The 72,071-nt window shown below is 32.8% G+C and overlaps 5 protein-coding genes across 8 annotated transcripts in view; all 5 read left to right on the forward strand.

Moving 5' to 3' along the window:
* Positions 1-6,236, forward strand: part of LOC105156250 (mitogen-activated protein kinase 9-like) — a 6,932-nt gene extending 696 nt beyond the window's left edge. The window contains exons 2-12 of one of the 3 annotated variants that reach the window (XM_011072325.2): positions 39-123; positions 2,039-2,447; positions 2,529-2,656; positions 2,821-2,880; positions 3,999-4,148; positions 4,293-4,448; positions 4,557-4,694; positions 4,783-4,856; positions 5,338-5,436; positions 5,526-5,787; positions 5,924-6,236. In XM_011072325.2, the coding sequence (XP_011070627.1) occupies positions 115-123; positions 2,039-2,447; positions 2,529-2,656; positions 2,821-2,880; positions 3,999-4,148; positions 4,293-4,448; positions 4,557-4,694; positions 4,783-4,856; positions 5,338-5,436; positions 5,526-5,787; positions 5,924-5,929 (1,491 nt within the window). In that variant the 5' untranslated portion in view covers positions 39-114 and the 3' untranslated portion in view covers positions 5,930-6,236. Of the gene's footprint in view, positions 124-2,038; positions 2,448-2,528; positions 2,657-2,820; positions 2,881-3,998; positions 4,149-4,292; positions 4,449-4,556; positions 4,695-4,775; positions 4,857-5,337; positions 5,437-5,525; positions 5,788-5,923 lie in introns of those variants that run through there. The other 2 variants (XM_020691969.1, XR_002286601.1) reach the window with 2 other exon arrangements.
* On the forward strand, positions 15,260-17,603 carry LOC105156327 (homeobox-leucine zipper protein HOX3). The gene is made up of 4 exons (XM_011072423.2): positions 15,260-15,556; positions 15,980-16,182; positions 16,307-16,386; positions 17,203-17,603. Exons 1-4 carry the CDS (start codon positions 15,481-15,483, stop codon positions 17,480-17,482), a joined length of 639 nt encoding a protein of 212 aa, XP_011070725.1. The 5' UTR covers positions 15,260-15,480; the 3' UTR covers positions 17,483-17,603.
* On the forward strand, positions 26,515-30,276 carry LOC105156251 (auxin efflux carrier component 7). Its single transcript, XM_011072328.2, has 6 exons — positions 26,515-28,118; positions 28,232-28,535; positions 28,637-28,722; positions 29,058-29,215; positions 29,596-29,672; positions 29,748-30,276. Exons 1-6 carry the CDS (start codon positions 26,855-26,857, stop codon positions 29,812-29,814), a joined length of 1,956 nt encoding a protein of 651 aa, XP_011070630.1. The 5' UTR covers positions 26,515-26,854; the 3' UTR covers positions 29,815-30,276.
* Positions 42,286-44,157, forward strand: LOC105156328. The gene has a single exon (XM_011072424.1). It carries the CDS (start codon positions 42,286-42,288, stop codon positions 44,155-44,157), a length of 1,872 nt encoding a protein of 623 aa, XP_011070726.1.
* Positions 52,414-56,566, forward strand: LOC105156252 (protein WVD2-like 7). Of its 2 annotated transcripts, XM_011072330.2 has the most exons (10): positions 52,414-52,679; positions 52,821-52,913; positions 53,563-54,234; positions 54,399-54,605; positions 54,761-54,798; positions 54,885-54,977; positions 55,054-55,150; positions 55,238-55,309; positions 55,580-55,687; positions 55,813-56,566. In XM_011072330.2, exons 2-10 carry the CDS (start codon positions 52,872-52,874, stop codon positions 56,230-56,232), a joined length of 1,749 nt encoding a protein of 582 aa, XP_011070632.1. In that variant the 5' UTR covers positions 52,414-52,679; positions 52,821-52,871; the 3' UTR covers positions 56,233-56,566. The 2 variants fall into 2 exon arrangements, with proteins under 2 accessions (XP_011070632.1, XP_011070631.1); XM_011072329.2 differs by having other exon boundaries at positions 52,415-52,913.

Here is a 72,071-nt window from a genome sequence, read left to right on the forward strand (position 1 = left end):
TACTACTTAAATGGGGTTGTGAAAATTGCTTTGATCAGTGCATTTTTAGCTTTCATCATCTCGAGGAGGATATCCAGTAACCGCCCAAGTTCGTCTTTGGAACGATTTGTTCAAATGGTTCAGGTAAGCATCTAAATTCCATTGATTAGCTGAGTAATGGGTTATATTTTCTTTTTAGTTTGTGGTGTAGTTGATGATCAACTTATTGTTAAGTTGCATTCGAATTATGTTTTGGAAGTTCAGTTGTCTTCCCTGCGGTCTGGTACGGAAAGCAGAGGTCTTGGCTGCAAGTGTAGGGATTCATCTTTGACAAAACTTGATTTCTGAAGAAAAAGTAAGAAATATAAGTTTAAAAAAATGAATTAAGGCGTGTGATTTGATCAGCTGGTTTGTAGGGGAAGAAAAAATTTGATGATTAATATTTGATGCGACATGTCATTTTTCTGGTTTAGGATAGGTGAGGGATGATCTTTGAAAATTTAGGGCATTAAAGGGTTTAGGGTAGGTAAAGAAATTAATGAGACATAAGATCTAGGGAAGTTTTCTGAGTATGCTAAATAAACATGAGTTTTCGAGAAAAAAATAATTGAAACATAATTTCTGGAATGAGGAGACCGTCCAAGCACAAACCATTTTTTTTTGCCTCCTGGTTTTTGTTGGTTGTGGGCTGACTATTTTTCTCTCTCTCTGTGTTCATGTTTAAACAACCTGTAAGTAAAGATAATCATCAACCTCAGTTGTCTTTCCATGCGGTTCATTGCTAATTCTTCATCATGTTCCACTCTTGGCATTATACTAGTCCACAGTTTTATTTTCTTTACAATGGTTACTTTTCTTAGTTCAGCATTTATAAATATTTCATATGATGCAATATGAGATATTCTTGTTCTGTTATTCTATTGCAAAATCCTGCCTGAATCATGAAATTGCTTGACATGTTTTCTTTAATTGACTAGGAAATTTTATTTGTTTGGTTTGATTTGATCATGCTGCTCCAGGTCATCTATTTTTCCATAATGTATGTATTATTATTAAGTTCCTAGTCTGATAAGAACTTTTCTAATCTTGGCCTTACTCTTGGTTTTTGGCTGTTCTCAGCTTGTGCATGTGCTGAATCTCTGCTACTTGATTTTATGACACTTGCTGAAGATATGCTCCAGATATAGTTGTGTAGTATAACTGACTTAAACTTTTTTTAGTTGGTAGTTATCTGGGGCAGGGGATTTATTTGTAGGATGTAAAAGAGAGGTGTGTGGTGATGGTTAAGACTCTTTATTCCTTTCCATTTCTTACCATCTCATTTCACTCATTTGAATTCACTTTGTTAAAACTCATTTTGCTAATTGAAACAACTTTTGGACAAAAGTCGTTGTTATCCATTTTTGCCTGTGTTCCCCATCGACCTCATTGATAGTAATATATATGGTCTTTTTGGGTATTGGAATGTTTTGGAGTGCTATTTTGTAAACATGGTTAATCTAATTTTGACTTACAAATGGGTGAATTTGTGTTTGTGTTTATAATAACCAGCGCTTCCTAGTATTTGTTTTCTGACTTTTGTTTAAAAGAGCATTGACATGTAAGTTAGATATTGTTGCTATCATAAAATTCACTTCAGCGCAAACTTATCCATATGCTCATAATATTTTCAAATTTTAAGTTAACAAAGCTGAAGTTCTGTTACTGAAGTCAATGACTATGGCCTGTCTCGTCTCCAAGCACTCATCAATCCGATGATCAAGAAAGATTCTTCTTTATTGATTTTATGGTGACTAAATTCTCAATCTGCTAAGCGTTCATTATTTGGCACTGAGAGTCATGTGTGTTCCAGGAAAACTTTACCACTTAAGAAGAACCTTCTTACTGGAAAATTAAGCTATATGCAAGATGAGACACCAATATTTGCAGATACCTTATGATAGAAATCATTTTCCTTTCCATCTCTACTAGTTACTACTGAAGTGCATGTTTCTCCTCCTTCAATATTAGTTGCATATTCTCGAAGAGTAAGTGGTGTTATTTCTTTTTGACATGTCAGAACATGCCATTCAAAGGCTTCTTCACGGAATACGGTGAGGCAAATTTGTACGAAATCCAAGAGGTTGTTGGTAAGGGAAGCTATGGTGTTGTGGCTGCTGCAGTTGATACTCACACAGGAGAAAAGGTAGCTATAAAGAAGATCAATGATATTTTTGAGCATGTCTCTGAAGCCACTCGCATTCTTAGAGAGATCAAGCTCCTTCGGTTACTTCGGCACCCAGATATTGTGGAAATAAAGCATATTATGTTGCCTCCATGTCGGAGAGAATTCAAGGATATATACATTGTTTTTGAGTTGATGGAGACAGATCTCCATCATGTAATAAAGACAAATGATGATCTCACTCCTGGGCATCATCAATTTTTTTTGTATCAGTTGCTTCGAGCTTTAAAATATATACATTCAGGCAGGACTTTTCTTTAACGTTTCTACAGTTTATTTCTCCTGTTTATAAAGTAATGTGACATCCTATTTTTTCCTTTTGCAGCACATGTTTTCCACCGGGATTTAAAACCCAAAAACATCCTTGCTAATGCGGACTGCAAGTTGAAGATTTGTGATTTTGGGCTAGCTCGTGCATCATTCGGTGATGCCCCATCCGCTGTTTTTTGGACTGTATGTGACTTGTGCAGTAATCTTATGAAGGATTCATACTCAATCCTCTCTAATCATTTTTAATATTTTCTCCTAGTATGCGGAGCACTCCACTAAATATTGTTGTTTATGATAATTGTTAACTATCAATGTTGTACTTTGACTGAAATGTTGTTTATCTATAGGACTATGTCGCCACGCGGTGGTATCGTGCTCCTGAACTTTGTGGTTCATTTTTCTCGAGAGTAAGTTACCATATATGGCTTTAGAGTTTTCACATACAATGTTTGAGCTTATTCGTTGATGGTTATGGTCTGTATCATCATAATTGGTGCTGAGGCTCTGATCAAGTCTTGCTATGGAATTTTATATGTCTCTATAGATAAAAGTAGTGGTCTGGTTGTCATGGCTGGTTATTTGTTATGCGATCTCTTCATTAACTTGATTCCCTTTCCAAACCTTATTGACAATTGAGTACGATCTTAATGTTTCAAACCCATCAAACTGTAATTTCAGTACTGAAAAACCACATAATATTCAAAACGTTCAAGTTATCCACTTGATAAGTAATGTGTTGATTTTATTGTTTCGCTGTTTATATCTTTGCAACCCTGGGTTTGATTCGAAGCAGGGAAAAAAGTGCAAGTTGTTTGAACAGTGTTTAACAATTTGCTGATAAAAGAACAAGTCTGTTGAATTGTGTTCCCCCAATGGTAGTGCAATTTCTGTTTTGCTTTGGCTCCAGTGATCAAAATTTGCTTAAAGGTTCTTTAGCAACAACCTTCTTTCTCTAATGTCGGTCTGATGATTATGAAAATCAAGGATATATATGTTTAACATATCCAATGGAGGATTATTATCTCCTTGTTGCCATAATTATGAGAAAAGGAAATTCGTCCCTTCTTAGTATATTTTATGATTCCTGTTGTATACTGTCTCTACAGTAGTCCCAGTCAGGAAAATGCTAAAGACATGTATTTTTTCGATTTCTCTCCAACATTGTGACAATGTCTAGAAGGGGCTATCTTTGGACCATATCTTCCCTTCATTCTCTCTTTGATACATGTCAAACTTGAAAGTCGTTTACCTGTCAGAATTCTGTGAATGACTTCCTGAAAATTAGTTGATTGCCTGTCACTTCAAGTAAATTTGAAATAATCCCTTCATTTACTGCAATCTTGAAATCTCTTTGCAACTTTAATACTCAGGCCATTCCAGACGCACAGAAAGGTTCTTTCACACAAAACCTACTTCTCTAAATGCCCAATCTGAATGAAGAATATCGTGGAGTTTGTTCTTTTAGCACAAAATGATCCATGGAAAACTTTTATAGCAGATTTCCTAAAACTTGTGTGTTTTGCAGTACACCCCAGCTATTGATATCTGGAGCATAGGGTGTATATTTGCAGAAATGCTTACCGGTGAACCTTTGTTTCCTGGGAAAAATGTGGTTGATCAATTGGATCTCATAACTGATCTTCTGGGAACGCCTTCTCCTGAAGCCATTTCAAGGGTTTGTTCCTACCATCACCATTATTATTAACTTATGGGTTAGAAAATCCCTGTTTCTTATAGAAACTTTAGATTTTCACCAGGTTCTTTTAACTTAATTGTTGGTCAGAACTTATAAGCTGGCAAGTTGGTTTTTTTGTGCTAGATCCCAAATGAAAAAGCACGAAGATATTTGAGCAGCATGAGAAAGAAAGAGCCTATTCCTCTGTCACAAAAGTTCCCAAATATTGATCCTTTGGCTCTCAGGTTACTTGAGCGCTTAATTGCTTTTGATCCCAAGGATCGTCCATCTGCTGAAGAAGTAAGATTGAGTATGGTCAAGCTTTAAGTTCCAAGAGATCGTCTAATTTGATTTCAATTATTTTAAGATGCAACCGTCTAGATTTTAACGACTAATATCACACTACAGGCATTGGCAGATCCATATTTTTATGGGTTGGCAAATGTGGAAGATGAGCCATCAACTCAGGCAATTTCAAAAATTGAGTTTGAGTTTGAAAGGAGGACGTTGACAAAAGATGATGTGAGGGAGCTAATATACAGAGAGGTATGAAATCACTAGTTATGTGTTGTGAATGATGTTATTATCCTTTGCATTAGCTGTTACTTACTTTGGATCTTAATTAAGCCAACAGATCTTGGAGTATCATCCCCAAATGCTCCAGGAGTACCTTCATGGTGTGGATCAGATTCACTTCATGTATCCAAGGTCTGGCAAGAGATCCTTATTAAATCCAGTTTTATATAAATTTTTCGTACTACTTTCTTCCCCATCCATCAACAGATTCCTGATGTATCCATTTTCAGTCGACTTTTTCTCTGTTCATAGTCCCCCAACACTTCAAATTGGATACTAATATCACTCTGATATCTGTTTACTACTCACAGCTTCCATTTTTTGTCCAAAATAAAAAATAAAAAAAGAAAAAGGTTATAATGGTGAGATGGTCTATCTTCTAGTATCAGTATACAGACGTCTTTTCTATGATGATCTGTGAACACTTTCCGTTCTACTGGGTAATTTGCTAATAACATTTTGCTTTGATCTCTGTGTATAGCATGCATACTAGATCTGTTTCAGTTTGCAAATTTTTCTGTTAAAGTGACTGTGCATCTCTTTCCTATCCGCTATCAGCTATACCTCAGAATATCATGGCCTGCTATTTATATTATACTCTATGATATTTCAGCGGAGTTCACCAATTTAAGCAACAATTTATCTGCCTTGAGGGGCGCCACAGTAAAGTAGACAGAACTCCATTGCTAAGGCGCTATGCCTCCTTGCCAAGGTAAACTTTTCCTGATGATGATGCCGTGATCTTCATTTTAAGCTTCTTACGACATTAATGGTGTAAAACCCATGCCTTTTCTCATGCAGGGAACGTGTTTGTTCACCCATGGATGAGGATCTCGACCAGAGCACTAAATCTAAAAATCAAACCTTGCTTGCCATACGACATCCATGCCTCCCTAGCCCCAAGAAATCGCGGGATATCAAGGGATCAGGAGTTACTAATTCTAGTACAAAAGCTAGACAAGGTGGCTGTACGATAGCAAGCTACAATGCACGTTGCTTGCCGAGAAGTGCGAGCATTAGTGCTTCCATGTGCATAGGTATAGAAGGAGCATACTACTGTGAGGTAAGCATTTCCTTTATTTTGACTACTGTTGTTGCCGTAACTGCATAACCTATAGTTTAAAACCTTAAGACACTGATAACAAAGAGCTTGATATGTAATTCCTCTTCTGCGTTGTTGCTTCTTTCTGGCTGAACAGGTTTAAATTAATGGATTACGTTCCTGCTTCTAATATCTGACGATCAAACTCAACAGCCATATGCTCGCGAATTAGGGAACAGAATGTCACAGAAGTCACGGAGGACAATGGCCAGGTAGAATGATAACATTCGACTTTACATGCGAAGGTTCTTGATTTATGCCCTGCCTGGATTGATCTTCATGTCCTTTTCGTTTACGAGTAAAATGTTGCTACCATCTTGTTTATACTGCGACATTGAATTATGAATGGCTTTCACAATTAGTTCTCATGCCTCCAACGCCAATTAAAGAGCGAAAGATCTTTTATCACATTTTCGTGACTCATTTTCGACGACGCGCCAATGCATCTTATTTTTTAAAATTATAAGTTTAATCTAATTATATTTTTTAATCATTGAAAGTGATACATGTTAATGATATATTAGTTTAACAGCAACGTACGACACCAAAAGTACACATTACTTTAATTCGTAATATGATAAATTAAAACTGCTTTAGCCAAAAAACAATAGTGCACAAAAAGGAGATATTTAAGTGGGAAGATAAATGGAATAAAATATAGTTGAAGGAAAATTGTGCTTATGGATGAAAAGATAAATAAAGAGTGAATATGAGAATTTGAGTCATATATTTTTGCTTTTTCACTCAACCGAACTAATAAATTATAGTAAATTCATCTAAAATAGATATTTGATTATAACAAATTCATCTAGAATAAATACTTGCACGTGTGGTGGAAATTTAAATTAATATTTTTATACTTATCATAAAATCTCAATTTTAATCAGTATCGGATTGATATGCCACATACTTCTTGATCATAAAATGAACACATAGTTGCTTCAAAATTTTGGATTATATTTTGGAATGTTATAAAATAAACTCTAATTTTTTAAATATAACCATCTCCTATATTTAATTTAAAGAAAAGAAAAATAATATTTTTCGTTTAGTAACTTAAATCTGTTATACTTTTGGTTTTATTGATTACGATTTAATTCTTTAACTTCTAAAAAATAGTATTTTTTGACCCACTACACATTTTCTTTAATACTTAATAAAAAAAGCCACGAGGCCGTTAAGTTTTCAACTGTTTACATAACCATCATATGATTTTTTTTTGTTAAATATTTAAAAAAAAAAGAGAGAGACTCAATGGAATGGAATGTACTATTTTTTTCTAAAGTTATAAAACTAAAAATGATAATCTCATAATCAATAGGACTAAAAATATAAAGGTCCTAAGTTATGAGACGAAATTTGCTACTTCGCCTTAAAGAAACTAATACAATAGCACCAACTCTCCAATAAAAATTGTTTGGGTAAATTATAATTACCTGTCATGAAGTTTGGTATAATTATGAATATTCCTCATTATTTAAAAGCCTACAAATACCTCTCTTAATGAAAAATAATTATGTAGCTCATAGATGATGAAGTAGACATTACTACCTTACCTTTATTGATTTTTTTGAAAAAATAAAAAATATAATTTTTTTTTGAAGATATATAAAATAAATAATTTATAGAGCATATCAGCCCATAAAAATATTTTAAAAGATTACAAAATATATGTAAAATTATAATTTATAATTAAAGGGGCATTTCAATCAGTTCACTATAAAATTGAATGAAAATCTAACAAAGAGTAACATAATAAACTCATTGATAGATGAACGTTAAAATTAGAAGAATATCTATAATTTCTCAAACAATAAGGTAATATTTATAATCATATCAAATTTTTAAAAAATAATTGTAATTGAATTTAATTATTTTATATTATAATGATAATATCTACTAAGTAGCAGTAATAATGGACGCTGCTGGTTATCCACGGTACAACAGTAAAATCCCAGCCGTGCACTCCCCCATCCCCATCCATCAATAACTGAAGGAGACAAGTGGGCCCCCTTGTCCCCTACCATGGATGGAACCAGGCCCCACATCGACATGTTTCTCTGTGCCGCACTGCAACCTAATGATACAAAGGTGGGGTCCAGAGTAAGGTAAACTTTACCGGATTTCTCCCCACTCTGCCCCCCCACCCTAATTAACTATGTCCCCCTCCCTCGTGTGCATGTGGGATTTGAGAGATGCAATGTATGTATGTATGTACAACTTTGTATTCCTCACAAAACATATCACACATTTTGATGTGGGGGATAAAGAGTTGTACCCCTTTTGGGGGATTCCGACCTTTCTACTAATCATTCTTTCTTCCAACATTTCATTATGCACTTGTTTTTCTGTCCTCCAATTTTTAATTGCAAATTCCGACATCAAATATGATGTCTCATTTTTGGATGATTCCATAATTTACTATTAAACACGACTTTAATACGAGGGATTTCAAGATATTCAAATAAAACAAAAATTTGTGTACCTTTTAATTAAATTAGATTGCTTTTTATTCTGTCCGACTCCATCACTTAAAATGATCACAACAACCTATCATCTAATGCTTAAACGGTTGAGATAATAATATATCTATGATTCATACTTGATATTATAAATACTCCAGCATTTTGAGGCCGAGACACTTCATTTATTGAGAAGATATTTACTCATTCTCCTTTGATTTAGTACCTGCCAATGTTAAGTATAGGAGTAGGGGTTCATTTTCATAAATCCCCAACACATCCAAATTTGACTACCCTCGAGGTCCTAATAATCCCTGACTCAAACCACTATTTATTAAAACGATATATTTATCTTGATTAGCTATAGATATATGGTGCTACATATAATCAAACACTATTAAATTAAATATTAAATATTAAATAATTTTTCTTTTTAAAAGTGTAAATTTTTAGACAAAGTGATTGCTTGATATCACAGAGTATGTTAAAATATTAAATATTAAATTATTCTAATTACTATTACATTTATTCTAAGATTGATGATGTTCCTCCTTAAATTGTCTACGAGTTGAAAAATTCCATTTGTGATATGAAAGGTAAAGAGACCAATCCATTTTCTATTACATCACTTTGCTGCTTCCATTTGTTGAAATACGTTTGAGTCTAATGATTTATGATGAAAAGCTAAGAAATACGTACGTGTGTTGTACAACTTCAGGACCCAATGTTTTTCTCAATAAAACCTTTTTTCCTTTTTAATTATTGCATGATTGATTGATATACATAACAAAAGGATGGGGGGCCGCATTTAATATATGCTATTTTTTTTGGTTTTTGGCATACTCTTAAACCAAATCAATGGGTAATCACATTGTCCTTCTTGAGGTATATTGTAATTATACATAGATCTTTTATAATTTGAAAATTATGTTTAATATTATTGACTTTGTTTCTGTATGACAAATAAATATTTTACTAGTCAAAATTTATTAAATTTGTTAATATTAGTAAAAAGTTTGAGTCAAAGTTCATATTTATCCCGGATTGACTTATTACTCTCTTATTGCAAATCAAATAAATATTTTATGACCAAAGTATCCATATAAGTATGAGGATATATTTGATAACCTGCATTATTATGTAAAGATGTATCAGAGTAGTTTGGTTAAAAAAGACTTGTTTGGCCTGCAATAAGTTAGTATTAAGTTAATCGGGGTAAAATAAAAATTTATTTAATTTTTTTGTTGATATCAACAAATTTGATGAATTTTGACTAATGGATAGATATACTTGTTAGAAAAAAACAAACGTTAATAATATTGAATGTAATTTTCAAAATTAAAGAGGATTTATGTGTAATTACACCCAACTTAAAAAAACGACAACTTCAAAAACTTTCTTTTTTTTTTAATATTTCATATCCAACTGATATATGATTGATGATTAATTTTTAAAATTTTAAATTTAATTTTGCACACACACTTAAGTGTACTACACATCCTATTTTATAATTAGGACATTGTTCAACATCATAATAGAAGCGCCAATGAAAACCTAGCTCAATTGACGAAATTGAGACCTCATAATTTTAATGTTATGCGTTCGAACGATATCAACGTGTGAGAATGTTATTCTACTTTAATAGTATAAGAGTGCAGTTCTACATTAAATATAGATATAGATATTTGATATTAATAATTATAATCAATTTATTTAATAAATAATGGCTCATCATGTTCAATTTTAAGATATCATAACAAATAATACTACAATATTAATTTCTCAAAAATTTTAAATTAGGAAATTACTTGGAAATTGTTTCACACACTAGATCAATGAAACTTCACATTTCAATGGTCTTGATGCTCATTGGTATGCATAAAAATAGAATGATCCAAAAAGGTTCAAGTAGCTCAGAAAAAGAAGAAAGAAGCGAATAGTACAAGAAGCTCAGGAGGAAGAGAGGAAGCCCAAGATATTCCTCGACTTGGAGGCTTAGGATACATCCCTCAACTCGGATCATGATCAAAGCCTGCCAAAACATTCGGCCTAAAAGACCCATACATATGGCAGCCCACTCTCCCACGTGAGACGTCAGTAGCCACTTGGACCACATCAGCCTTAGCAAAGAAGACCCTCTTAGCGGCTAGGACTCCTTGCAGACGAGGGGTCTCTCTAGACAAAGAGAACTCCTACTAACGCACATCCAACTGCTGATAAGCACGACCTACTCCTTATCCTAACTATTCCAATCAATCTCTACGAACATCTAGGGAGTGAGATAGATCTTTAACTGACGGGGGAACTCCGCTATAAATACAGCCTTGGTCCTTCTAGGCGAGGGACACCTTTCTCACGCCCCTCTTACTCTTTAAACTCCCCTCTCACTCTCTAAAATATCTTTTAAGCTCTCTCTACACATATTATAACATGTTCTTACACTTTTTTATCAATTTTATTCACAATATCTCGACTTTTAATTAAATTCACTTACTTTTCACTTTATTCAATATTCTTAAATCTAATACTAACTTGAGCGTCGGAGTGCTAATATTTTTTTTTGCAAGTCCTCCTTTCAGAATTTGTATTCACTTCGGCCCAAACTTTAAATGATTGTCCAAATTCATTGGATCCATGCGTTTTTTACACGCATCACTCATATTCAAAGCAAGACTTTTACTTTTCAATTAAGAAATTTGGTAAACTTTGTTTTTTCATATATATATATAAAGAAAAATGCAATTTATACCCTGTGATATGAGAAGTGAGCAAAAAAACCTGTAAAAATTTAAATAACAAATCACCCCTTGTATTTTTGGAAAATGAAGCAGATTACCCCCTATCTAAATCATTGATGGGGATAATTTACTTTATTTTTAAAACATAGAGGTATGTAATTTGCTATTCTTTTTGTATAGGAATTTTTTGCTCATTTCACATATCATAAAGGATAAATTGTATTTATCCCTATATATAATTCACAATATCATTCGATACATTTAATTTAAAAAGCTAATTATATACATCAATACTTCCAAATCAAACCATACATATTAAAAAAACAAAGAAACAACAATTCACTATAAAAATAAATACATATTCAAATTTATTGAACTCAAACTTACAATTTTATGATTATAATGTCTCAATATTACCACTCGAATAAGCCCAGAAACGAGCAAAGTTGTTGTTACCGGTAAAAGGGTCGACATACATAATCAATTCAATGTGAACTCAAACACAGGTTTTTGTCTTGAATGATTTCGAAGAAATAAAGAGCCTTCATTAAACTCTTAATTACACACATTTCCTTCTAATCCTACTTACTCTCTAGTCTCTACCTAATTACATGTATATATGTATATATATTATATACAGATTTATCTGTATATATACGATGATCTTCATCACTTCCCATCACACGTGCACCGGAAGCTCCACCATGCTTTTTTTTTTACGTAATTATATCGAAAATAATATTGCCAAACAATGTCAATCCATTTAAATATGCATTTTTACATATATAATCATATATATATATATATCAATTATTAATAACTATAATAGCTAGTAATTAAGTAACAAATACCCTCATTGAAAAATAGATAATGTTCTTGTAGAACTTGAGTTCATTATCTGATAATTTTGAGGCTTCAGCGGCATCACTTTAACTAAATGTTATACGTATAAACTTTAAATAACTAAAAATAGTTGTATCTTAATTTATAATATGCATATGATATATGCGTTATTTATAAATATAAAATTCATATGACTTATATATTTGAAATAAAATATAAAATCAAATAACAATCGGGATCGAATGTCGGGCATACTATCCCTCCTCCTCCTCCTCCTTCCACTTATTATTATAACGGGTTTAAAGCAATTTATGATATTGTAAATGAGCAAATCACCCCTTAATAAAAGATAATAGCAATTTATTTCCATGTGTTTTTTAAAATAAAGCAATTTACTTCCCTGTATGAGGAGGTAAAATGTTTCATTTTGAATACAGGAGGGTAAAATTGCTGCATTTATAAAAACATAAGGAAATAAATTGCTATTTTTTTATAGGAGGGTAATTTGCTCATTTGCAATATTACTAGGGGTTTACTTGCATTTTTTTTTTATTATAGCAAAAAACATTTGTGCCTGGTGGGAGTTTTTTCAGGATTTCCGTCCCTTCTGTGTTAATTAATAAAAAAAAAAAGGTAAAATAACAATAAGAATACCACCAATGATTTCTTATTTGAATGGTGAGATTGAAGTTTAACTATAAAAATATATAAATTTAAATTTTATGAATATAAGCATTTAGAAAGCATAAATAAGAAATAAATACTTGGTTACGATTTTGATTTATGGTGTCCCGTCGTAGGTTGTCTCCAACTTGAAAAAGTGGAACTATTGGTGGACACGGACATACCCACATTTACTCCAATTATAGTCTTCTTTTACCCCATCTAATTAAGAATTGAAATATTGACCAAGAAATAATTTTATTAATTACACACTATTACAGAAAAAGCTGATCAAAATTCAAAAAGATCTAACAGTTTGAGTATTCACTATATTATTTTTTTGGCAATTACTGTTTTCCCTAATTTATTATACTTAAATGGGTGAAAGGGATTTTACTGTTACCGAAAAAACCAAACAAACGACACAAAAAATTAACAATCGTATGTACTTTGCAAATGATCCAAGCTATTTATATAGTACCAAATTTAGTCATTTGGAAAAGCATGGTATCTAACCTACTATACCTTATATATTATGGTACCAAAATTATTTTTTAACAAAATTAAAATATGAAGAAACCAATAGTTGAAAGTTAATTATTCATCTCCAGAAATAATTAATCAATTATGCACCATTATTATCAAGTAAATGTGAGGAGTAGCATGGTAAAATTGTTGAATAAAAAAAAATTGAATCTATTGAGTCCACCCTAATAGGTTTTGTAGCAGGCGTGGAGGGATAGGACATAAAGTGTGCAGGACGGGTTCTGCATCTTTCCCGAAATTGACCAGACGAATCCCAGATCCACCTGAACTCATCTCATACCCGTTCCGTTACCATCTCTACGATAGACAATCAATTACATATTAATTGATAAATGAAATAGGGTACCTCTAGAAGATCATTAAGACTGAAAATTTGTGTGGCTCTTGAGTCAAAACGCTACGGCGAGTCCATCATTTCAGCTACTATTCCCAATTTTATCTTTTAATACTTTATTACTTTAATAAGCCAATTGCAATAACATTTGTTTTCCTTTTGTCAAAAAGCGATAAAGTATTTAATTTGTGTCGCGTTAATAATTAATGGCAATGATACGACTAATATAAGCGTTGCAAAAGGGCAATTAATTCAATTAAGCTGTTCGTAAAAAGAATATACATTTAATTTAGACAATTAAACGTTCCACTGATTGAATGGAATGTTGAAGAATAATAGTAATTATTAAGTACCCTTTTTAATAGTTTTTAGCAATAATTTGGTGTAGTACTGTCCGAAACAGGAGTTAATGTCACAATTGTACCCCGTTTTAGGAGTTTTCACTACACGTCTTTTCATGTTCGCAACCACAAAAAGAATAGCAAAATTCCTATTTTGACCGGACTAAATTTGAGGGGAACTATACTTAATGTAATTGAACATTTTTTTTTAAAATTAACAAAAAAAAAGGCATAAAGACGGATTTTTTTCCTTACACTCCATTATTGAGAAGTTTAGACAACATGGTCAAATGCAAAGGTATTCATACTCATTTATTATAACATTTTTCTCTAATAAATGAAATGTAAGAGGGGAACAAGAAAAGTAGCAATTCATTTTGTACGGGATAATTATTAGAGCAATACTATCCATCTTGCTTTGAATTAGAACTATTTATTTAAAGATGGACTGAATCCAAACTAACCCTTCGAATCAGATACAAAATCCTCCTAAAATTAATATATATATATATAAAGGTAACATCTTGAAAAAAAGAAATATCGATATTCAAACTCTCTTGATCTTGTATGTTTGCACAATTTGAAATTGACTGTCATATTTTATTCTGTATATTATCTATTCTGCCTTATTTACTATTTATAAAACCACAAACATCAACAAATAAGGTGTTTTAAAATTATTTTAATTTTTATAGGAGAATAATTTGGATTTAACTCATTTTGAAAAATTAGTGAATAAGCCGTCAGTCCATGGCCCACGAAGATACCAAGCAGGCAGTGGGTAGGACATGATGATCATCTTAGATCATATGATTCTTGATAGAAATTATGTGCAGCAAGAGCAAGACATCATGTGGGGAGGACTATAAGACTACATATAATTTTCCAAAAATATACCAACAAAGTTAATTACATCCTTAGATTAGGTTACACAATCTGGTGTTGTGACTTTCATCAGAAAGTATATCGGGTTGAAATATAAATTAAATTATATATATTATTCGATTGAAATTGATCGATAAGATTATTTAGGGTTAAAATTAAATTTAAACACAATTTTTAAAATTCAATAATAATTTAAATAAATTTGAATAATAATAATAAAAATAGTGCAGTATATATACATGCTATTATACATACAGGTAGAGATATAAACACAGTAAAACACACAAGCATACACACAGAAATTAAGATGAAGAAGTTGGAGGCTCAAGGTGGGGGTGGTGCGTGGCCAATCATTTCAGTAGCTGAACTTTAAACCGACAAGTCGGGCTCAAACAAGGGGACCCCTGCTGCTTTGTCACACACACATCCCCAATATCACAATGACGTGGCGTGCATCAGACTCTTTGACCCTCACGACCACAGTCTTCCCAAACCCTACAAACCTCCTACCTATTTAATGTTATTAATAATAATTAAATGATCAATTTATGAAATTTCTCTCTCTATATATATATATATCTCACTCTATTCATTTCAACAACTCCCTTATTTGGTTTTTGACCTTCTGGCATTACAACTTTCTGCATTTTGCTTTCCCCTTTTTCCTTTCACTTTTCTTCCTCTTTGTCTCAATACATCTATATACATATATATATATATATATATGGTACCCCACGTGAACTAGTTCTTGTAATTGTCTACACAAATACATATAGATAAATTGATCGGTTACTTAATTCTGTGTTCCGCTTAATTTGTTCTTGTGGTTCTGTAAGAGTTTGATGGAGAATTTTCGTAATAATTCTTCTTGTTTGGAGTTGAGCATAGCGATGCCGGGCTTCTCTTCTTCTCCATCTGGTAAGAGTTAAAAGCCCTCTGAGTGTGTGTGTGTGTGTGTGTGTTTCCTTTTGATGATCAATTTTCAAGAATTCATTTTTTATGAGTATATATATATATATATGTACTTTGTTTTTCAAAAATAAAAAATAAAAATTTCGGGATTGAGGTATTTGAAATGAATTCTTTTATGATTTTGAAGGTTTAATTCATTAGTTTCTAGGGTTTCTTAATTTGCATGGTGGATATATCTTGCTATGTGTGTATTGTGTAGTGTGTGTCTGTGTGTATATTTATTTGATGAATATTATATATATGTAAATATCAATTCTTAAATATAGTTTGATAAAATAAGGGTTTTGTTTCCGTATATTGAGATTTATCAATTATTATTTCGAAGATGTATGTATATATAAAATAAAATAAAATGAATTGTATGTACAGGGGAGATGGGTGGTATGGCAGTGAAAGGTGGAGTGGACATAAATCAAGTAGCTTCATCAGGAACAGAAGAAGAATGTATGGAAGAAGAAGATGAAATAAGCCGGAATGATGGCGGGCCGACCCCCAGAAAGAAACTTCGTCTCACCAAAGACCAATCACGTCTTCTCGAAGAAAGTTTCAGACTAAATCACACCTTAAATCCTGTATGTCTAATATATATGCCCACACCCCACCCGCCATTCAACATTACTTAATGCTCATAACTAACTAATATTTATGTTTATTAATAGTGTTTGTGTGTATATATACATATATAATTTCATGCAGAAACAGAAGGAGGCTTTGGCCCAGCAATTAAACCTAAAGCCCAGACAAGTGGAGGTGTGGTTTCAAAACCGTAGAGCAAGGTACTTTGATTCATGTATATATATATATATATTTTTTTACTTTGATTCATGTATATATATATATATATTTTTTGGATTTGACCGTATGTTTTTAATTACTTTTAGTTACAAATTGAAGTTATATATATATATATATGTGTGTGGACTAGGACTTGTTTAATTAATTAAGACTATGTATTAATTATGGATATTATCATGAAATGCTATAGTAGAAATTAATTACTCTTAAATCTACACACGCATTTATGAAATTTGAACCGTTTTTTATCACACATTGGTAACATTCAAAATCAGAAACGATATTTATTTGGAGAAATTAAACATATGATCATACTTATTTAGATGCATACATATATATATATATATATATAGTGTAGAGAGGAGGAAATAGGATTTCTAGGTGTGACGGAGGAAATATTGACAAAGTGCTATGATTCTCTACATATACGTCAGTATTAATTAAGAATTGTTATGTTGGTCGTTGTTTTCATAATTGTAATCTATAATATATATTCAAAAATGAATTTTGTGGTTTGAAAGATGTTAGATTTTTTAGGGTTAGAAAGTGAAGATGTAGTAAGTAAAGACATTCATGAGTTGCACGTGGATATGGTTGTGGACAATGTGGAGTAAAGGACACTCCCACGCTCATCATCATTTTAATTTGCTTTCTCCTTCACTCTATTATATACTGGCGTTGAAAAGTATAAGGGTTTTTTGTGGATTAAGAAGGTTTGAGTGAGTTAATCATGATTAACGACCTTAATTTTATTTATTGATTAAGTGTAATCTTGCTATATTAAATTCTATATACAGGAGCAAGCTGAAGCAAACAGAAATGGAGTGCGAGTACTTGAAGAGATGGTTTGGATCTCTGACGGAACAAAACAGGAAACTGCAGAAGGAGGTGGAGGAGCTGAGGGCCATGAAAGTTGGCCCGCCCCACGGCCGCCACCCGCTGCCGCCTTCCACACTCACAATGTGCCCTCGTTGCGAGCGTGTCACCACCACTACTCTCCTCGAAAAGAGTCCCACCACCACCCCCCCAGCCACTAAAATGCCTTTTCTGCAGCCGCCGGCGTCTTGTTACAACTAATTGTATTATTAGCTTTAACTTCATGATGTAGTAAGTGATCAGTGAACTGTAGCTACGTACTTGGAGGAAATTAAACATATGTGTTAACTAGTTTGTATGTTCATATATGGAGTGGTTCTAATTTTATTTCATAACATCATACCTACTATATATTTAATTACGGGAAATATGCAAGCAATATTTTTGTAATATTATAAATGAGCAAATTATCGCCAATGAAAAAATCTTTTAGCAATTTACCTTCTTGTGTTTTTCAAAATGAAGGAGGTATTGCTAATATTTTTTTTTTATAGAGGCTAATTTTTTCATTTACAATATATCAGGGAGGTAAATTGTATTAAACCCATTTAAGTACTATAACAAGCTTAATTAATTAAGTTGATATATCGTATAATATAATTATAATCAACATGGCTAGGACTATTTTCTATCTTTTTAAAGGATCAAAACTGGCTCCTCTACTCCTGATATTTCAACTCCTGGCATATCTTTAACATGAATAATGTGCCACTATTGCACTACATTACAAAAAAATGACTCAATAACTATAAAATAATAATAATAATAATGTTAAAATCAACAAGTAATATAACAGATGTTACTTGTTAATGCTAAATCAATTTACAGACATCCTTAATATATTTTCTTATATTTTTTTTACTTTTCTCCTAGGTATATATTACTCTTCTTATTTTTTGCAAAGTTGTCATGGCATTATTAGTAGAGGACAATTCTTACCAACACAATTAGTTGAACCAAACGAATTATTTTTTTAAATTATATTTTTATTATACAATAAATATATTATATTTATCATATAATTGATTCAGAACTAATTAAATCGTATTTGAGTTAGAACACGAGGATGGATTGGGCAAATTATGTGACCCAGACAAACATTTGAGTTTAACTATGTTTTTCAGTAGGTGGCCCCAACAACTAGTTGGGCCAGTATACATGAACATTTTGGATTTGTAATTGCTAAGATTAATGTTAAAACGGCCCATTGTAGAAGTCCAATGAGAAATATACTTTTTATTTCCAGCCGACAAAATGAATACATATCTATCTTGTAATGAAATAAAATCCACTTTTCACACATAAACCATGGTTTGTGACATCATTACACTATTCATTTTTGTGTCGATAATATGTTCTTTCTTTTCTTTTTTTTGAAATATAATCATGATTTATATATTTTATTTTTATTTATAATATAAAATAAAATTTAAAAAATTATTTATTATATATATGCAGAGACGACATACCACAATTAGTATACATAAATATATTGTTCAATATTTGAAGAATAATAATTAGGTATTTGGGATATACTACAAGAATACAACATTTTATCATAATTAATTCATAAAAATAATTTTTATAATGAATAAATTAAATTTTTGTATGATTTTTTAACTATGATTAATAATAATTATTTATTATGACAAATATATAACCAATAAATGGTAATTTTTATTGGATAACGGTAGGAGTAATTGTGAAGTAGGCATATGGAAATGGGAGGTGTATGGGGGGTGGGGATAGGGAGTCCAGTCCAATGACAAAGCATTCACCCAAATAGGGTGTATGGGTAAATGGATTTGGAGCCATCAATATTGGACGATTCGCTTTATCTTTTTCCTTTTGTGTTTCGAATCTATATTCCCTTTATCCGGACAACAACCCAAATATCAACCTCAACTCAACATTCATCTTATTCAAAAATATCTTGTGTGTAATACTAATCGAATTTGAATTTTTTGTTTTATTTTATTTAATATGTATATGTTATGTGTATAAAAATAATATTATTTATTTTTTTTGTAAATTTTTTTATACACATGACACGTACATATTAAATAAAGTAAAAAAAATAAAATAGACTTTACAATAGATGACTCGATTCGAATAGAAGTCACCATGCCGACTCTAAAATTAGTTAGTACAAATTAGAATCATCTCATTAAGTATATAAACTTCTTATCATGATCAAAAGTGAATAATCATTAATTACACTTACCAATGACATGTGAATAATCATTAATTACACTTACCAATGACTATTAATTGTTGTTTTAGTAGTCAAGATCAAAATATTAGTCATAATTAAATATTATCAAAAATTTTTTGACCATGGCTAAAAATTATGGTAAATACTTACTCATAATCAACAACCCAATGATTTCAAAGGAAATCTAGGACGAGTAGTTAGTAGAAATCAACAACCACCTGGAGAAAATTCAGGAATACTGTTTTTGGAATCTCTGCTATATATGTTGACTCGATCACCTAACACAAAATCGAAAATTTGGAGATTCGATCTATCTAAACCTACTCTATAAATTAAAAACGCATTGCTTCCCTAAACACCATTATGCATGTGTGCTGGCAAACATACGCCGTACCACTCAAGCTCATTATTTTTCTACACATTTTACAAGCATTATTTCTTATAGAACTATTGTGCTTTTCATAACGATTCTCGTACTAACATGAGTATCAAACAACTAACTATTTTTTTAGATATCATCATCCATTTTTATGTGCAAGACATTATCCCCTATTATAATTTTTTGTGCTTGAAATTTGGTAAGCATCATATATATATATATATATATATATATATTTGTGGCTCCCATTGTTAAAAGGGATGAAGGAATGGTAAATGTGTAGACAATTTTGCTCAGTTGAATATGGTATTGTTCAAATTTATTTGAATTTTTATCACATTAAAATTTCTATTTGAGTTTCAAAAATACTTATTGATTTTCCAAATAATTTATCTCTTACATATTTGGAGAAAAGCAGATATAGTGTTTTTATGATCATGATTATAGGTAAAAAAAAATCGAGAATAATTTTAATTAATCATGATAACGTAACAACTATTAGTTATTGGAAAGAAAAAAAATATTTAACATTTAATATCTAAATGAGTAATTAAAGCTCAACTGATATTCAATCTGAATGATAATAACATTTGTGGCTTAAATATATATTTTTTCTGTGATTTTGGCACTCTGTATTTTTATCCTAATTTATCTTTTTAGGGTTGTAAATTAGTGCTTGTAACTTTTTGACATTTCGAGTTTTTGTCCTTCTGGTGCCTAATTTTTCAAAAATTATTGGAATAAATAATATGTCCCTCACAATTTTGATATTTTATCCTTTATCTTTACAGAAATTGTAAAAGAGTTTTGTAACCTTTTGACATTTCGTAATTTTTATCCTTATGGTGCTGGTTTTTGCAAAAATTGACGGAATAAATCATATGCCACGTCTTTTTTCTTTTTAATTTTTTCATCCATGTTAGCAAAAGTGAACCAATAAAAAAAAAAAAGACTCCAATTCAAATAAACCATGCGTGAGACGCACATGATTTATTTCGATGATTTTTACAAAATTCAGCACAGAAAAGACTAAAATTATAAAATATTAAAAAATTACAGGAGTTTTTTGTAATTTCTAAAAAATAAAGAATAAAAATACCAAAATATTAAAATTACAAGATAAAAATATATTTAAGCCTAACATTCGCTGCCCCACCAATAAAAATATAAAATTTGAGACGAAAATGCCCAATTTTGAAACATAATTAATGAAGTTTTTGTAAGATGAAGTGCATGAACGTCCAATGATTAGTTGATGGCATAGTTAATTAGAGCTCCCACTTCACAACTCACAGGCCGAAGAAAGGAAGATCTTTCAGGATTCAGAAGCACGACTTTGACTCACCAAACATAATACGTTCAACACTTTTAAATTTGTGGAACTAATGTAATCGACACGAGATATTATTCTCTACTGGAGATTCAGGACTCTCCCAGCACCCTTATATTTTAAGTCCACAACTCCCATTTCATCACAATATTACTTGATTGTAATAATATGGACGGTATTCTTGGAATTTGTATTGTTATAAATATTTTATTATTATTTAAAAAATATTAATACTTTATAATATTTGCTAAAATTATATAACTCTTGGTTGGAGGCTAAAATTGTCAACTTCGTCCATGAAAAATTTTCAAACAAACATTTAAGAAATATTAAAATTATAATTCATAATTTACAAGGGCATTTTGATCAATTTAACAAAAAAAAAATGGATGAAAACCTAATAGGAACCAACAGATTAAGCTAGTTATTAGACGGTTATTAAAATTAAAAAAATATCTATAATTTTCCAAACAATGAAAAGATGGACAAAATACTTTTGTAATCCTATAAAACAATGGTAGAATTTGTTTTGGTATCACAACTATGACAAATGTCGCTTTTAGTCTCATAAAACTCATAATCACGTACTTTTAGTCTCAAAAAGTCACGTGCTTTGTGGTTTTGGGACGAAAAATGAGTTGTAATTATGGGGCTAAAAAGACGTAATTTTGAATTTTATGAAACTAAAAACATTACCTGTCATAGTTATAGTACCAAAATAAAATTTAACCTTATTTTACGGTATTAAAAAATATTTTGCCAATAAAAATTATTTATAATTATATAAAAAATTTAAAAGAGATTATTGTAATTTATACTAATATTAAAATGTAAAGGTATCTATGAACTCTGATGGACGTCTAGCTATGGTCCAAGCACAGCATTATTTTATTTTAGGTAAAGAGCATGAAAAGGCAGGCGGTAATGGGTGAGGGGTGGTGGGTGGTGGGTAGGGAAACCACAAAAGAAAAAAAGGTACCATTTTTTTTCTTTCTACAACCATATGATATATGATTGATAATGTCACTGAATCATTCACACACACACACACATATATATATATATGTATGTATATATATGTCAATTGTATGATTGATTTTTCAATTTGGTACGTGCATGATGTGATACATGGCGACATGTGTTTAGTAGTTAATTAATTAATTAGCCGTCTAAATCCCGTGTATAATTTCATTTGTTTTTTCTTTATATTATATAAAATTAAATATTGCTCGAGAACATGACCTCATAGTTTGATGAGGTTACAGCAGTTGAGTTGTCTGAATTATCCATACTGTGTATGATATTTTTCAACGATTTTTAAAAAAACTACTATAATATGTTTTTTTAATGCAACCCTAGTTCAAAAAATAATAATAAAGCAGTTGTTTCTCTCTCAATTTATTTATTTTTTTAATTCCCCAATAACCTTTTTACTTATTTTATTTTTGTATCCTCTGTCCTCTCTCATCCCTCACCTTTTCTCATCTAAAATGTTATTTTTATTTTCATTATTTTATTTTAATTTAGAAAAACAGAAAATTTTCGTCCTATAATTTTGACAATATCAGATTTAGTCCTTTACTAACAATTTTGCGTAGATTTAGTCCTTTAGTTTGATTTATGATATTTTTGCCATTCTGATGATAAAGTTTAATACTCAAATATTTACGTCTAACAACGACCGACAACTATAATAATCAACAACTATTATTAAAATAAAATGGCACATACTATTATAGTATTAAAATAATATTTCACACGTTGATGGAATTCAAATACATGACAACCTTAAAATCATTAGACCTGAGCTTTGCTAATTAAATATGAGAGGAAACCCTAGTTAGTTAATTTGTGACTTTGCTTTTGTTTATTAGCCATTAGTAGAAATGGATTAGGCCCTCCACTAGTCTTAATTATTATTATTATTATTAATTATATATTTCTTTTAAAATATTGGGTGGTGTAGGGTTTTTAGCTTTATCACTCTTACTGTTCTTGGCTTTGCATATCATAAGACAAATGAATTTTAAGGGGGAAAAAGAGAGAAGATGAAAAAGATTGAAAAGTGAAGTATGGTTTTAATTTGCTTCTACGCAACTCCATGCACTTAATCATTTACTTTTTTTTTTCTTCAAAATACATCAATATTTTTAAATTAATAATATATCAGCACTTTGAATATAGAGAATTATGCTCAAAGATTTTAAATATTAAAAAACAAAAAAAAAATTAATGTTTGATGTTTGCTTTAATTTACTTTATATTGCAATACGCATTTGACGCGTAGATTATTTCATTCTAATATGTAATATACATAAGTATATATATTTCTAATTAAATCCTTATAAATAAGAAATAAATATTAATCAAATATACATAGGTACTGAAATCAGATATTTATTGGGTAAACTATAATGTGTTCTTCCCGAGGTTTGTTATTATTGTAGTTTTCATCGTTATTTAAAAAATTGTAAATATCCTCTTAAATTAATGATATTTAATAAATACTCCTGTAATGAATTGTTACGAAAAATTCTTTTTTAGATGATTGTTAATTTTTAAATAATAGTAATATTAATAAATTATTTAGTAATAAATTTTATGACAGATCATTGTAATTTATCGTATTTTATTTGTAAAATGAAGTGTTTGGCAGCATCTACTACAAGTCTACAACAGTGTGTGTGTGTGTGTGTGTATCTTAGGTGCAAGATGTGGCATATCAGTATCCGTGGACCAGCCAATCACGGAGACTTCTGCGAACTGCCACACGTGAAATGTCATCAAACAACTAATCACAAACATCACTCACTCTCTCTCATTTCCTTTTCACTTTTCTATTTTCCCTTTTTTTTATTTTTACCATTCTTGTCGTCTTATTGTACAATATTTAAATTAAAATTAATTGTATTTAGCACATTCGATATATGAACAATATACATAAAAATAATAAATGATTGAAATTTTTATACGGAAACATTTATTTGATTAATGTTTTGTGTAAATAAAAAAAATAAACGTAATTTTAAAATACAGTGGAAATAAAAAATAAAAGAGAAAAATATAATACTTTTAGATAAAAATGAACAATTTTAAAAACAGAAAATATACAAACGTTTGATTATAGAAGACAGAAAAAATATATCAAATATCAAACATTTATTACTCGTCAACAATTACTATTAAAATATAAAACTATTATTATTAAAATAGAATAATTCTAATTTACATATTAATGAAATCTGAATTACGGGATATTTTAATAATAAATAAATAAATCAAAGCAAGCTTGTCTTGGACTTTTAATGCGGATTGGAGAGATTATGTTTGACACTCAAATGCAAGACTGTTACCGATTAGATAGTCCCTGTGTACGATGTGTACCTTTACACCTTCTTACGCTATAATTTTTATGCATCAACTTATAGAGATCCATCGGTTTTTATAAATTTTTAGTTTTACGTGTGAAATTATATAATTAATTTTTTTTTTTATAAATTTTAGTCCTCTATATCTCAATTACAACTTTTACTACCTAATATGTAACATGATTTTAAGAATTTTTTTCTATAACTTATTTAATTTAAATATTGAAGGGTTATAATCGGACCTTTCTTGTATTGTTCTTATGACTTTTTGCCTGATAGATCTCCTACCAAGGGGAACCCATGCATACTTGAATCGTTTGGGAAACATATTCTACTGAATAATGTAACTACGATCTAAAATTAAAATACGTACATCATACGGGATACCCATTAATTATTGGAAACTTTTTGAATTAGTGACGAAGATAACTCAAGTGATAAAGACTTGCATTTTTTGTAAAAAAAAAAAAAAATCATCACAAATTCACAATCAATTATTAAATTTACTTTAACTACTATACTCATTAATTAGTTATCGATCAAGAACACTTTGACGATTCGAATTTGAAGCAAAAAGGAACTATATATTTCCTTAATTCTTCAATCAAATCGAGCCAACATTTTAATCAAGTATTAATTAATTAACCTTTATTTTTCAAACCATAGATTGCGAATAATTTGGAATACAGAAGAAGTTTTGTTCGAGTGATGAAGCAAAAGTCGCAAAACTAAGAGTTTATGAGTTTGAGTCCGATGACAGTAGTGTTTCGTTTGTCTGCTTACTTTGAATATATTTATTGATTTAGAAATATCGATATATCAAATTAGTATTTGAGTTTGAATGTATTAAACGAGGTATGAATAAATAAAGCATAATCCATAATAAATGAAGGTCTCTTACAAAGAGAACATAATTGGGACAAATCATTAAATTGAGATGATAAAACCAGGAAAAAAAGAAAAAATTGACCAACAAATAATTTTTGTATCCTCCCTTAAATTAAATGGCCTTGTAATGAGGTAGCTCGTAGATGTAGAACAACCACTTAATTTATTGAAATAATATTTAAATTTCATAATTAAATTTGAGATTTTGAGTTCAAATTTGATGGAATTTTTAGGTATTTATTTATATTGTAATTTTTAGTTATATTAATTGTATTATTTAATTTATTAAAATATTGATACAATAATATAATTACTATTTAAAAAAAATAATCAATATATATCAAATTATAATTCGTACTAGTTTAATTTAAATTGACTTTGGGCAAGAACATTCTAAAGCTGAGGAATGGAGTATTCATTGCCCATTATTCCTGCACAAAAAATATTATATAGAAGGTATCTATAGAATATTTGATTTTTTTTTTAAAAAAGTTAAATTGGCGTTATGTTTCGTATTAAGTTTTACATATATATGTTGTGCATATACATAATTTTTTTCACTATTTTGCAAGAAAATTTTGTTGTTGCTAATGATATTATTTTTTATAATAATATAAATATGATACTAATTTACAATGGAATAACTAAATTAATTTAACGAAAAGGCTTACCAAATATATTCTGAACTCTAGATAATGATTGATTGACATTTGTTTTTTTTTTAAATTTAAAAATATAATTTAAGAATAGGATGACTTGCAATACACATACAATTATAATATCAGTATTTAATATGAATGTGTAATAGAATATGGTTTTGAGACCTATTACATGACTAAAACGAACATTTAGCATAAATATGCATTGACAAATCAATAAAGGAAAATTAATGAATGATTAATAAATTAACCTGTGTGGTTATGTAACCACCAAACTGGCCACGTTTACATGCATAAAGGCGCATGTATAGTTGAGTTAACCACAGCATGTGGTTACTTTAAGACATATACATATGTACAGTTCTACTCCTCCCTAATCCTAAATCTATCATCTGCCCAGTTCGATTACACTCTCTCCTATATATATAGACACATACATACATGATCTTCTGTATCTACACTTCCCTGTAACTCTCTCTCCCTCATTTCCAGCTCTTTCTCTCTCTACAAGTGCTCTTTTCTCTTTCTTACCAGTGTTGCAGCTGCAGGGACTTGGGTACAAACTGCAGAAAGAACACAATATCCTTTCACTCAGTGACAGTTGCATAACGAATTTTGCTTCTTCCTTCAGCCCTTCTGCTCTATATTTCAATCTCAAGTAGCAATACTCGTGCAGATTGAACAGTTCGTTCGAGAGTTTTGGTTCAGTTTTCTTGGGTAATTAAGCAGAGAAAATGATAAGCTGGCACGATCTTTACGTTGTGCTAACTGCGGTGATTCCCCTCTATGTGGCCATGATACTGGCCTACGGCTCTGTGCGGTGGTGGAAAATATTCACACCGGATCAGTGCTCCGGGATCAACCGATTCGTCGCTATTTTCGCGGTCCCACTTCTATCTTTCCATTTCATCTCCAAGAATGATATCTATACGATGAACTTCCGGTTTATCGCCGCCGATACACTGCAAAAGATTATCATGCTTGTGGTTCTTGGATTGTGGGCTAATTTCACCAAGAATGGCAGCCTGGAGTGGTCTATTACCATTTTCTCGCTTTCGACTCTGCCCAATACTCTTGTGATGGGCATTCCTTTGCTAATTGCCATGTACGGCGAGTACTCCGGCAGCCTCATGGTTCAGATTGTGGTGCTGCAGTGCATCATTTGGTACACTCTTTTGCTGTTCCTGTTCGAGTACCGTGGGGCGAAGATGCTGATTATGGAGCAGTTTCCTGAAACAGCAGCTTCAATTGTGTCGTTTAAGGTCGAATCCGACGTTGTTTCGTTAGACGGGCAAGATTTTCTTGAAACGGATGCTGAACTTGGCAATGATGGGAAGCTTCATGTTACTGTGAGGAAATCGAATGCCTCGAGGCGTTCATTAGGCCCAGGATCTTTCTCCGGCATAACTCCTCGCCCCTCTAATTTAACGGGAGCAGAAATTTACAGCTTGAGTTCTTCAAGAAACCCGACTCCAAGAGCGTCTAATTTCAACCACTCAGATTTTTACGCGATGATGGGGTTCCCTGGAAGATTGTCAAATTTCGGGAATTCTGATACGGGTAGATTGTCGAATTTCAACATAGCTGATATGTATTCGGTGCAGTCATCAAGAGGGCCAACTCCAAGGCCATCGAATTTCGAAGAGAACTGTGCGCCGGGAGGGCTGATGAACTCTCCCAGATTCGGTTACTATCCACCGCAGCCTGTGCCCACTTCTTACCCTGCTCCAAATCCTGAAATTGCTTCGACTTTGCCGAGAAATGCAAAAGCCCATCAGCCGCAGCAACAGGATGGTAAGCCTAATCATGACGCGAAGGAGCTTCACATGTTCGTGTGGAGTTCGAGCGCTTCGCCGGTTTCTGAAGTCGGTGGAGGCGGCCTACACGTGTTTGGTGGCCCGGATTTCGGAGCTTCCGAGCAATCCGGGAGGTCTGATCAGGGTGCTAAGGAAATTAGGTTGTTGGTTACTGATCACCCTCAAAATGGGGAGAGCAAAGGTGAATTTTTTTGTTTTATTCATCATTCATTTACATGGATTGGATGTTATTTTTAATGATGTGCTGAAAGTGTTTGATTATTCGTCTCTGTGGCATTTCTTTCTTTAATAAAGCTGTTCCGCGAACCGGGGACTTTGTTGGGGAAGACTTCAGCTTTAGCGGTGGAGGGAGAGATCATGCAGATCAGGAAAAAGAGAAAGAGGGTCCAACTGGGCTGTCCAAACTCGGGTCCAGCTCCACCGCCGAGCTCAACCCCAAGGCTGCCGTAGGTAATATTGATGCCGGAGCCGCCAAACATATGCCACCCGCCAGCGTCATGACACGCCTAATCTTGATCATGGTTTGGCGAAAACTTATCCGAAACCCCAACACTTACTCCAGCCTTATCGGCCTCATTTGGTCTTTAGTCTCATATAGGTATGCCAAATCAAGAATTTGATAACTAGTTTAGTTCTTTTCACTCAATTCACTGTTTAGATAATGTGATTGATTGACGAGCTCTGGATGTTTGATTTCAGGTGGGATGTTCATATGCCGAAAATCATAGAGCAATCCATCGCTATTCTTTCTGATGCTGGCCTTGGAATGGCAATGTTCAGTTTAGGTTAGTAAAGTCACATTCAACAACTGATTTCCCCCCCTAATGTGGCCCTGTAATTTCCCAAAGACCCAACTTTGTTATTGCTATAGATGCTTGCTTTATTTGGTCGGTTGCTGTGATATAACCTTAACTGCTAAAATCAAGACCAACCATTCTTGGTGCAAAAATACAACATTATCAACAACTATCAGAAATTTACAACCCCGACAGATGGGACCGACGGTGTGCTGTCTGGATAATCAATGCCTTCAACCATTTGTGCATTAGTAGCAAAGTTAGTTGATATTAATTTGACTATTTCACGTTGTTTGATTGTTCGAGCTGCTATGGATTGACAGGTCTGTTTATGGCCCTTCAACCAAAGATAATCGCTTGTGGGAACACGGTGGCTTCCTTCGCCATGGCTGTGAGGTTTCTCACTGGCCCGGCCGTCATGGCTGCAGCATCCATTGCCGTTGGTCTCCGCGGTACCCTCCTCCACGTCGCAATTGTGCAGGTGACTCTTTGATTCCTCCTCATTAAACAAATCAGCTTCTCTGCGTGGAGATTCCTACATGGTCTAATTTAAACCATAGACATCTTGGTACCTCAAATTATTTAATGCATTTAGCAAACAATTCGAGTAAAATAATTCAAAGGGTTCATGGTTCATGAACCAACAAGGTTGTCTGCACTGAACATAAAGACAAATGTTTGTCTTCAGCATTAAGCCGCAGCTCAACTTACTATAATTTATCAACGTGTGTGTGTATATATTTATATTAATGCATAGATCACTACAAATGATATTGCATGTGTTGAGTGGATATTGCATTCAGATTGATTTCATCTGCTGGCATATGTTGTAATGCTCTCTGACATATTCTTATCCGATAGGCCGCACTTCCACAAGGGATTGTTCCATTTGTGTTTGCCAAAGAGTACAATGTTCATCCAGCAATTCTCAGCACTGCGTAAGTAAATCAATATCTTCTTCATGTGTTTTTTACTTTTCAAAATTACTTAATAAATTTATTTCGATTCTCCAGAGTCATTTTTGGAATGCTGATCGCGCTACCAATAACTCTCGTCTATTACATTCTTCTCGGATTGTAAGATTTCGGGAGCAGCCTATAAATCGAAGGGAAAGAATTCAAGAATCCCATTAGAGCTACTTCAACAAGAACTTGGAACCCCTAGATCATACTATTTGACTTAGATTAGGCCCTGATACGACGATCCACCGTGCCCGTGATTGGAGACACGTAACTTCAATGGCGGAAAATAGTTTCCAGCAGGGGTGTGGAGAAGGGGACAAGACACCGTGGAAAACACGGATGCAAGAATTATTTAGATCCAAGTCAAAAAATTTGTCCACAATCATAGGCATAGGGCAATGTAAACAAATGAAATGGGGTTTAATCTTTTCTTTTTCTGGAAGTAGTTGTCTTGATGGGGAGAAAAGCATAGTTCCCTCTGCCTCTGGTTGAGTATTAGTTAAATTGTATTTGTTTTGTGTGTGTCGTTAGTGTAAATTACTTTAGGATGATCAATGATAAGAAAGTATTTTGTCGTGAAGCTTATTTGTCATAGTCCGATGCTGCCTGCATTATTATTATTATTCATTACAAAAGAAAGAAACATTGTCCAAAAAAGACTGCATCATGCGACAACATTATCTTTTACTGCAAAACCTTTCGTCCTCTTGTTGTTGTTGTTATTGTTTTTTCCCTCCTGAATTTAACGAAGGTCATGTTGGGGTTTTAACATGTCATAGATATTCGTGATGTTTTAATTTAATAATTAAGATTGAGATCACATAAACAAATTCATAACTATGAATTTGTGTTTTACTGGGCATGTGATCAGTATCACATGCCCAGTATTGATGTTTTATCTTATTTTATGTGAGTTCGTTGCAATTTCTTTTATTGTTTTTAATTACTATAATTTATTGATTAAGCCCATATATTATTTAATTTATTGAGATGTTAATATAATTAGATAATTGTTGTTAAAAGAAAAAACATGTGATGAACTATTTCTATTAAGAGAATATAAGTATCATAAAATATTTGAAATATTGTTCAATTTTGTGATCGCATTTCCACCAACAATTGTACCAATTTTTAGCTTTTAGCTTTTAATCTTAAATTTAGAAAATTATAAGCAAACCTTGTGTTTTTTATTTTTATTTTTGAATCAAACAAATGTTGTGTTTTTGAACACTCAGTTCCAACTGTTGATATAGGCAATAACCGAAGATATACTTGATTAAAAATTCTCCCGACACCACTATGGCCTTGGTAGGTTTCACTTTCAATTTCTTACTATTTTAAATTGTAAGATCATATTTGAATGTCCCTTTTTTTCATTATAAGAATAAATAATAAAATTTCAATAAATCCTTTCTATTACATATTTTCATACAAAAAGAATTATTACAAATATCACATACTTTTTGTATAAAATATCGTACTCGGAATATTTTTTCATTCAACCACATTTTTTCATACTAAAATACTATCAAAGAAAGTACAAATTCAAATAACGTGTTTTTCAAGAAAATGTATAAACCAAATATGCTTATTCAAATATAATTCTATTTTTCATGCAAAACTCACTTAAAAGTATCAAGAAAAAGGAAAGAATGAAAACATAATCAAATCAATTAGGGGGTTTTCATGATAAAAGGAATTTGAGATAAGAGATTGTTAGGAAAAAGGAAGATATACAAGTCAAAGGAGTTTACCTTTTTGTCCCCCTTCTTTTTCTTTTTGAGTGTTTGGGGCAATTGATATTTGATACATCCCACAAATAAATTTAAATTTATGAGATCGAGTTCCATCAAATAATGAATAAATATTTATATAATTTTATATGAATTTGTATATTTATTATAATATATTTTAGGGTAAATTACTTTTTGTCATTCAAACTATGTCTGTTTTTACATTTTGTCATTAAAACTTTTTCTTATATCAACCTACCACATCAACTTTGTCGAACTTGCACTTTGTCATATACTATTATTTTTTTTAAACTTTTCTGCCAGAAAAACATTATGTATTGTGCATATGTAAAAAAAAATTTACATCACATAACCCTTAAATATCATATATGCACTGCATGTAATTTTTTTCGATAAAATACTTAACTGAAAAATAATTATAAATGTCAAAGTGTAAATCGAACATAATTTAAATAATAAAATATTAAAATTGAATTAATTTATTAAAATATTATTGTAATAATATAATTATCCATCACTCTTGATAGAGTGGGGTGGAAAATAGCTGCACGTGTGCGCGTGCGCGCTTGAATTCCACCCGGCATCTTCACCCACTATTATTCTTCACCGTTTCAAGGCATCTCCTTTTTCCATTTTCTCCTTTTATCAAAAAATTAAAAATCTCATAGCGAATATTTGGAATATTTTTTTCTCACTTGATTTTGAATGGGCTACAAATAAATTTAAATTTTAGAAAGTTTGAAAATTGTACCGACAACTAAAAAAATATAACTTTCTGCTACGATTAATTATTACAGCTTAACAAAATATCATAATAAATACAAATCAACCACAATATCGCAACAACCATTAGTCGTAGATTCTGCATGTGTGACCATAACAAATGTTTTGGCTATGGCTAAAAATTATGGCGAATATTAATTAAATGTGGTAAAAATTTAAGCTTTTATTTTGATTTTGATTAACTATGATTAATAGTATTAATTTACCATAGTTTTTAAGTCGTGATCATTTATAGTCATGTAGCGAAAATTTAATTTTTTTTTGTAGTGGATAGACAAATATAATTGATAGTTGATATTTTCTAAAATTATCAAAAAGTGTTGAAAATGGATGAAAATGTATTCGATATTTTTTTTTCTTTTTATAATATAAGAGTTATTGAAAAACGATACTTTGATAGTCGTTGAGAAGTATTAAAAAAAAAGTAAAAGCATATATGATATTATATTTTGAGGTAATGAAGGTTGCTTTAAGCATTAAATTATATTCTAAAAATTGGTGATTTTACCATTATATTCATATATATAAATAATATAAAAACTAGGAGGAAGGGCAGCTTTTCCTTTGATATCGAATGTTTTTTTTATAGATATTTGGGCTAGTTATAAATTAACCAATCCAAAATCCCACTACACTATAAAATTCAATCGGAGGGTTTGAATTAAAAAAATTGATAAAGGATTCATTGAATTCTTGAAAAAGAAAAATTCTGTAAATGAGAATGTTTAGTGGAAAAACAAGTGGACATCATTTTCGGCAGGCGATTCAAACTTTTCTACTACTGATCTTGATTGGTTTACTACACAAATGTGATACAAACTGAAAGTGGGTGATGAGAATATATCATTATTCTCGGACAAACACAACATCATCAATATTCCATTACTCAACATTGACCATGTTTTCGTTGCTAAAGCCCTCTCATTCCATCAATATCAATAATGTTTGTTAATTCAACCGAAATATTAGATGTGTAAATTTGATTTTTTTATGGATGTGATTATTGTATTAATGGTAATTTGTAAGTATTTTTACTCGTTCTGAGAATTGGATTTTGTAGGCACATCAAGCCGAATGCTCCATGAATCAAAGAATTGATTCATATCCAATTTATCAACGCCGGAATGACAATAGATCGATAGCCTTAGACAATGATAGGGAAATGGTTGTTGACCACAGTTGGATGGTTCCTTATAATTCTTGGTCACTACTCAAATACGACTGACAAGAATTAGTAGTATTTTTTTCTAAATTTTGAATTTAGTCTGGGTTTCAATTGAAGGGTTCCAACACTGTCGTAAACTTATCAGTATAATTTATTGTATTTTTTGTATAAAAAAATATATACTACTATATTTGCATGCTTCATTATATTTTTAAAATTAAAATAATTTAAATATAATTAATTTTAAAAAAATAAAAAAAAATAATACAATTCACAATTTGTGAATTGGTGAATTGCAATTGCAAGTCAGGAAACCACGACATGATCGTGGTTTCCAACAGCGACATAAAATTGCAGTTACGAATCGTGACTTGATGACATTTTAAAAAAAAAGAATATTTTTTAATTCGAATTGCGGTTAGAAGTCGCAATTCGTATATTAATATTAAATTATTTAAATAATTAATATAATTTATTTATTTTTTATTAATAAAAAAATATTAACCCATGATCCAAGTGTAGCAGTGAAGGGGAACACACGCATCCAATTTTACACATCTCCGCGCTTTGGAATGCACGCAATCCGCCAAAACTTTGTTAAACGCGCAATCCAGCCTCGCAAAGACCGAGACGTTTGTGCAACGCAATTGTCCTTCATCGTCTCTGCTTTTCCCAAAATTACTCGAGTCATGGACATGCGTGCCCAGCCAGTGAAGGGCGTTTTGGGAAATTGTTGCTAATGATGTCAATTAATCGCGGCAGACCAACATACTGCGAGGGAAATGTGCGACTCGCCGTGGAGGATTACAAACAACAGTCCCACGTGGAGTGTCTGTCTGCAACGTCACGCGCTACTACACAGTTGCTCTGCACGGCCTTCAATGAGCGCATGTTCGTGAAGATGACTACAAAGGTGTTCGCCGGTTTTCAAAAATAAAAGTAAAGGACCATGATATACGCGAAATTAAGATAAATTACATAAATATTTTTTATATTTTATAAAATTATAATTATACTTTTTGAGGAGTATTAATACAATATTTTTTAAAGGGTATTTGTATATGTTTTGTATTTAAATAGGGATAGTTGTAATTTTAACTATGTCATGAGGGGTGTAATTATAATTTAAAAAAAAAATAAGAAATATTTGTGTATTTTGACTTAATTTCAAGAAGTGTCAATATAATTTATCCTGAAATAAATGAATACTGATTTATAACTGAAAATATTTTATTTTATTTTATAATATTTCAATCTATTGGATAAGTTGATTTAATTTAAACATCGTAAGTAATTTTCCATCAATTTTTACAATTTATCGTTAAAATTGTTAAATTATTTTTTTAAATACTTAAACATGTTATATTTTTAAAGATTTATATCATATGTACTAATTAAAAAGAGTATTATATATATATGTGTGTGTAGGTCCAACATTTGTAAATAAAATGCAAGATATAACAATAATCCATACTATATATGAAGAAGAACATTTTTTGGTATCTCTCTTTTTTGGTCTATTTTCTTAATTTTAATTTAATTTTTTTATTTATTCATCCAACTTCCCATTTTTCCACTATCTTTCAATAATTTTTTTTTTCTAATTTTCATGCATCTTAATGTTGGCAAATATGAACTAATAAGAAAAATAGCCCTAATTTAGAAGGTCATGTGAGATGCATATGCATTTTTGCAGAGAAAAGGGTGAGTTTCGTAGGAAAAAAGGGGGGATTGGAATAGTGAAGATTAAAAAGATATAGGACCAAAATACTATCATAAAAAATTAAAGGACAAAAACCCTAAATGAGGACAAAAAATGAAAAAATTCTAACTCAAATCGAATTTGGCCCATTAAATACACTTATCGTGTAATTAATGTATAATTCTAAAAAATTTAAGTGACCAATTATATGACAAATATATTACATTTACTATATGATTGATTTGATTCCATCCAATAAAAAAACTGCATTAAAGCGTTAAGCAAAATCCAAATCTAGTACTTGTTGTTATTCTAAGGTGTAGACGTATGACTGAACACTTACAAACTAATGCAACAAGCCCAACAGCATGGACAAGAGACACACAATAGCTGTGATCTTTTTCCTTGTTTTTATGTCTGCATGCATCTCGTAATTGTGTCCATTGGAACCAAAAAGTTATTGATGAGTTGTTTGAACATTGAGCTTGCTACCCTCATGAATATTGCATAATACATGCATGCAATCTTCAATGTGTCTGTGGATCCTAGCTGTTGTTCTTTGCCTTAGAGACATTATGGTCCCTCTCAATGTCTCACCGATGTGCGTATCCCTTGCTTTCATACACTTTTTCAATAAGTCAGAAACGAAATTTTTTATTCAAATCAGGTTTCACCAATTTAAATCAATCACATAGTAAGTGTGACAAACTTGTCATGTGATAGTTCACTTTTTTTGAGCTATACATCAATCACACCGTAAGTGTATTGTCTTACCATATAATTAATTAAGTCTGATGATTTGAATTAGAACTTCTCGTCACAAGTCAACTAATCTTGCAGCTGCTGCGTACCTTCCTTAATTTACAAACAATTATTATGGCATGCATTTTCATATTCATGCATGCTTCAAATGAACAGCCAAATTCAGCTCTAATATTGGAACTAATTCCCATGATGTTAGTAATGTAATATCCTATGATCAATTAACGTTGTCTTGACTTGTTGAAGAATCCCACGATAAACTCGTAATTATCGATCGTTAACTGATAGTAATTAGCGACCATCTTCTTCAATTAAAGCTTAAAGTATGAGAGAAAAGCTATTTAAATTAACATTTAATATTTCTAACAGGTTCTTCACATGCTAACAGTGGGAAAATTACAATATACGTCCCATAACTTACACCATTTGTAATTTTGGTCCCATTGTTTTATTTCTTATCACATTTAATCACATAAGTGTAAAAAAATTGCAATAACGTCCCACTCACGTTTTCATTAGATTCTTAACGGAAGGAGGACGTGCAAAGTACGTATTCCGTTAATTTAACCAACATTTTACTACAATGGTGTAGAAAATTACAATTTACGTCCCACAACTTATACTACAATGGGATCAAAATCGCAAATGATGTAAGTTGTGGGACGTAAATTGCAATTTTTCACACTATTGCAGTCACACGTTGGTTAAGTTAACGGAGCCCGTGCATCCTTCCGTCAAGAATCTAACAGCAAATATGAGTGAGACGTAAATTGTAATTTTTTTGGACACTTATGGAACTAAATATGGTGAGGAGTAAAATAATGAGACTAAAATTACAAAAAGTAAAGTTATGGGACGTAAATTGCAATTTTCCCTTCTAACAGTATTAATTATACTTTTGTTTGGCCTGCACTGGTTGCATATCTGAAGATCATAGTATATATCTAAAGATTTAAATTATTAAGAAAAAAATATTTAAAAGTTAATATTTCTAGCTAGCTAACAGACTGATACGTAGGTTGTGATAAATTAACTCTCCTCTTCTCGATCCCACTCCCAAGTTAAACTTACGAGTGAAAATTAACACGCCCGGTACTCGATCTTTTATCCTAAAATTAAATGAGGATGTACAAAAATTACCCCAATCCACATAAATTTTGGATATAACACATATGGATTAGGTTTCGTAACATTTCTACTGGACCAGCCAAGGAGAAGGGACAATCAATGACCTCAATCCACATAAATTTGGATACACATATACATACATACATACATACATGATAATGTAATTAATGTGATTGGGGTGGGGAAGATATTGATCGATGCAGAGAGCATGTGGTTGGGATGAATGAATGCATGGCGACAAGGGTATGCGCATGGATGCATGCATGGCGTCCATCGACCACCACCGCTTACCCCCAGCTGTTTCATTTCATCATCGTACAGTTTGTCGACAAGGTGGCCTCACATCATGTGAATGCCCATACCATGTTCATGTGGATTTTATTAATTATTTTCAGGGTTTTCAAGAAAAAGATGTATATATATATATAGATGGATGGAAGAAATAATAAAAAGAGTTGATTGATATGCAAAGTGATGCATTATTGAAGGGATAGAATTCGGAGTTGGTGTAGGGACTGATGCAAAACTCTTAATAACCCCAATAAGATATATATATATAGACCCCTCCAACTTAAAAAGCTTAATCTATTTTTAAGTGGTATAATTAATACATGAATAATTATATTAATACCTCAATAAACTGAATAATATATTGATTCAATCAAGAGATCATATAATTAAAAATAATAAAATAAATTATAATAAACACATATTATAAATGAGATAAATATTTACATTTGAACAGGATTCGAGAACATGACATCAAACTTGTTAACGGAACCGTCAGGGTAGGACGTCATGGGTTCCAAGAAAGCCTAATTTAAAATATAATTAAGCACTCCCACCCCTGTGTCTCTACCAATGTTTTTTGTTTGGTGGAGGTTTCTGGTTCTGCAATCTAGCGAAGCGAGATATGTGTATGGATCGTTGAAGCACGACAGCAAGGTTGTCCCCATATTGTCTTTCTTTTTCTTTTTGATTCATTTGGGAAATTTAAAATGATTTTATTGCCATTTTTTCATTCTTAATTAATTTGGATGGTTTTTTGTTGGCTGGTCTTGACCACATTTGTGAAAATTTAGGTTAATTGCATGGTGAGTGTGTGGTACGGATCACATGATTTTCGGATTGGATTAACTATTTTAATTTTTTTTATTCCAATTTATATATACACATTAAATGTATAAAGATTACGTCATTAGTGTTATTTAAGGAATGATTTTATATACATAGCTTGTACATGTAAAATTAATTAGAAAATACAATAGAAATTATGATAGAAAATTTATTTCACGTTATATGTGTACAATTTTAAAAAAATGATGAATCACAATACAAGTGAAACTACATTTTTAATATGATTGATTGAGTGTCGTTAGATTTGATTAATTTGAATAAACAATTTTCGTGAATGGTGGTGCAATCAGCACAAAGTGTAGCACCAATTTTGAAGTTTTAATAAATAATTTTTATTAACCACAATTAAATAAAATCGATGAAAAAAAATAATTTTTTCACCATGACTAAGAGCTAATGGGGATCTGAAAAATCCGGTTCTGCATCTACACGCGGATCCAAATATATTGGACTAATTAATTATCAATCGTATATTTCAAACTACTTTAATTTCTTATTATATAATTAACAACATATATTGCTTCTCATCTTTCATCGACAATAATGAGGAAAAAATTAAAGTCATCATTTTATTAATAATGTCTTAATCTATTAATTGAAATTGAGATTTTATATATAAATTTAAAATTATGAGTTCAAATTTTATGGAACGTCTAAATATTTATTTTATTTTATCAAAATGTTTGAATTTGTAAAGCACAATAATAATGTATGTACATCATTAGAGCGGAACTCATCGGTCACAAAATTAATGAGTAGCGTAGATGAAGAATTGTGTGATGATGGTGCAAGTCATGATCAGTGTAGGGTGAAGAGCGGACATGGGGTGGGACCATTGAAGGTGGGTTTTGAGTGTGAAAGGGCATTATAAGAGTCGCATTTTGCAACCCCAGTAATACTAATGACATTCACATTTTGGTATATGCGTCTTTCGATATGCATGGGTCCTATTACACTTTTTTTCTCCCCCTCCTTTTAGTTTTATTTTTGAATAAATATAATCGATCCCTCTAAAATTTATCGTAATTATAATTATTTTTTATTATTAAAAAATTATAAATACAATCTTGTCCGCCCATTATAGAATATTTTGTTAAATGTTCGTTAATTTTAATGATATTTATAATTTAAATAATAAAAAAATATTTATAATTATGACAAACTTTGAATGTAGCGTTCTATTTATCAGTCCTGACCTCATTTGGGGAACTTTTTTGGGCTTTGATTGAAAGTAGGGTAAGAAATTCACATTGCTTTTGTTTTCAAACTTTCGCGATTGAAAAATTGCTAAAAACATCTTCAATGATTGCTATATATATAAATGTCTTTACAGAATATATATTTTAGTGTGTCTGAATGTATTTTACACTAAAATAAAATATAAACACTTAAAATACTGGAAAACACAAATATATTTATCTCTGTCTTTCTCTTCTTATTTTTCAAACATATATATTGAAAAAAGAACCAAATAATGAAGTCATATGCATTTTAATTTATACAACAATTTGGAACCAAAATTTAGCAGAAAAAAACATTAGGTATTTAGCTTGGGGAGAATATCGGAGGTGCTCGTATTTCTTTTCTGTATCATATGCCAACTTTATACACATGACATGTAAATATGTTTGAAATATAAAATAATTTAAATTTGAATTGAATAAATTGAAGGTGTCTTTAGGGTAAAAATATAATCTATATTTGTATAATATGTGTAACGTGGCCAATTTATCGAGGTCCATAAAATATATTATTTGTGTCCAAATTTATACTAAAACTTTACTCTTCAAAACTACATCTATATTTATAAAGTCACAATTTAATTTAAAAAATTATGATAAATTACAATCAATTTTTCTTAAATCTTTCATAATCACAATTACTTTCTCGTTACTTAAAAAATTACAAAATACTGCATAAAATTAATAGTCGTCTAACAAATACCTCTTGTGACAGCTCATTGTTAGATGTCTATTAATTTCAGAAAATATTTATAAATTTTGAACGAGGCCAATGTGGGTAATGGGTAGCCCAATGTGTTTCGGCCCAAATTTCGTTTAAAAATTTTGAGTCCATTGTATTGTACAGATAGTTGGGCCTTCTTTCTGGGCAAAGTTTGGTCCCAAGTGTATTTACAGTTGAGCTAAAAATACTTGTAGAGATGAAATGTAAGAACATATCCCGATATGGATATATATAGCAACCTACGATTCATTCATAACATATAAGTACAAATGCTACCTATCCACATTTTCACAATAACTATATATATATATATATATATATATATAAATATTGGATCCGCATGGGCAGTATATATATATATATATATATATATATATATATATATATATATATATATATATATATATATAAATATTGGATCCGCATGGGCAGAGGTATATATATATATATATATTGGATCCGCATGGGCAGAGATATATAATTTCGTGTAGTTTATAAGTTTTTTTTAGAATTTATAAAATGTTAGATATTATTTTAATAAAATAAAATTATCAAGTGTATAAAAAGTACATTAAAAATATTAATATAATTAATAATAATAAATAAATTATAATAACCCACATAAAGTGAGACAAACACTCACATAAATTGGAATAAATACCCACATGTCATGTGGGACTTAAAGCCACGATTTCGAACTTGTTTATGGAATTTCAATCTTAATCTAACTAATTAATATGACAACAATTAAAGGAATTAATTTATTAAAATTTTAAAATAAGTAGGGAGCTTTTTGCCCTTTCTAAGAAGCTTATAAGCTCTTAATATTTTATTTTTGAATTTTATAAGCTCATCTTTTAAGATTTTGTCAAATACTTTTCAATATCTTATAATTCATAGCCCTTTATTCCTTTCTGTTTTAATGAAATTTCGTCCAATTTATATATTTACAGGGTTATATCATATGATTGATTTAAATTTGATTGGGTCGATTCTAAACTATAATTTTTCTTTCTTTTTCTGGTATTTTGGAACTCATAGCCCTTTATTCCTTTCTTTTTTAATGAAATTTCGTCCAATCCATATATTTACAGGGTTAATAGCATGTCATCGTTAAGTGAAAGTTTTAATGGGTATTTCTTTCAGTGAAATAAAAATCCGTGAGATCTTCTTATAAAAGATAATCATAATCTTCCTCAATATTTGTTATAAGGGATAATTATATTATCATTCTCTTAAAATTTGATATAATTAATTACATTGTACTCTATATAATTTAAAAAAGTACATTTAAAACTCTTGAGTTTGTTTTTGTTTATTAAATAGATCAATTATTTGGTCAAAATTCATCGAATGAATAACAAATCACATTGCAGGTCAGATAAACATTTTTATAAAACTATCATTATATATCTTTACCTTGATATGAATAATTTGATCAAAAAAATATTTATAAAACAGAAATAATTTTTACGTTTAAAAGGATTTCTTGGCTTCAACCTTTTCGCATGGGATGATTGCATTTAACCCAAGTACATTTACAAATTGTTCTCTATGCATATGAAGAGATTATAAAATATTGGGTCAGTGGTAACCAACAACGGTGTACAGGTAGCCGTCGACGCTGTCGGGAAGGGGGTGGTGGTGGATAGCTATGATGAGGGAATCCGCATATTTACCAAAATGCCCCTCCTATTTTTGGCACAAGCTCCACACCCAAGACAGTAATCATGCTGCATCTATGACTGAGCCTATGTCTGAGCACAGTGGGGCCCACTGGGCAGTTGCAGCAGCGGCGGCTACAGGTTCAACAGAGGGTGACGTGGCGCGCCCTCACTGGTGCCACGTGTGGTGCTCGCAGAGGGTGCCGTACCAGTATAAATACCCTCATTTATGGTATTTTGAATACGTTTTGACAATCTACTTTTACCGCCAATTTGTGCTCTAATTCGATCCCGTTACCTTATTATTCGATCCCACATTTTCTGACTTAAGCATCGGAGGGCCATCGCCGAGGGCCACTCGGCTAGTCTGACGTTTGCTGTGTTCTCAGGATCCGCACCAGGTAGCTTGAAAGAGGAAGTAAGCGATCACGACCCGGTTGCTCGACCTAGCGACCCCGATCCGGAAATCCTGATTTTGAGCGACCTACATCATTTGGCGCCGTCTGTGGGAAATTGAGGACAAGTCAAAATGGAAGGGACATCAAGACGGGATCAACCAGCAGAAGAGACCCCGAGGAAAGGAGATGAGAGGATGATTCAGATGACGAGAGAAGAATTGCAGCACATGATTGATGAGGCAAGCAGGAAGGCCATTGTTGAGTATGAACGCAGAACGGTGACCCCGGCCAGGGAAGGGGTTAAACGGCAGCTGTTTCAGGAGCTGGAGACGGAACAGCGAAGAGAGACCTTGAGGGCACCAGAAAGAGGTCCGGAGAGAACCTTATCCAATGAGGTGACTAGTAAACGAACCGTGGTAAGCAGGAAAACTGCTGCAAGACAGCCAGCTATCTCGCGTGAAGAGGTGGACAGTGTTGGTAAGCAGATTGAGCGACTAAGGAAGCAAATCGAGGAATTGAAAAAGAGGGGAGAGTTGGTGTCGCAGAATCGGAGCTCGCCCTTCACTAATCGAATATTGCTGGAAGTGGTGGATAACAATTTCCGATTACCCGACCTGCCCAAGTATGATGGCAGCAAGGATCCAAGGGAGCATGTTGCCGCTTTTGACCTGGTGATGAATCTGTACGGCCAGACCGATCCGATCAAGGCAAAACTGTTCGTCACTACGCTGAAGGGAAAAGCTCAGGAGTGGTTCACAAGCTTAGGTAGTGGAACTATTGATTCATATGAACAGTTAATTCATAAGTTTTCTTTTCATTTTGCCAGTAAGAGAAAAGCAAAGAGATCGGCGACCCACCTGTTTACGATCCGGCAGCGGGAGGACGAGACGCTAAAAGCTTTTATGGGGAGGTTCAACAACGAAGTGCTGGAGGTGCAGGACCTAAGGATCGACATGATGGTTAGTATTTTGATCCATGGTTTACAAAAAGGTCCTTTTGCGTCAGCGCTCGCCCGCGATCCGCCTACGGGCACGGAGCAATTGATGGAGATGGCCCAAAAATATATCGATGAGGAAGAAATGAACGCCATGAAGGACAACTACTGGTCTAGAGGTCCGACCAGGATGAAAGGAGAAAGATCGCGAGAAGGAAAACAACGGGCGGAAGGAGATCGCGAACGGAAGGGACCGTATGTGCCTCGTTACCATAGGTACACCCCGCTGACGACTACCAGAGAAAAGGTGATGATGATGGTGGAAAACGAGGACCTCCTACAGCGACCAGAGAAGATGCGGGATACTCGTACAAAAAGGAACTCGAGTAGGTACTGCAGGTTCCACAGGGATAGGGGGCATAATACGGAGGATTGCTACCAACTGAAAGATGAGATTGAACGGTTAATAAGACAAGGGTATTTCAGGCATTTGATTGATAGGAGGGCAGAACAGCGAGATCGCAGTAGATCGCGAAGCCGGGAAAGGCTCCAGAGGGATGAAGCGGGGGCGAGCGGAACCCGAGACAACGCTCCTAACAAGGGTGTCATCCACACTATCTCGGGGGGACCCACAAGTGGAGATTCAAGCAAAGCAAGAAAAAGATACGCTCGAGAAAGCGGGTGGAAACATGATGGGCTAATGATGCACGTTGAAAAACAGGAGAGCATCATCTTCGGTGACGAGGACTTAAGCGCTGACATGGTGGAACAAAACGACCCAATCGTCATAAAGATGGACATTGCGAATTACCAGGTACATAAGGTATTGATTGATAACGGCAGTTCTGTTGACATTATTTTTAGTGATGTCCTCAGGAAGATGGATTTGGGAGATGTGAAACTAAAGGCCGTACGAACACCCCTAGTTGGGTTCGGGGGGAACGAGGTCATCCCAGAAGGTGTAATCGAGTTGCCAGTGTCGCTAGGTGAGGAGCCCAAGAGGAAGACATGCATGATCTCTTTCCTGGTCGTTGATAGCCCATTCGCGTATAATGTAGTGTTGGGATGACCAGGATTGAACAAGTTTCGAGCGGTGGTATCTACCTTCCATCTGAAGATGAAGTTCCCGACGCCGCAGGGAATTGGGGAAGTCAAGTGCGACCAACGAACGGCAAGACAATGCTATAATCTTGCTGTGAAGCAGGGAGAGTCTAAGAAAGAAAAAAGGAAGGAGGAGACAGGCCGAGAGACGGCGAAGAGAGGAAAGATGGAAAGGATTGAACCTTCGGGCGAGTATAAGGAGGTAGAGTTGATCTCTGGGAACTTCCAGAAAACGACCAGGATTGGATCGCAGATGACTACAGAAATGGAGATGATGATGATCGACTTCTTACGGAGCAACCACGACCTGTTCGCGTGGAGCCCATCGGATTTTCAAGGTATCAATCCTGAGATTATTGTTCATAGACTAAATATTGACCCACAGGTCAAACCAGTGAAGCAGAAGAAGAGAGTTTTCGGGGTCGAGAGGAATAAGATAATCGAAGAAGAGGTCGCCAAGTTGTTGCGTGCTGGTTTTGTTCGAGAAGTCCAATACACGACCTGGCTATCAAATGTTGTGGTGGTCCCTAAAGCGGCAGGAAAATGGAGGATGTGCACGGACTACACAGACCTTAATAAGGCATGCCCTAAGGACCCATACCCGCTGCCAAGGATTGACCTGCTGGTGGATTCAACGGCAGGGTGCGCGCTCTTTAGCATGATGGACGCATACCAAGGCTACCATCAAATTTTCATGGCGAAGGAAGATGCTGAAAAGACTGCGTTCGTAACCGAAAAGGGAGTATACTGTTATGATGTAATGCCATTCGGGTTAAAGAACGCAGGAGCAACTTACCAAAGATTGGTTAACCGCATGTTCAAGGACCAAATTGGGAACACGATGGAAGCTGAACCCGTCCAAGTGCACCTTCGGGGTGCGGGGCGGCAAGTTTCTAGGTTACATGGTCAGCGAACGAGGCATTGAAGCGAACCCAGAAAAAATCAAGGCAATTATGCAGCTAGAATCACCAAAATCTATAAAGGAAGTGCAGCAGCTGACAGGAAGGATCGCCTCGCTGAACCGTTTCATCGCCAGGTTTGCAGATCGCAACTTACCCTTCTTTAAAATTTTGAGAAAGGTTAACAACTTTGAATGGAATGAAGAATGTGAACGAGCTCTCCAAGAGCTTAAAGTATATTTAACCACCCCGCCCTTGCTCTCTAATCCCATGGTGGGGGAAAAGCTGTACGTGTATTTGGCTGTTTCTGATTATGCAGTGAGCTCAGTGTTAGTTCGCGAAGAAGGAGGCAGGCAGAGCCCGGTATACTATGTGAGTAAGATGCTGCAAGGGGCAGAGAAAAAGTATATCCAGATAGAAAAGCTAGCGCTAGCTTTGGTGATTACGGCAAGGAAGTTGCGACCTTACTTCCAATCCCACCCCATTGTCGTACTAACAAATCATCCTCTGAAGCAGATTATGGCGAAGCCGGATACATCGGGCAGGATGGTCAAATGGGCCGTGGAGTTGGGGGAGTTTGACATTGAGTTCCAGACAAGGAACGCGATAAAGGCGCAAGTATTCGCCGATTTTTTGGTCGAGTTCGCGGGCGATCAACCACAGAAGGAGGAAAAGTGGCTTTTACATGTAGATGGATCATCGACCTCAAAGAACGGAGGGGCGGGCATTTATCTGCAAGGACCAGCGGGAGTAGAGATCGAAATTGCGGTCCGTTTAGATTTCCCGGCCACCAACAATGAAGCCGAATACGAGGCTCTGATTCAAGGGTTGCAAACGGCAATCGATGGAGGTATAAGGCAAATAGATGTGTACACGGACTCACAGCTCGTTGCAATGCAGGTGCAAGGTACGTACGAAACGCGAGAGCGGTCCATGGCACAATACCAAGCGAGAGTAAAGGAGCTGATGAAGAAATTTGACCGGTGCACGATCAGTCAGATACCGAGAGACGAAAACATGCGTGCGGATGCATTGTCACGGTTCGGGTCGCTGATCGAGGGGGTTAAAGAAAGAAAGATCGCTGTGATGGTGAAAACTCGACCAACGATTGAAGAGGCAGAAGTCCACCTGGTCGAGACGGAGGAGTCTTGGAAAACACCCTTTATCAGGTACCTGAAGCATGGAGAACTGCCGGAGGACTCGATTGCGGCAAGGAGATTACAGTTCAAAGCTAATCGATTTACCATGATCGGGGACGACCTATACAAAAGAACCCCGGAAGGCGTTCTACTAAAATGCCTGGATGCAGAAAGAGCGCAGTATGTCTTAAGAGAAATACATGAAGGCAGTTGCGGAAATCATTCAGGTGGGAGATCGCTGGCACAAAAGATTTTGAGGCAGGGTTATTTCTGGCCTACGGTCGTGGAGGATGCGAAGGATTTTGCCAAGAAATGCGAAAGTTGCCAGAGGTATGCTGGACTGCTGCACTCACCGGCGACCCCTCTAGAACCTCTTAAGGTCGCATGTCCGTTCGATAAATGGGGGATAGATATCGTGGGCCCTTTCCCCCAAGCGGTGGCACAGAAGAAGTTCCTGATCGTGGCGGTCGAGTATTTTTCCAAATGGGTCGAGGCTGAGGCCCTCGCCCGGATCTCGGAGAAAGAGGTAATTAATTTTATTTGGAAAAATATCATTTGCAGGTTCGGAATCCCCCGCATCCTTGTATCAGACAATGGAACCCAATTCCAAGGAAAGAAGATCATGGCGTGGTGCAAAGAATTGAAAATTCAGCAAAATTTCACAGCGGTCGGGAACCCTCAAGCGAACGGTCAGGCAGAGGTCACCAACCGAACCCTGTTGCAACACTTAAAGACCAGGTTGGAAGGAGCGAAAGGGGGATGGGTCGAAGAATTGCCTGGGGTGCTCTGGGCATATCGAACGACCCCGCGAACGGCGACCGGGGAGACCCCATTTTGTTTAGTGTATGGGAGTGAAGCAATCATTCCCGCTGAAATTGGAGAAGAAACGGCTCGGGTCGCTCAATACGCGGAAGACGGGAACTCTCAAGAACGGGCCTTTGATCTGACTGTGATTGAAGAAGGAAGGGATCGCGCTTACGCAAGAATATTGCGCTACAAAAGCATGATGACCCGGAATTATAATCGTCGAGTGCGACCACGGCATTTCCAGGTCGGGGACTTGGTTCTAAAGAAAGTGGAAGTATCTAAGCATGTGGGAAAACTCGACCCGACTTGGGATGGCCCGTATAAAATTGTGGAAATCCGGAAGAAAGGGACGTACATCCTCCAAGATTTAGAAGGAAGAAACTTGCCGCGACCATGGAATATTCATAATTTGAAAAAGTTTTATGCTTGAAACGCTTGTAAGCTTAGTCATGAGAATTTTGCTGTGAAGGGTTTGTACTCGTCTAAAAAAGACGATCAAAAGGGAGTTGTGTACTTGTCTATGAAAGACATTCCCGCCTCAAAAAGGCGACCTATAAAAGGTCATTATCTAAATTACATGCGTACATAATTAGGGAAGTTTTGTGCTAACCTAATAAGGTTCATAAGCGATCTCAAACGATTGCAGGATTTCTTAACCTAACAAGGTTCATAAGCGATCTCATAAGATTGCAGGATTTCTTAACCTAACAAGGTTCATAAGCGATCTCATAAGGTTGCAGGATTTCTTAACCTAATAAGGTTCATAAGCGATCCCATAAGATCGCAGGATTTCTTAACCTAACAAGGTTCATAAGCGATCTCATAAGATTGCAGGATTTCTTAACCTAACAAGGTTCATAAGCGATCTCATAAGGTTGCAGGATTTCTTAACCTAACAAGGTTCATAAGCGATCTCAAACGATTGCAGGATTTCTTAACCTAACAAGGTTCATAAGCGATCTCATAAGATTGCAGGATTTCTTAACCTAATAAGGTTCATAAGCGATACCATAAGATCGCAGGATGTCTTTAACCTACCCAGGTTCATAAGTGACCCAAAATGATCGCGATAGGAGATGTAAATGCAGGATTCCTGATCATGGAAAGCGATTAACAAAAAAGGCAATAAGCATGGGTAACTTGAAATTTTATACATGTGTTCCCGAAGCAACAAAAACGACCCCGGTCGTGATAATTACAAAAATAACAGGGGGGATACCCGCTGTAATCGTCCAAAAAATTACAAAAAAAAAAAGGGGGTTTGTCCGAAGAGCATCAGGAAATAGGAAATGGAGGGGGCAGTTCATCCATCAAAGGCAGGAATTCCGGGAAGGCATCAGTTGGCTCAGGGCCGATAGGGTAAGGCTCGAGATTTCTGTCCAAGCCAACATCCAACTGCTCGAGATCGAAACCTTCAGCCAGTCCGTTGAGCTTCTGGATTTGTCCTTGGCATTTTTCAAATCCCTCAATCATTAGTTCCGTGGCTTGGTTTTCCACGGCCGCTCGGAAGGTTTGGGATCTCAGAAAGTCCCGAGCACCATTCAGCCGAGCCTCTTTCATCATGCCCTGGAAGTCCTGGCTCTGTAGAAATGAAGCTTTGCCCTCGGCCATGCCTCGATCTCGACCCTCGGCTAATCCTTCTTCCCTACCGGACTCGAAGGCAGCCACTCGATCGGTGTGGGCCGTTCGCTTGGTCTCTTCCAATTCCCTTTCGGAAATCCCCAGCTTAGAGACGAGCTCCCCTTTCTCCGCACGCAGGGATTCAACCACCGTCTGCAGCTCGAGTATTTTCCGTTCCATCTCCACGGCCTTCCCTTCAATTTGGATCTTGTCATGCCGCCACATGGAGCCTTGCAGGGTGATATGGTGCGCGAAGGCCATGGCCTACATGGGATCGAAAGGTGAGTTCATGCCGGTTAAGCAGTTAACAAAGTAATAAAGTACCTGGGCGATGTTGTGCGCGAAATGCTCCTCGAGAGAAGTCAGGGAGGTCTGCGCAAGGATGACCTGGTCGCGTTCCAGGCAAGCAGCTTTGTAGACCTCCCAGGAATCTTGCCCCGCAAAGGTACGCAGGACGCTGCTGTTCTTGGAGATGTTCCAATCCGGTATCCATTTTTCTCCGGACATCTCAGCACGACGGGCAGAAGCAGGTCGCTCGTCCCTCATTTTCTGCCAACTTTCTTCCAAAGCGGCGAGTTTCCTTTTATTTTCGGGCTCGGCGACCCGATCTGCAGCAAGTTTAGCCTCGAGTCTGCCTTGCTTCGTCGATCTCGAGGAGGGATCGCTTTGGCTCTCGGTGAGTAATGTGGGCTCAGGCCTAGGGATAGATTCTTTCCCCCTCTTTCTCTTCAGATTCGGCTCCTCAGAAACTTCTACCACGTCGACTTGCTCATCTGGGGTGCGGTCCCTAGTGGTACTGGGAATCGATTGTGGTTCGGAGGCAGTGGCGTGCGGGGAAGGAGTCGGGGTCGCGGCCCGGGTCTTGGGTTTTCCCTTGGCAGCCGCTGCAGCCTCCTTCAGTTCACGATCAACGGAAGGAGGAAGAGTCCCCTTCTTAGCCCTTGCCTTGTTTGCAAGCCTGGCTAGCATAACTTCAGTTTCTGCGAAGGCAAATCAGTCATCAGAGATTATCCAAAAGATGAGAAAAATAAATGATGAAGAATATGAAATCACCTAAGGAGCTTTTGATCGGAATAGGAGCAGGGGAGAGGCCCGCGAGCTTCAAAACCTTTTCCTGTAATAGTACTTTCGGACGGTACCAAAACAGTGTAATATGATTGATGAGGTCGCTCTCGAACCCCTCCCCAAAGGTTTCGGGGTTGGGTTTTGTTTCACGCCAACCCAAGGGAAAATCCCAAGATTGACCGGGTGGAGGTCGAATAAAAAAATACCTATCACGCCAAGGACCGACGTTAGACCTCAAATCGTCTAAAAAACGACAGTCCTTGCGTGCTGTCAAATAATACCACCCAGTCTCGCCCGATCTCTTGGAAGAGGTGATATTGTACAAAGACCAAAAATTGTCAAACGAAGAAGGTAGGTCGAGGTATTTCATGACGATTATAAACATGAGGATATGGCTGATGGAGTTGGGAGATAATTGCATAGGACAGAGGCCAAGCCGAACTAGAATGTTGTTTACTTCTCGGGGCAAGGGGAAGCGAAGTCCGGCATCTAAATGGAGTATGGACAGAGTGCAATAACCCTCAGGGGGTTGATACATACGATCAAAGGAGCGAGGAATTTTAATATCATAATCGGCAGGGATGTAATATTTTCTTTTTATGGCAACGGGAGTCATTTTAAGGTTGCTCGCTATCCCTAACCAAGGCTTCTGTTGCATCATTTCAGAATATTTTTGGAAAATAGGGACATCATCAGAGTCACCTACTTCTTCGGGAATAGCAGAAGATTGAGAGACGGAGGCAGTAGGGTCGCGGGAAGTACCCGCTGCCTCCCGAGGAGAGGTCGCGGACGACCCAGACGACGAACTCGTTTTCGAGTTCGCCGCAGACTCGGAAACAGACACATGAACGGATACACTCCTAGACTCAGACGACATATCGAAAGCTGGAAGGAGAAAGGAGGAAAAAGTACCTGGAGTTCGGAGGTAGATCGCAGGGAGAGATCGAACGCGACTAGACACAGCGGTCAAATTGGTTCAAATGCGGGGCTATTTATAGAGGAGTACCAGTAGCGACGCGCCTCTTCACGCACCATCAGTAGGGGACGCGTGGCGTGGGTTGAACGGCCCTGATGCTCCCTCCAACGGACGTGACTGTTCATTTCCCTTAAGTGTCATTAATGACACTTAGAGAAATGGGGGAGTAATGATGAGGGAATCCGCATATTTACCAAAATGCCCCTCCTATTTTTGGCACAAGCTCCACACCCAAGACAGTAATCATGCTGCATCTATGACTGAGCCTATGTCTGAGCACAGTGGGGCCCACTGGGCAGTTGCAGCAGCGGCGGCTGCAGGTTCAACAGAGGGTGACGTGGCGCGCCCTCACTGGTGCCACGTGTGGTGCTCGCAGAGGGTGCCGTACCAGTATAAATACCCTCATTTATGGTATTTTGAATACGTTTTGACAATCTACTTTTACCGCCAATTTGTGCTCTAATTCGATCCCGTTACCTTATTATTCGATCCCACATTTTCTGACTTAAGCATCGGAGGGCCATCGCCGAGGGCCACTCGGCTAGTCTGACGTTTGCTGTGTTCTCAGGATCCGCACCAGGTAGCTTGAAAGAGGAAGTAAGCGATCACGACCCGGTTGCTCGACCTAGCGACCCCGATCCGGAAATCCTGATTTTGAGCGACCTACATCAAGCTAGATGAAACAAGCAGATGATCACGAGGGAGTTCTATTGGTAGATTATTCTCCTTTTCTTCTCTTTCAATGATTTTCTCCCTAGTTTTTCTTCTCCATAATTAATCAAAATAATTTACAAAATAAAAAAAAATATTGTTCAAATTAAATTTAATCAAATCAAAATAGATCATATAATATACTTATGATATAATTAATTATTTTTTTAATTTATATACTAATTATATAATAAATATATTATACTAATTATATATATAATTCAAATTCAATCAAACTCGATTTGAATTATAATTTTACCAAAAACACATGCAAGTTGAGAAATAAAAATGATCCATCCGACAACATAAACAAGCTGTTCTTACATCCAAATCATAAGTTGAATATATTACTACGTGGAACATTTTCCTTTGTGATCAATATTTTTAATCATACAAGTGCATGGTTGAGGAAGACAGGAAACACAATGATTAGATCTAAAATACACCATTAATTAGGCTTAATATATTTATTTAATCAAGAAAGACAATTTCCCATGTTGTGATAATACATTAACATGTGGGACATAATAATAAAAAAAAGATAAAAAAATGTCTTACACTTTTAATAACATGGCATATTCAGTGTCTGCATTAGTTTGGCTACTTGACAATTTTATCAATAAATTTAAATGTTAAAAAGTAAATTTAAAAACAATATTTTTTAATTTATTTTGAACAGAAAGAATGATAAAAACACTTATTATAATTTCTAAAAAATATTAAAGAAAAGGGGGGAAAATTGAGTAAGATCATAAACTTTGTATGGGACAAGCAATTGTGAGGCCTTTTTTGTTCATCAACACACAATGCACTCACCAGATGTGAGACTATTCAGGACCCACATCACCAGCCGTGGGATGGCAATGATCAGACTAGTCAACGATTACAATTTGGGCCGACAGGAATATAGTCATCAAAAACAGACAAAAAGAGGACAGCTGCACATGATCCACGGTGCACCTTTAGAGTACCTGATTACAATTGCTACAAAGTACGCATGTATAATGGAAGCATATGAAGTTTCAACCACTACCGCCGCTTGGACTTCACCTCCTCCATCTTCACATTCTCACAATTATTGGAAACACACGAGAAAAGAGAGAGAGAGAGAGAGAGAGAGAGAGAAGAAAGTCTCAATCTTTTCTTGACAACTTGAAAAATCCATTTTTAAAGCAAAGAAGTGATTCCTATAGAAATCAGTCATAGGCATTCACTTTGATTCCAAGAAAGCAACTGAGAAATATTCTTTCTTCTTCCTTGTATTCTTGAATGGGTTTAGTTTAATTCTTTTCTCTTTGCTTTGCTTTCCTTCGACATTTTCTCTGGGGTGTTGATCTCTTCTTCATGCAATGCTGGGTGATCAGAATGAAGTTCTTGATGTTTTGGTTGATGGGTTTCACTTATTTCTGTGTAGATGCTTGAAGAGGTTTGTGCTTTTATAAGCACAAGTTCTGACAGTTGAAAAATGGCGGGGGAGATTGAAGAGCCTCTCGCGCTAAATTTTCAGGTGCCCTTTATACTTTTCATTTGATTTGTAGAGTTGGGATTCTGTTGAATATGATGCATTTGATGATTTGATTTTGATATGAACAGTTTTATCCTTTGTGGTGTTGTTTTTCCCTTCTCCCTTTTGTTTGGAACTAATTGTTTTAGGGTGATTGGTTATTTGATCAGTCTTAGGGCCTGATTCTGTCTTTGTTTTGTTATCATGGTATGGGATTCTATGAAGATGTGATTATAAGAGCAATGTTATACTAAAACCTTGTTTCTGTTTGTTTCTGATGAGGCCGAGTTAATTATAAAGTTACCTTTACAGATTTGCTTGTGACTTTCTCTCTCAAAGGAATGGTCTTTTGACACTATCATGGATCTGGAATTTGTACATTTTAGTATTGCTCTTTACTCACTGCTTTAAATATCATATAAATTCAAGAAATTCATTGTTACTGTAGCATAAAATGGGAACTATTCTTGAAAGCAGATGAGTTTTGGTTTGGAGTAATAATCTTAGGTAAAAAGGGTAAAGGGAGAGACTCGAAATTCCGTTTATCCTATAGTTGAGCTAAATTATCTTATGAATCGATGGCTGAAGATCAATTACAGTCTCTTGAGTATTATTGGAGGAGGTCGTAAATCCATTCTCTTTAAATGAACAGATAGGTTTTCTTCATTCTGGCTCGATCTCATTCGGAAGGTTTGAAAATGAATCTCTATGTTGGGAGAGGAGGTCAACCTTCTCACGTAACCGGTATCTTGAAGACGTCCAGAAATATTCAAAACCAGGTTCAGTTACGGAGAAAAAAGCTTACTTTGAGGCCCATTTTAGGAAGAAGGGATTTCTTGGTTTGAATTCACCCGAATGCCAGAATGAGACAGAATACCAAACTGGCGAAAATGACATCTCAGAGGAGATGGGAAATGAAGAGGACATTAATCACATGAACGGTGTAACCCGTTCTGCTCCCTCCGACGAAATCATGGATGGTTTGGTACATGGAGGAGAGCATGAGGTTATGGAATGTGAAACAGAAGGTTTTGGAACATTGATTTCTGATCATCAAAGTGAACTTGAGACTGATTGTCCCAACAATGTGGACTATGTTCCTGGACATTTTAAGATAGAAGAAGCAGATGATACTGAACTTGGAGTTTTGCTTCCACTCAATCATAATTCGGGGAGTGGAACAGGAGAAATTCGTGATGGTGAAACAGCTGATTCGGATACAAGCCATGTGCCAGAAATTGCAACTGGCTCGTTCACTGAGATTCATGCAAATGACGGAAATAGTGATGCCAATCTAACAATCCAACAAGGTTCATTGTCCAAGGTTAGTTTTTTTCTGTGTTTGTGCATGTAGTAGCTTGAACTGTTTAAAGAAGTTCAACTTTTTTATCTTGCAAAAAATCTTGCCTCTGGTTGCGTAGTCTTTTGATGCAATCTGCATACCTATTGTAGGAGATATGGAATTAAAATGGGGTAATTCTAATGCAGGAGAAGACTCCACCTGAGCTTGAATATATGCAGCCAAGATTGGTGCCTCGAGTTAGTGTTCAACAGAGGAGAAGATACACATCCAGGAATGCATCTAAACGCTCAGAAAGCAAAGCTAATAAAACAGTTCCATTGAGATCCAAAACAGAAAATAAGACTTTGGCAGCTACTAACAAACTCCCAATGCACAAAGCACCAGAATATGAGGTTGCCTTTGCTTCTATAGATGCTAGTTGAACGTTTAAACCTAAAATCAAAAGCATTTATTTTTGTCCATCTTTTGTTTGTATTTCTTGGAAGAGTATTCATAGATTCTTATCTTTCTCCTCTCATAATATTGCTTGGCCTTTTCTTTTCCCCAGCCCGCTTCAAAGAAAAAGGAAGTTTGTCAGATGAGAAGGTACTAAGTTCTCTTGTTATTTACGTGGATGCCTAGTTCATATTTCCTCGAGTTCATTTGTTGATCCTTTATTTATTTGATTGTAGAGCGGAAAACAGATCAATAAACAGTGTCATTGCGGTGCCTCAGTCTTCTATATCTACTAAGGTTTCCTGTAGAGTGCATCAAAATGGAAACAGGTACATAAGAAAATTTGTGAACTTCCACTGCGATAATATGGTGTGTTTACCCGATCTCATGAATTATGTCATTTAGGGTCACACCAGCTGTTGGTCGAACTAAGCCGTCCACGAGACAGGATAATTCTAGGTTCAATCTCAAAAGTGATGATCGCGCACAGAGAAGGAAAGAGGTAACAAAGCTAGTTTTCTGTGAAGTGAACTATGCTTGAGGTATATATTTATGTAGCTGATATGGCTCTCTCTCTCTCTCTCTCTAGTTTGATATGAAATTAGAGGAAAAGATGCATGCAAAGGAAGCCCAATTGCACCAACTTCAGGAAATGACAAAGGTAATGTAACCTGTAGAAATAATCTTAATGAGCTTGATACACAATCTTCTCCCTATTTGGAGCTTGAACTCAAAATAACGTAGATGAATTCCGTATCAATTAGATGGAATATATGCATCCCATGTATATGATCATTTTGGATAGTAATAATTGGAATTAAATCATAGAAGTTTCTTTCATATTCTTTTTGTGTTGAATACTCGTCCATTCGGGTAGATATGATTCAAAACTTGGTGAAGTCTTCGAGTGATCCGTTTTTGGTTTTTGTAGGAAAAGACAAAAGCTGAGATTAAGCAGTTGAGAAAAAACCTCAACTTCAAAGCTATGCCCATGCCTGCCTTTTATCGTAGAGCTGTACGTGAGCGAGACAGAAACGAGGTACCTAAAAGAATCTTTAAAGCACAAACTTCCCTTGAATCATGTCCTAATAATCTTTGCATTGACAAATGCAATTTGTTCATCTCTCTTATACTGTACTAATTTTGGATTTGCACGTTCTCTAGGCTATAGGTAGTGATGTCAAACCATGGCAGCTGCTTTGCGAATCTTCAAGCTCAGCATTGAGTGCCAAGGTTGGAACAGGACAAGCCATTTTAATCAAAGCACCTACAAAGACAAGTGATCCACAACATGCCTCGGGAGCAACCAGCTGCTATTCAACAGTGACTTCAGACAGCAATGCAGAAACTGGCAACTGTCTTCCTTCACAAGCTGGAAGAAGTCATCTGGTAAGTCAGAAGAAAGAAGTATATAAGGAGAAACATACAAGTGTACCCAAGCATAAAGTAGCCGAATGCAACCAGATCTACAAGGGAGAGACCTTTGACAGAATCCAAAAGACAAGAACTGAGAGGAGTACCCGCACCTCGTTGTTCAAGTTTAGTTCAAGAAGAGGTCAGGTGGCAGTCGACATGACCTCTTGAATGTAGTGATGATCTTCTATCAGGACACCACGCCTTCTGTACTGGTATCAGTGTCGGGATTTAGGCAAATACTCATTTAGGCAAATCAATCCGAAAGAGATGCTAGTACTCGTTTAGGCAAATCAATCAACCTGTCTGCCTTCAGCTTAGTGGTAAGCCATTTAAGCGGTTGCTCTTCACGTTGTTCAGCATAAGATACTGCATTATTAGTTTGATAAACATAAACTGGAAGCCTACTGTAAGTCATTCCGACATTGCAACCACAAGAGTCCCTTGTATGTGACCTGTGCTGGATGATGAAAATTAAAAGGTTGGGCTTATTTGTCATATTACATTGGAAAGTTGTATGCTAAATCTTGTGAACGAGCTCTTCAACTCCCATGCTATTGCACCGTGGGAACTTGTGTTGGCCCTTCTACATGGCATGCATATGCTGTTGTGACTAATGAATGAACGGTCTAATCTTTTCAAGATCCACCAAGGACCAAAATAATAATAATAATTACTAAAATACCAATCTAATTGAAAAAAAACAAAAATCTAATTGTCAATACTGGTTGGGACTGTAGGCACCAGTAAACCACTCTCATTTAGTTATTTGTGAGTTTGATTTTCTTGATCGATGTAAAAGTTATGTTGTTGCGTATTTGTGAGTACACATCGTAAGAGATTTATGATTTTAAGGGTATTATTTTGATCCATACTAGTTAGTGATCGAGATGAAATCATTTGAATCTTTTATCTGTTAAAGAAAAAAAAGAATTTTTATTCGCATTTGTGGTCCATATGTAAAAGATGAAAAAAAAAAAATTATACAAAAAAGGTTTTTTTTTTTTGGAAAAAAAAATGAAGCTGTGTGTTTTATTGAGGTCCGCGATTTCATACCTATGCACCTAATTTAATATTGAATGTGTTGTGTTTGAACATTAGATGTGTGTTGAGTGTATAAGGTGTAAATAAAAATAAGGGATAATTACAATTCATCAGGTTTGGTATAATTATACATAAATTTTCTGTGGTATGAAAAATTAAATTAGCACTTTTGAGGTTTACTTTCATCTAACAAATAAGTCCCTTCGTTAGTTAAAATTCACCGAATTTGCTGATATTAACAAAGAAAATAGGAAAAGTTATATTAACACATGATTAACTTATTATTGACTTGTTGCAGGTCAATAATTTTTTTTATGATCAAATTCCCCACATACGTCTTCACGCGTTAATGCATGTGAAAAAGTATATCTTCACCGTTATAATGGTAATTTAGTTTGAAAAAAATTATACGGTCTGCAATGAGTCAGTAATCAATCAATCGAGAAAAAACATCAATTCTCATTTAGTTTTTTTTTTTTTTGTTAATATCAGCAAATTTAGTGAATTTTGACTAACGGACGAACTTATTTATTAGATAAAAAAAAAATATCAGGAATGCTAGATGTAATTTTTCAAATCACAAGAGGTATACGTGTAATTACACCAAGTTTCATGAATGGGGAGTGTAATCATTCTTAAAAATAATAATAATAAAAAAAAACACCTATGCACCTAATTTAATAATGAAACCTTGGATTTGAGGTTGTAAGTCTTTGGCTTCAACTTCTTTCTCTAAATAATACAACATTAATATCCGCGACGGCCATTGATCAGCAATAAGGAGCGGGGCCCCTACTCGGCTACGCCTAGTGTACTGCCTTCTCTCTTTTTGTAATAATAATAATAATAATAATAATAATAATATATGGAGTATTAATTAATAGAAACTTGTCATTTTATTTTATTTTTATGTTAGTCTTAAAATAAAATTGATTCTTCAATTAATTTTTTAGATGGATAGAATAAACTTATCCAAAATTATTCAATGAATTGGAGTAATAATTAATTAAAGGAAAATGTTTACCTGTTTTGGTTGCACTTAGATTTTATTGTACAAATATTTCTATTTTAGAATTAAAATACACATCTGAAATTATTTAATTGTAATTTATAAGGGTGCCTACTTAACAGGGACAAAAACTTAGAAATGCACCCCATTATTCAACATTCTTGCAGGAAAGTATTTGTAATTCTTCAGAAGTAAAAAGTGTTTGTATAATTAAATTCAATTTTTAAGAGTTGTAATGTAATCTATCGTAAATAAAAGATAAAAATTATAAAATTCATCTGTTTTTTTTTTTTACTCATTAACATAGCAATAATTAATATTCCTCATCTTTTTTGTTTTGCTTTATACATGAATTGAGGAAAATAAAATTAAAAAAAGAAAAAGTAAGTTGCTTTCCCAATAAAGAAGTTATGCTTTTCTTTTTACAATAATTTATCATCTCAAACAATATTTTTACTATATACTTTTTAAAATGTTTTCAAAATATAATATAGCACCAAAAAGTTGTCCCATATTTGGTGGAAAAATCGTATTTTTGACATTATATATTACGATCTCTTTCAATTTAGTACCGCTTATGATTTTTTTACATAACATTTCATAAATTGAGATTTTCTCAATTTTAATCTTTACATGCATTTTCGTTAATTATTGACGTAAAATACATAAAAGGACTAAAATTAAAAAAAAAAATCAACTTATAAAACATAATATAAAAACACTGTAATAAATAAAACTAAATTAAAAAGATTCTCATATATTGGGGCCAAAAATGCAATTTTCCCATATTTGGTCTTTCTATTCGGCTTTCCCCAAAAACAAGCGGAAAAGGTGATAATTATTAATGGTAGCTTTTTGCTGTTCTTTTGTTACGGAATATTTGAAATAATAATTTTCATAAATTTTCGTATTATTTAACACGTTCAATTCCTCATGAAATATATAAATAATTAAAGCTATGGGTATAGGTCTCAAAATTGTAGTCAACATTATTGGTAAACTGTCCTGTCTGAAGCCTAGATCTTCATCCCACGTCCACGACCTACTATATGTATATATTGACAATAAAATGTTACTATTTCTTAATTTATAAGAGCAAGTTAATTAATTGATGTATCTCTTTTTTAATTCGTTGAAATGATTGAAGAGCTAAGTCCCAACCAATTAAGGACGAGAAAGAAAGCATCTCGAGTTTCCAATTTTTTTTTTTAAAAAAAATAAGATGAACAACATAATTTTAATATAATTAAATTGTATATATATGTTAAATGGATATAAAATAAAATAACAGATACCATAAAAAATAATCTATTCTAATTTAACTATCATACATATTATTAGACCTCAAATGCATGCATTATGGCGATTCGAGATTGAAGTTGATTAAATTGAAAATTATAACTTTTATGAATGTTTTATATTTATTTTATAATTGATTAATTTGATCTTATCGTATTTGATATAAATTATATGATTACTAATGCAACCAACGAATCTTGGGGTATGATGAGCAAAAATTTATAAATGAAAAAATAAAAAAATAATTATCCAAAATTGATGATGCAATCAAGTAGGTGGGAAATTGTAATCAGAGATTGAAGACAAAGGAAAAAAATACAAGTATGAATCCATCCATCAATAATGACATATCAAACGTAAACGCCAAGACTTGTTGATGGCTTGATGCCATCACCATTAAGATTTTCATGCCCCTACTTCATCATTATCCTACACATTTAAAACAAAAAAAATCACATTAGTTTTTGCAAGCTGAATTAATTATCTTGAAATAATTTTATTTAAATTAAATCAAATGTATAGTAATTATATTATATTTATAATATAATTGATCAATTTTTTTTAACTATACATTAATCGTACTACCGAAGCGATTAGAATTTCTCATCTTGGCCCTATAACATTGTTCTTCATTACATGAATGAAAATGATAAGTACCAAAACAACCTACGTACAAGAATTCTTGTCTCATATATATCATCAGCGTCTAATACATCCGGTACATGAAAATAATAAACACACGATTAATCAAATACAAATAAGAAAACAATTAAGTATAAGAATTAGAGGAAAGATGATGATGATGATATTTCTTGATGATCCTCTGAGAGCAGTTGATGAAGACGACTGATCCTGGTGGGGTGGCTTCTTGTAGTAATAGGGAAACCACGGCACTCTAGGCTCCGGCGGCGGTGGCGTCACACCGTAAAAGTAAGGAGATGGAGGAGTAAATGGAAAGATTCCGGCAGGTGGGGTGGTGGAGAAAACTGGAGGCGTGGTGGAAACGGGTGGTGTTGTGGTGAGCGGAGGATTGTCTCCGGGTCCGGTGGGCGGCGGATAACAGGGATAGGGGCACTCTTGGGAGGTGGTGGTGGGGGGGTAGTGGAGAATTATTGAAAAAAAGAGAAGGGTGGAGAGTAGGTTGTGGAGTGTGGAGGCCATGGCTGTGGAGGTGTTTGGGGAAGGAAGAACAGAGATGGAAGTGGGAGTGGAGACTAAGTAAAAGTATGTTGTGGGGGTCCTCAGTATGACTAGAAATGATAGGGTAGAACTAAAGCAAAGGTCTAACTTTGGCCTGCCTTTCTGAGGTAGTGATTAAGATGATTAAGAGGTTGTTTCACTAAGTTTATTTCAAACTTATAACTTCTTATATGTTTTAAGAGTCTAAATATATTTAATTTTATTTTTATAAGTATAAAATATTTGGACAAATAAGATTTTATTTTTATAAGTATAAAATATTTGGACAAATAAGATATTAAAAAAACTTATAAGATTATGTTATAGTGTTTGTTATAATAAGCCTTTACGTAATGATGATAAAATAAGCTAACAAATATTTAGAATTTAAAATTATATAAATTGAAATTTTGCTTTCTGAGAAAAAACGTCAATTACATGAAGAGTAAAATTCAAATATTAATAAAATTATGAGTGTGTTTTTGTTCATTTGATATTAAGATTAAGAAGTTTACAAGACGTTTTTTAAAAAAGAAGTTAGATAAACTTAACTTTTTATTTAAAGAGTTTATAAGATCTAAAACATCATATTTTAGAATATAATAAACTTTTCAAGAGAAAAAATGGTTTTCAAGAGCTTATAAGCTATCAAAAATCTTATAAGTGAGTGCTTGCGAACATTAATTATAAAAGTATTTTTCAGCTTCTTGCTCTCAAAAAGTACTTTTAAAGTGTTTGCAATGTCAGCTTCTATTTTTTAAACGGCTAAGAAAAGTGATTTATTGTCAAAAAGCACCTTGGGGGGTGCTTTTAGCTGCTTTGATTTTATTGTAAACAAATCCAACTTTATTTTGACTACTTAATCTTATAATAATAATTTATTTCAATTTATTATTTTTAATTTATTTTTAAAATTGATATTGAATTTCTTAAATAATTTGATAATTTAGCAATAATCAAATTTGCACTTTCAAATATTTAATATTTTAATTATGTGCTATATCATCGAATTATATTATTGCGTTCATATATTATTATCTGATTAAAAGAATTAATTTTTTGCAATATTTTTAAAACAATAAATATAAAATATACTAATCAAAATAGAATTTATTATTTTTTTGGAAAATAATTATTATTATTGACAAAAAAAAGTGAAATAATAAGCAAAAAAAATAGTATCTTTTCAACACATACAAACAAAATGGTCTTTAATCAATTAAATTTATTATAGAAGTGATTTTTGTCAAATATTATCCAGTTTAGCTTTTATTTACTTTTCACTTTTTTTACAGAACACTCCCAACTTTTAATTCTACTACAACTTCCAACTTTTTCTACAAAAATCTCTTCTATAAAAGCAGAAATTTTTACAAACACTCCCTAAAATGTTTTGAAAAATTTTATAATTAGCTCAGCCAAACACTCCAAATCGTTCATTTTTGTAGACTACATCTATAATATTAAATTGTGGATTTATGTATTTTTTGGGTCTCATGAAAAAAAAAAATATCTAAAATAAAATAAATGCAATAAAAAATTCAATACATTTTCTTAACTTGGAAAGGAATTGAGGAAATTTTAGATGTTGTATTATGAGAAATGAAATTAAAACAAAGAATTATATGTATTTCACTCGGAACCACAACTAAACAATGATGCCGATGTGACAAGAAAAATTAAATTTATATTACGTTAGTATAGTACGATGATAATTGATTGATTTTGGACAATATTGACAGACAAAATGTGTTTCTTTAGCGTTAAGTTGCCATATCATTATTTTTAATTATAGTAACTTATGAAGGGTAATTAAAATCCACTTTGTCAATTGGATCATACATGCCAAAATGACATTGTCTCGTCATCTTTTGTGGTTAAACCCTCTTTACCTTTTTCCTATATAATTCCCATCTTCCGCGAAAAAGGTCATGATTTGTAAATTTCCTCCTAAGTCTAAAACTAAAGATTACACAAAAAGAAAAAGAAACAATACTAACACTATCAATCTATCACACTACAATAAATAAAATTATTCATGACATTAGGATTAATTAAATTTAAACTCCCTCTAAAAGTGAAAAATTACATTTTTTCTTAAAAAAGTTTTGAAATTATATCAACGTCCTCTTCAAAATTCTCCATTTATACATAACCTCCTTATATTAAGGTTTTGGATAGAAAATGCGAATGTTAGCAAAAAAATATTGCACAAATTCTCAATTTCGCCCCTTTTTTAAGATTTTCATGTATATGTTTGCACTTATAAAGACACAAATGTAATGTCCATACATGGAATGGAGTAACATCATTACAATTTTTTCCTTACAAGTACAAAACTGTTACATGAGAATTTAAATAAGAGTAAAATTAAAAATTTATATAATTATTTTGCTAATATAAATATTTTTCGTCAAAATGCTAAGGAAATAGGGGATGGAGGAAACAATATATAAATTTTTTATGGGGTGTAAGTATAATTTTGAATTTTTTTTTGAGAAAAGTGTAGTTTCAGCTTTTCAGAGGGGGTTTAAATTTAATTAATCCTTTTAAATAACTGTAACATAAACATCATACAAAATCAATATTATCTATCACAATCATATAAAATTAAAACGAAAATTTAAATTGTGATCACAATTAATCAATATTACTATAGTTTTAGCTATGACCAATAATATTTGACATGATTTTTAGATATGGTGAATGTGTTGACTTCGTCTATAAAAACAACAACTAGTAGTCGTTGAATAGACGAAGTTAATTAGATTTCGTCATGATTTTTTGTTTTTAATTATAATAATTAACCACGATCAATAATTATATTTTTTCTGATGACATTAGTAGATTATTGAATTTGATTAGATCAATTAATTAGATAAACAACTATTTTGGCATTTTAGATTTGGGAGAGTTTAGACTTCGAGATATTCTAGATATCCCATCTCACAACTTAAAAAGACTGTCAGTTCAAGTCATGAATGTGGGTATATGTCCACTTTTGTAATAATTAACTTTGTGTTGATTTCATATATTCATGGATTTGAAAATAATATATTTAATCATTATTTGATTTAATTAAATTAAAATATTAAATAATGTAATAAATAATATATTATTATTATGATGATAATAATAATAATAATAAAACAATAAAATAAGTACTTTATAATTTTTGGCCAAAAAAACTCATCGGTTTCCACCCGATCCACTTCCACAACCCATCCAATAACCCTTAGTCAAGTTGTGGATCGTTTGACTATACTTTGTGAGAGATGATGTCACATGAATCAGGTAAGTGAACACATTTTGCCTTATAAATACATTTATTGCCCTTTATTTATAGTAAGACACGTCTATTACAAAGATCAACGCTATATAACTCCAATTCGAATTATTGTATTTCAATCTCAAACTGACTTAAGCATTAATAGAGAATCTTAGTTAAAAACTTCCCAACTAACCTAACAATCTTTTATTTTTCAAATTTTAGATTTTTTATCTAAAATACCCTTAGAACAACCTCGACTTCCAACTTGGATTAGTCTGCCAAACCTATTCCTATATATATATATTTCACGTCATCAAATTGGGTTTGGATGGAATTTGTTTTCTCAACATCGTATGAACTTTGGATCTTTTTAAGTAGAAGAGCTATAACTTTTTATTACAGTTAATTGTTATAATTAATAATAAATAGTTGTAGCAAATAATTATTGGTCGCGCCACGCAATAGATGTTGGTCATGATTTTTGCAAGAATGGCTAAAACATTTGTCATGTTCTATATAATCATATTTAATAATACTTATTTATTATAATTTTAATCCATAGCTAATAATAAATTTTCTTTTAGTGTCTACGTAATTTTTTTTTGAATAAAATAGATAATATAATTTATATACACACTAGTGTGTACGTATATTGAATAAAATTAAAGATGTAATAAAATTTAAAATAAAAGCTTAATGTGAATTTCCAGCGGTGGGTACAAGCGCACCAGGGAGGGACGTCTGAATCAAGTTAAAGGGCACGGAAATTAAAAGTCGCATTTCCCCACAATAATAATTCCCATAAAACAAGAAATTGGGATCCATGCAAAACGCCTTGTCCTTGTTTGATTTTTTGCAATTTAATGTTTGACCAAACAGGGCCTTAAGCCCAAAATCCCCATGCTTATATGCATATATGTATATTGAAAATGCAATCTTGGATCTTGGGTTTGTTTTGCTTTGAAGCATTCAAATTTCAAGTACACTTTATAAGATCTCACGCCTCCTCTCCTACATCATTGCTACCTGTATATTTCGTCCAGATCCATCATACTTTTCACACATAACTCCCCCCCCCCCCCCCCCCCCCCCCCCCCCCCACTATATTGATGCAGGATAATTATGTTAAATTCAATTGTTTAAAATTAGAATAACATCACAAGAAATATGAATTTTTATCATAATTAAATATCATGATAAAAGATAAACAAATGAATGTCAATTAATTACGGTACGTAACAATTATGAATTAGCTGTTGTTTCTGTAAGTAAAGTTAAAACATTAGCTATAATTAAAACCATGTTGCATATTTCTATGAGTTTGTAAAATTTCTTATGGTCAAAATCTTTTTCATTGATTTTTTGTTTTTTTACTATCAATTTTCGTTTCATGAGAATAAAGATTGAAAATTTTTCACTGTTTTTTATTCTTTTTATTATAAGTTTTTATTTCATGAGTTCATGAAATATATATATGATTTTTATGTTAATTACAATCATTTTGGTTTAATTTGTATCATTAATTTTTTATAAGTTAAAAATTTCTTATGTTCGAAAATCTTTTCCTTGATTTTTAATTTTTTTATTATTAACTTTCGTTTAATGAGATCATGAAAGATTGAATTTTTTATTATTTTTCACCTTTTTATTATCTAATTTTTTTCATGAGTTCATGAAATATATGATTTTTGTGTTAATTATAATTATTTTTGTTTAATTTGTAGTTATTATTTTTTATGAGTTCATCAATTTTTTATGTTCAAATTTTTTTATTATCATTTTTTGTTTTATGGCATCAATGAAAGATCAATTTTTTTTATTTTTTATTATCAATATTTATTTTATGAGTTCTTGAAATATATGATATTGGTCATGCTAATTATAATCATTTTGTTTATTTCATTTTTTTTATGAGGTAATGAAATATTTTATGTTCAAATTTTTTTTTATTGGTTTTTTTATTTTTTTTACTATCAATTTTCGTATCATGAAACCATGAAAGATCAAAAAAAATTTCATCTTTTTTGCTTTTTACTTTTTCTATTTATCAATTTTGGTTTCATGAGTAATTCATAAAATACATAATTTTTATATTAGTTATAATCATTTTTGTTTAATTTGTATTTATTATTTTTTTATGAGTTCATAAAATTTCTTATGGTCAAAATTTTTTCATTGATTTTTACTTTTTATATTATCAATTTTTATTTCATGAGTTCCTGAAATATATGATTCTTGTGTTTACTATAATTATTTTAAATTTATATTTGTTATTTTTTTATTAGTTCATGAAATTTCTTATGTCTGAATTTTTTTTTATTAAATTTTATTTTTTTATTATCAATTTTGAATTTTGCGAGATTATTTAAGATCGAAATTTTTTATTGCTTTTACTTTTTTATCATCAATTTTTATTTCATGAATTTACGAAATATATAATTTTGTGTTAATTATAATCATTTTTGTGTTAATGTTGCAATTTTATTAATTAGTCATTTGATTGGTTTATTATTTTATTTCATATATTATAAGTTGACCTTCAACAAATTAATTATATTTTCATCATATAATTTTCCATTTATCTTCTTAAGAATTTGCAATTTATTATAATTGAATTTATTCTTAATAACTTTCTTTAATATAAAGATGATTGTTTTTTAGTTTATAAAAGTATACTTATTCAATTATTTCTATTGATATATATCTTTATATACATTGTGAATTTAAATTTCTTTAATATTGATGCAATATAATTTGAAAAACAAACTTATTTGTATCATTAATTCAAAAACATCTCTTTCATTTTATTTTTACACAATTAAAACTTTTAAAAAATATATTTTAATTATTTAATAATTTAATCCATGCATAGCACAGGGTACACACTAGTAGTAATTTATAATATAAGAAATAATTTATTTGTTTCTTAGTATAAGATTTCTTAGCTAATTATTTATTAATCATCATAAGTATTTATATATTCTATAATTCTATTGCTTTTCAATCACCATTATATATATTATCAGAAGTAATTTCAAAATAAATAGAAAAATATCATTTGCTCTTATTCCACAATTTCTAATTTTATAACATCAATTTTAGCTCGTAATGCTTTTTTTTTTTACTAATAATAATAAAAAAATTATAATAACTTATTTCGATATATTAACTAATGTATTTATTCAATTAATATATTAATATAATTTATAATAATAAATAAATTATAATAATTCATACAAAATAAAATAAATATTCATTTAAAGTGAAATAAATACACACATTTGATAAAAACTCTAATATGACAACTTCTAACAAACGTGAAATTGCTTGGTCTTAATCAAATCCAAGTCTCATAATGTGTTAATCAAGTCAACAAATGCAAAAAAAAAAAAAAAAACACGTCCGTTGGACAGGATAAGTAAATGACAGCTAAACTTTGTGGTGTATGCATGTGGGTGTCGAAAATAGAACTACTAATTAAGACGTTTGCACAATCAATCCTTTGAAAATTACTTGGGACAGTGGACGTGGGTTTTGGTTTTTCTTTCTTTTTATTTTTCACCCCCTGATAGCACTGATTCATTATATTATTTAATGTAATATTTTGAAATTTAGTTTGGATTGATTGGTTGAAGTTGAATTATCATTCGATCCATAAAATAGTTTGGTCTAACTCATAAAATCGAACTAACCTGAAAATTATTTTATTCCTTAAATATTGCTCGAACCAATAGTTGAATCGGTGACCCGATTGACCCAATTTCGATTTAAGTGAACTGACTGGTTCATGAATGTTTCTAAAATTTTTTAAACAAAAATTGATACAATTTGAAATTAATCCCATAAAATTTCATATAAAAATTGAGAAAAATACCAACAAACCAACACTCACGTTATAATAATTATTTGAAGTATATATTAGTAAATGAACAAACTCATTAAGCCTATAATCTAATTAAATTTTTATCTCCTATGATTACCTAAGTTGTTGTTTATATTATAATTTATAGAACAAATTATATATATACATATATATTATTTTAAGAAAGGGGAGACTAATATTTATTGGCAATAAAATTTAGTTATAACTTAATTATAATGGTAAATAGTTTATTACTTTTGTTACTTATGCAATTTTTCTATTTTTTTTCTTGACGTACAATTTTAACATACGACTTTCACTGTCAAATTTGTGATACTTTCAATTTCTTCATTAACTTTAAAAAATATTTATATTTTTATAATTTTTATTATTTTAATATACTTTTATATACTAGTTTTTATCATGACATAGTTAACAGTTAATTTTTCTATTCGATCAACCATTATTTAATATATGTATATATATATGTAAATTAAAAAAATAATTCAACACATCAACAATTAAAATAGAGGATTTTTTTTCTGTCGGCAAAAGGAATAAGCTTTTGGTTTAGATGTTCACAAACTTTAAGGTAAAGGGTGTGTGTATGTGCTATAACAACACCTAAACAGCCAACGAATTCGGCAATTAATTAGTTTAGTAAAATAAGGTGGGAAAGTTAGGTCAGCTTTCTCTTTACTTTCTTAAACAAAGACAAAGAAATGGGACAGCAGCAACGGACTCCTAATATTTCTTGGAAAATTCTGTGTACGCATTTTTCAATCAAGAGAAATTTGATGCATTTTCCACCTTTTACAATAAATCTGGTGTTGATGTATTAATCACTATAGATACCCTTCAATCTTATTTGAAATAACACCAACTATGCCCTGCCCATATATGTAATAATCTTCCCATGATTCAATTAATTTAAGACAAAGGAATAATTAAAAAGTGAATTGCGTAATAAGCAAACATTCTTATTTACGGTAAAAATTAGAATTACATGGCGAGATGAAATATACTTGTGATTATGCAAAAAAATAAATAAAACGTGCAATTATGCAATAAATTAATTGAATTTTCAGTAATCGAGTAATTTTCATTTTTAGGCTTTTTATTTTATTTTATTATTTAGATGGAAAATTTTCATCCGTAGATTTAAATATTGCCTAGTTAGAGATTATACGTATTGACCTTAATGCCTTTTCTTCCCGTTTTGTTAGAATGTGTTTTGAAAATCATGTACTTACTATTTCACAAAAAAAAATTAAAAAACAAAAAATAGAAATATTTTACGCACACAGCCAATTTCTGGACTTTTACTTTAATTACGTGGGCATAATATAAATATTCTGTAACATTATAATATTATATTTGCTATTAATTAACTAATACGAATTGCGTACAGTACCCGAAACAATTAAAAATGAATTATAAAATAAACGCAATTATACATTTTGCTAAGTGAACAATTAGACATGTAGATATTTGATTTTTGAACTAAAAGAAATATCAAAATATTTTCATAGAATTTTTTCAGTCCACTTTTCTACTACCGTATTTGAAAGGGTTGCAAACATAGAACAAAAAGAGTGATTAAAGCCTTACTTGATTGATAAAGTTGAAATCTCACCATAAAAACATAATTGGTTCAAATTCTACGAATCTAAATATATAATTACTTCTATAGTAGTTTTATAGTTTTTAATGTATTTATTAATTTTGAATTTAGATATATAAAACGATATAATAATAACCGCATTAACATTGAAAAAAGAAGTTGGAAAGATTGCATAAAAAAATTATTACATGCTGAAGAAACTTCACACATTGATTGGCCATATGACATGTGGGCGTAAGTCATTCGTTTTAACGTCAAATCGATAGTACGTTTGTTTATTTGCATTAGATTTATTACAACTCCATTATTCACTACCAAGAAAGGTTAGCAAGTAAAGCGACCAACTGCCCAACAAATTTAGTTTAATTGATAAATTCGAGACTCTATTATCATAAAATCATGAGATTAAATCTTCGTTACGTGAAAATATTATAAAAAACATAATTTTTATTATAATTAATCATTATAATCAAAAATAAAAATTATAGTATACTAATTAACTGTGATTATGTGATGAACTATTATTTATTGTTTTTTTCAAAATGATGCCAAAACATTAGCTACCGTTAGAATTATGACAGTATTTTGATTACTGTTAGAATCACGGTGAGAATTATTTAACCGTTATCAAAATTTAAGTTTTCATATTGATTTTGTATAGTTGTAATAGATAGTATTAACTTAAAATTACGTATAAAATATTTTTTAATTATCAAGTTATTTTAATAGTAATTATTAATTAAATAGAATTTATTATATTGATAATTAATAATTAAAATTTATAATATAATTATAAGTAATTGGTTAAAAAATGTATTAAGTGAGGCACGCACCCACCCACCCACCCACCCACACAGAGTCTTAACAATTCAGTACGCAGTGACAGTATAGGTTAGGATTAGGAGGAATAAATAGGAGCGAGTGGATAGGTGCAGTGAACCGCCATCTTTGATGACCGTCCAAACAAGCGTTTGCCTTGACACGGACCCTAATGGGACCCATGATTTGGTGCAACCGAAGTTGATTTCCTCTACGCATTCTGACAACTGTGGATGAGATGATAATGAGATCATGGGGATGTATGAAAAAGCAATTTTAGAAACTTGTCTCTTTTCTTTCTTTTGTTTTTAGTTTACATTTCTCGTCCTAGGAAAATGGAAAACTGATCTTGTGAAATTAGTGCATCTTTGCTCATCCTACAAATCAAACATACATACATAAATACATGTAAGGATCCAAGGTTGGATCACTCGTCCATACATAAAATTGGCATCCTACCATTCATACAATTTTGGATATTCTACGTGCCACATTTCAGGTTAATTATAATAATTATTTCTAATTTCATTAAATACATTTTAAAATTCGATTATAAACAGTCAGTCAAAAAAAAAGATATGTAATAAATACACAATGTAAAATATATTTTTAATGATTGGTATGAACGGTTGGTTTAAATATGATCATTCTCTACAGTGAAAGTTCATAAATTCACATCACTTCCAAGAAAAAAATTACGCCTAAGAGAATACTAAATTGGAGATAAAATTCAAAGATAAATATGGACACTAGACCTTCTTGGCGTAGAATAAGTCAAGCAATCTATCTTCTTGCGTAGGTAGAAATACAATCGGAAAAGGAAGAAATAAGGGAAGAAAATAGGGTAGAAAGAAGCAGACGTAATTAACTGGGCATGCTAAGGGACACCTCATCCCCGACTATATGCTATATGCTATATGCTTCTTGGTGGACCCAAACACTCCCTCAAAAAGCATAATATTTAATTAAATACAAGTGGGAAGGATAAGCTGGTGGATAATGCATTTATGTACCTTTCGCTACCTTTATTAAATAAAATAGTGATTCCATATATTTTTAATGCATCTACACCTAATATATATGACAAATTTGTAGCCAGTTAATTACTAACAAATCAGCATGCGATTTTGAAGGAAAATTTACAATTATATATAGCCCTTTAAGTATAGAGAGAAGGGATTTTTATTGTGTTGTTTAAAGTTTCTCATATTGAGAATAAAAATGATTCAAAAAGTATATGTGTGATCAGTTTAATTGGCGTATTTTTTAGTATTTAATTAAATTTCGATTCTTTTTATTCTTAACGTGTGAAATTTTTTAAAAATTAATAGGACAAAATCATGGAGAAGGATTTGGAAAGGACTAAAATTGCTGAGTCGACTAAAATTAAAATTTTTCACAAATCTGAAAAATTAAAATGTAAATAAATAGTAATTAACGTGGTGAGTTAGAAAATGGAAAATTATCATTATATTATTGACTTACATGATCAGATTAACACGTAAACTTGTACAATAGCAACAAGGGAAAATTAATGATAAAAGGGTTAATTATTCAAAGTATGAATTAACATTTGATGGAGCTATTGAATTAGAATGAAAATTTCCTCCGATGATCATCCCAACTCTATGGACTTCATTTTTGTACCTCCGAAAATTGGCTGCTTTTCTTCATTTTCTACCGTAAATCTCTTCACAACAAAGCTATCATCATCCCTACAGCACCGGCTATCAAGAACGGCATCAACCCGGCGGAGAAGCTCCGGCCGGAACCCGAATAGTACGCGTCAACCGGGTATAGATTTCCAGGCGGGCCGTTTATGTATATGTAAGGCGGGTTTGGTGGGTACTGGCCGCCGCCGCCGCCGCTAGGGGGGGGGGGGCAGTAATTGCTCGGCGGAGGC

The sequence above is a fragment of the Sesamum indicum genome, linkage group LG2 (genome assembly GCF_000512975.1).
Source record: "Sesamum indicum cultivar Zhongzhi No. 13 linkage group LG2, S_indicum_v1.0, whole genome shotgun sequence".
NCBI classification, from domain to species: domain Eukaryota; kingdom Viridiplantae; phylum Streptophyta; class Magnoliopsida; order Lamiales; family Pedaliaceae; genus Sesamum; species Sesamum indicum.

Bases quoted from the DNA above. Each gene is read 5' to 3' on its own strand.
- LOC105156327 (XM_011072423.2), top strand. From the start codon at position 15,481: ATGGAGAATTTTCGTAATAATTCTTCTTGTTTGGAGTTGAGCATAGCG. The intron at 16,183-16,306 runs GTATGTCTAATA...AATTTCATGCAG, and splicing joins TAAATCACACCTTAAATCCT to AAACAGAAGGAGGCTTTGGC. The intron at 16,387-17,202 runs GTACTTTGATTC...TTCTATATACAG, and splicing joins TTTCAAAACCGTAGAGCAAG to GAGCAAGCTGAAGCAAACAG.
- LOC105156251 (XM_011072328.2), top strand. From the start codon at position 26,855: ATGATAAGCTGGCACGATCTTTACGTTGTGCTAACTGCGGTGATTCCC. The intron at 29,216-29,595 runs GTGACTCTTTGA...CTTATCCGATAG, and splicing joins TCCACGTCGCAATTGTGCAG to GCCGCACTTCCACAAGGGAT. The intron at 29,673-29,747 runs GTAAGTAAATCA...TCGATTCTCCAG, and splicing joins CCAGCAATTCTCAGCACTGC to AGTCATTTTTGGAATGCTGA.
- LOC105156328 (XM_011072424.1), top strand. From the start codon at position 42,286: ATGGAAGGGACATCAAGACGGGATCAACCAGCAGAAGAGACCCCGAGG.
- LOC105156252 (XM_011072330.2), top strand. From the start codon at position 52,872: ATGGCGGGGGAGATTGAAGAGCCTCTCGCGCTAAATTTTCAG. The intron at 54,606-54,760 runs GTTGCCTTTGCT...TCTTTTCCCCAG, and splicing joins ACAAAGCACCAGAATATGAG to CCCGCTTCAAAGAAAAAGGA. The intron at 55,310-55,579 runs GTAATGTAACCT...TGGTTTTTGTAG, and splicing joins AACTTCAGGAAATGACAAAG to GAAAAGACAAAAGCTGAGAT.